General features: G+C 44.6%; 4 protein-coding genes across 4 annotated transcripts; all 4 read left to right on the top strand.

Annotated features, from left to right (window-relative positions):
* The first annotated feature begins 35436 nt into the window (after window positions 1–35436).
* Window positions 35437–36620, top strand: LOC120105022 (NDR1/HIN1-like protein 1). The gene has a single exon (XM_039117070.1). It carries the CDS (start codon window positions 35581–35583, stop codon window positions 36196–36198), a length of 618 nt encoding a protein of 205 aa, XP_038972998.1. The 5' UTR covers window positions 35437–35580; the 3' UTR covers window positions 36199–36620.
* Window positions 36621–39070: 2450 nt separating this feature from the next.
* On the top strand, window positions 39071–40133 carry LOC120105021. The gene is made up of 2 exons (XM_039117068.1): window positions 39071–39435; window positions 39696–40133. Exons 1-2 carry the CDS (start codon window positions 39077–39079, stop codon window positions 39706–39708), a joined length of 372 nt encoding a protein of 123 aa, XP_038972996.1. The 5' UTR covers window positions 39071–39076; the 3' UTR covers window positions 39709–40133.
* Window positions 39831–40145, top strand: LOC120105018 (2-keto-3-deoxy-L-rhamnonate aldolase-like). The gene has a single exon (XM_039117066.1). It carries the CDS (start codon window positions 39831–39833, stop codon window positions 40143–40145), a length of 315 nt encoding a protein of 104 aa, XP_038972994.1.
* A 13956-nt stretch (window positions 40146–54101) lies between these two features.
* LOC103724083 (NDR1/HIN1-like protein 1) lies at window positions 54102–55446 on the top strand. The gene has a single exon (XM_039117069.1). The coding sequence runs from the start codon at window positions 54313–54315 to the stop codon at window positions 54928–54930; it is 618 nt and encodes a 205-aa protein (XP_038972997.1). The 5' UTR covers window positions 54102–54312; the 3' UTR covers window positions 54931–55446.
* The last annotated feature ends 16643 nt before the right edge of the window (window positions 55447–72089 follow it).

Here is a 72089-nt window from a genome sequence, read left to right as displayed (position 1 = left end):
GTCATGGATGCAGAGTCCCGGATAAGGAGATTTGAAGAAGGATTGAAGCCTCACTTACGTCGGAGTTTGGCCGCAATACACTCGACAAACTATGATGATCTGGTAGACAGGGCTAAGAATCTGGAAATTGTCTGGAAAGAAACCCATGATGCCAAAGGTAAGAAACAAAAGAAGAGAAGCAGAGATTATGATGCTCGCAGTGGACAGAATTCTAGCAAGACTGCAAAATCACATAACCAATCTTGGCAATCAGGGAAGCAAGGATCTGATGGAAAGACTATTCAGCAAGAGAAGCATAAGTGTGATGCATGTGGTGGTATGCATAAGACTGAACACTGTAGACGATTATCTGGTGCTTGTTTCAGATGCGGCCAGCAGGGTCATAAGGTAGCTGAGTGTCCTCAACAGGATCTCCGATCAGTTCAGAGGCCTCAAACTTCAAGAAACCAGCAAGTGCAAGCTTCTCCTGCTCCGGCTCAGTCAGCTCAGCCTTCTTCTCCTAAGCAGCAGAAAGGGGGGAGACTGCGCACACAGGGTCGTATTTATGCACTGACTCAGCAGGATGCTCAGGCATCCAACACGGTGGTGTCAGGTACATTGTCAGTTGCTTCTGTTTATGCTCATACACTATTTGATTCTGGAGCTACGCATTCCTTTGTGTCATCTACATTTGTGCAAAAACATGACCTGCCTTGTGTGCAATTAGAGTATGATCTGCATGTTAGCACTCCTGCAGGGAGTGGGATGATTGGTAATCAGGTCTGCAAGACTTGTCCAGTTCAGATAGTAGGTAGAGACTTGCCTGCTGATTTGATAGTTATAGATATGCATGACTTTGACATAATCCTCGGTATGGACTGGTTAGCATCACAATTTACCACCATTAATTGCCATGAGAAACGGGTAAACTTTCAGATCCCCGGAGATACCGAATTCAGCTTCGTAGGGAGTGGTGCTTATACCTCCCCTCGAGTTGTCTCAGCTATGCAAATTAAGCGGCTGCTTAGAAAGGGGAGTATGGCGTATATTGCCACAGTGGTTGATACCAGACAATCAGATCAAAGATTGGAAGATATTCGAGTAGTGAATGAATACCCTGATGTCTTTCCGGAAGACCTTCCTGGCTTGCCACCAGATAGAGAAATTGAATTTGCAATTGATTTAATTCCTGGTACTACACCAATCTCTAAGACCCCCTATAGAATGGCTCCAGCTGAAATGAAAGAATTAAAGGAGCAGTTGCAGGATCTTCTTGATAAGGGTTTCATCAGACCTAGTGTTTCACCTTGGGGAGCTCCGGTCTTATTTGTAAAGAAGAAGGATGGTAGTATGAGATTATGTATTGATTATCGAGAGATAAATAAAGCAACAATAAAGAAGAAGTATCCTCTACCAAGAATTGATGACTTATTTGATCAGTTAAAGGGTGCTCAGATATTCTCTAAAATTGATCTTCGTTCTGGGTACCATCAATTAAAGATAAGGGCTGAAGATGTGCCTAAAACTGCTTTTCGTACTCGTTATGGGCACTATGAATTTTTGGTCATGCCTTTTGGACTGACAAATGCCCCTGCAGCTTTTATGGATCTGATGAACAGGGTGTTCAGACCCTTTCTGGACAAATTTGTAGTAGTCTTTATTGATGATATCTTGATCTATTCTGGGAGCCAGGCCGAGCACGAGCAACATTTGAGGTTAGTACTGGAAACCCTAAGACAAGAGCAGTTGTATGGTAAGTTGAAGAAAAGTGAATTCTGGCTAGACAGTGTGATGTTCCTAGGGCATGTAATATCTAAAGAGGGTATCTATGTGGATCCAAAGAAGATCGAGGCAGTGGTCAACTGGAGCAGACCCAATAGTGTTACTGAGATTCGCAGCTTCTTGGGCCTAGCAGGATATTATAGACGATTTGTTGAGGATTTTTTCTCTATTGCTGCATCTTTGACTCGACTAACTCGTAAAGGAGTTAAGTTTGAGTGGTCAGATAAATGTGAACAGAGCTTCCAGGAGCTTAAGCAACGTTTGGTGTCCGCTCCCATCCTTACCCTTCCCTCTAGTGGCGAAGGTTATACCATCTACAGTGATGCCTTAAAGAAAGGATTGGGTTGTGTACTGATGCAGAATGATAAGGTTATTGCATATGCTTCCCAACAATTAAAGTCATATGAGGAGAACTACCCCGTTCATGATCTGGAACTTGCTGCTGTTGTGTTTGCATTAAAAATTTGGAGACATTATTTATATGGTGAATCTTGTAAGGTGTACACTGATCACAAAAGTTTGAAATACCTTTTTACCCAGAAGGAACTAAACATGAGACAGAGAAGATGGTTAGAGTTACTGAAGGATTATGATTTGTCTATTCATTACCATCCGGGAAAAGCTAATGTGGTAGCAGATGCACTGAGCAGAAAATCCACTGGTAGTATTGCTGCCTTACTCACCTCTCAGAGGAAAATTCTGGAAGATCTGAGAAGAACAGAAATTGAGATATGTTGGCATGACTCTGATGCACAATTGGCAAACTTACATGTCCAACCTACCTTGATAGAGAAGATCAGGATTGCTCAAGCAGATGACCCTCAGTTGCAAAAGCTTAGAAGTGATATTGAATTAGGTTCTCAATCAGAATTCAGACTTCATGAGGATGGATCATTGAGATACAGGAACAGAATGTGTATTCCAAATGACTCCGATTTAAAGAATGAAATTATGAAGGAAGCTCATAATACTGGATATACAGTGCATCCTGGGGGTACTAAGATGTATAAGGATTTGAAAGGTACATTTTGGTGGAATAATATGAAGAGAGAAATTGCACAATTTGTGGCTCGGTGTTTGACATGTCAGCAAGTTAAAGCAGAGCATCAAAGACCGGCAGGATTGTTGCAGCCCCTACCACTTCCTGAATGGAAGTGGGAACACATCACTATGGACTTCGTCTCCGGGTTGCCTCGCACTCTTAAAGGTTATGATGCTATATGGGTGATTGTGGACAGATTGACAAAGTCGGCACACTTTTTGGCATTCAAAGTAGGAATGACCTTGGAAAAGTTTGCAGAGCTCTACATTGAACAAATAGTGAGGTTGCATGGAGTACCCGTATCCATTGTTTCCGATAGGGACTCGCGGTTTGTATCTCACTTTTGGAGTAGTTTGCATAAAGCCTTGGGGACCACTCTGAGCTTCAGCATAGCTTTCCACCCTCAGACTGATGGCCAATCAGAAAGAACCATTCAGACCTTGGAAGATATGCTAAGAGCTTGTGTAATGGATATGAAAGGTTCTTGGGACCGTCACTTGCCTTTGGTTGAGTTTGCATATAATAACAGTTACCAGGCAAGTATTCAAATGGCACCTTATGAGGCTCTATATGGAAGAAAGTGTAGATCACTTATCTGTTGGGATGATGTTGGTGAAAGAAAAATTATGGGCCCCGAGATTGTGCAACAAACAGTAGAGAAGATCCAGCTGATCAGGGAACACCTCCAGATAGCTCAGAGCAGACAGAAAAGTTATGCAGATAATAGAAGAAGAAAATTGGAATTTCAGGTCGGAGATCATGTGTTTCTGAAAGTGTCTCCTACTAAAGGGGTGATGCGATTTGGAATACGTGGAAAACTTAGTCCACGCTATGTCGGCCCCTTTGAGATTCTGGAAAGAGTAGGAGCAGTGGCTTACAAATTGGCACTTCCACCTTCACTGTCTGGAGTTCACAATGTTTTTCATGTTTCCATGCTAAGAAAGTATATTCCAGATATGAGCCATGTGGTAGAAGTGGCTCCCTTGCAGCTTAGAGAAGATTTGACATATCCTGAGCAGCCTGTACGTGTGGTTGATAGAAAAGAGCAAGTGTTGAGGAGGCGCACGATTCCTTATGTCAAGATCCAGTGGAGCCATCACTCAGAACGAGAGGCCACGTGGGAGCTGGAGGACGAGATGAAGGAAAAATATCCGGACCTTTTTGCAAGCTAAGATATGTTAAATTTCGAGGATGAATTTTTTTTTTAGGGTGGAAGAATGTGAGACACGGGGCTGAAGTCGGCAGCCCTCGCCGACTTCAGCCCCGATTCATTTGGGGAAGGAGCCGGAACAGAGGATCGCATGGGCGATCCTCTCCGGCTCCTCCGGAGGGGCAAACAAGGCAAGGGCGCCGCGAGATTCCCGCGGCGCCCCTCCTAGTCCATCCACGGCCGATTCACGGCCGTGGATCTCGCTTGACCGCCGCGATTTTCGCGGCGGAGAACCGTTACGATGGGACTATGAAGCCCCATCTACTCCTTCCCCTAGGGCATCCCGAGCTCCTCCTCCTCCTCCTCCTCTTCTTCCTTCCCTCCTCCTCTTCTCCGACCGGTGTACCCTCCCGACCGAGCGCCACCCGGATCTCCCTCGCGGCCACCCCCTGTTCTGAGACCCATCTCCTTGGGTTCAAGCGTCGCCGCCGCCGCCTGACACCGGACCGAGCCTCCCTCGGCCGAGATCCCTCCGCCGCCTCTGCCACCGCCGGTAAGCCCTCTTCCTCCATCTGTTTTGGCCCCATCAACCGAGAGCATTCTCGGTTGATCTCGACCCCAGCCACCGCAACGGCCGCCGGCCGCCACTGCGGCCGGTTGGCCGTCGACTGAGGGGTGGCCTCCGGCCACCCCGCCGCCGCCGCCGCCGCCCCTTCCTCTTCCGCTCTCCCTCTCGGTCTTCCCCTGCCGTGGGGGGGATTGGGGGAGGAGGACGACCCTACGGGCCGAACAGGGCCAAACATGGGCCCTGTTCATAGTGGGCCCGATCTGGGCCCGGTTCACTGTGGGCCCAACATGGGCCCGGTTAAAAAAAAAAAAAATCTGATTCCAAAACCCAGATCAAACCCGAGAACTCGAACCCGAACCTGAACTGGAATCCGAATCCGAATCCGAACCTGAACCCGAACCTGAACCTGAACCTGAACTGAAATCCGAACCCGAACCCGAAACCCGGGACCCGAAACCCAAACCCATTAGACCAGTAAACAGATTATTTGCAGTTAAGCCCTTGGCAGTATGCTATTTCAGAAATAGGATCTTCAGTAATTTGTATTTGATCCCTATAGGAAAGACTTATTACATAAAGGTCCCTAACAATAGTTATTTAGTCCTCTCACTCAAGTTTTATTATAGAACATTACTCTGTAATTAAATATTAGTCCCTGCAATAAATTTTATTGCATAAATGAACCAATTAGAAGCCAACCATGGGGGCCCTATTTAGCCGAGTCTATGCGGGCCCATTGGGCCGAGTCCGATATGGGCCCTATCAGGCCATGCCCATTATGGGCCAACTTTGGGCTCTGTTGGACCATGTCCAATAGTATTATTTTTGAATTTTGCTTAGTCTGAAATTAACAAAAAATTAATTAAACTTTAACAGGTGAACCCGATCCGTCTACCTGAAGTAGGAATCAAGCGAGAAGAGGTAAGTAACTTAATACTTCAAGTGTGATTTCTAAATTATTTGATAAATAGATTAAATTCTGAAATATGTTTTGTATTTAGTAAAATGGGTCTGGCATGTTAAATTTCTGAAAATTATGCTTTGAAATCCGTAAACTATGACTGAAAAATTTATGAAATCTGTTTTTATATATATGTATTCTCAGCATGGCTATGATCTGTTCTGGCCCCGCCAATGGGGATTATACGTTGGACCTGTCGACTTGTAATCTGTGAGGAACCGGTTTCGACACCGCGCCACCGGTGATTAGAATAGTGGTTTCTGGACACCGGCTGCCATCGGTGGGTAAATATAGTGGATTTGGCACTTTTGTGCAACACCGGCTGCCATCGGTGAATAAAAATAGTGGATTTGGCACTTTGTGCAATCCATGCCACTGGGTTACGTGGCCGTAGCCTATTATGTTGAGATTCTGGTATAAGAGTTTTTGGAAAAATGATAATCTGATATCATATTTTTAGAAAAATGATAATAAGTTTTGAAAACAACAAAACGATGTTATTTATGATTTATTCCGGACATTATCCTGTATTTTGATCTGATATGCTCTGACCCCCACTCTGGGGTATTTTGTTGCTTACTGGGCTAGTGTAGCTCATTATTCTGTTTTCTTCATTTTTCAGATCCAGAGGCTTAATCGCACGGGATTGGGGAGTGCGTTAGAGTTTCCGATGATTCTTCAGTTATTGACATTTTAGTTAGTTTAGTTTGGATATTTGAATTATGTTGGCATATGTTATTTTGGAGTTTTGTAAGACTGCTTTTGAATGATTTTAAGTATTTTGTCAATTTTAAGCATCTGCTATTAATCCTTAAATAAAGTCTTGAACATCTGTATTTGCTTTGATGTAATCCGATGCCTTGCACGTCTACGCGGCCGCCGTGCGGGCGTGTGGCGTCTGCCGCGCCTCGGGCTCGGGGCGTGACAGATTAGGCCCAATAGTCCCACATCGGAAAGACTCGTTCCAGAGCCTGGGCATATGAGGCGGGTGACTCCAAATCCTGGAGACGCGTTTTGGGTGGAAAACAAAACCGGGGAGGGGTGAAGGATGCTTGCGTGAAACCCCAGAACCGGACAATATCTGGCAGGGGAGCCCCGTGTTCCCTCCTCATGTGGCCCCCACGTGGGCACTAGGTGCCTCACGTGCCTCGCAAAGGCGGGGGCGTGACATTTGGTATCAGAGCCGAGGACGGCTCTTGTCCGATGGTGGGAAGGGTGTGAGGCCCAATAGTCCCACATCGGAAAGACTCGTTCCAGAGCCTGGGCATATGAGACGGGTGTCTCCTAATCCTGCAGACGCGTTTTGGGTGGAAAACAAAACCAGGGAGGGGTGAAGGACGCTTGCGTGAAACCCCAGAACCGGACAATATCTGGCAGGAGAGCCCCACGGTCCCCCCTCATGTGGCCCCCACGTGGGCACTAGGTGCCTCACGTGCCTCGCGCAGGCGGGGGCGTGACACTCTCTACATGGCTACCTAAGGTTAAAGAGTCTAGAACTTGAATCTCAAGCACTCGGGAGGAAGATGAAAGTGAAGGAGGAGGAAAAACGACATCACCTTTCCCTTTTATAACACCATGAATGGCCTAGATGCCTCCACATGCAAGGCTCAGATGAAAGCCCATTTTACCAACCTTCGGACGTAGATCCTGCCTTACGAGTCTCCATCCGAAAGATACCACTTGCCCTAGACATTGCAAACGAAGTGCCGTCATTAAAACATTGAATGACGAGCTCAAATTTAGAGCAATCTGCCATGATCGTATTGCAGGATTCCAAACATTACACGTTCTGATGGAGGATTCAAAATTATGAGATGGATAACATCCAGAAACTGATGTCATCGAGATTGACCCTCTAAGTTGCCGAATATACTATTTTCTCCAGCCAAGTTTCTATTCTCAGCTCAACTGAGAAAGTGGTGGGCAAGTGATGTGAAAATTTACAAATACAATAATATTATATATAAGGATTCATCCAGCATACAGTCTATGATGCAGTCCCTGTGTGTTCGAGTTTCCTCCAACATCTTAGCCCATTCCCCCTTGGCTAGATCGAGCAGAGTAGAAGCACTAGAATCTTGAGGTTGACATCCTTCCAGCTTGGTCCCACAAACTTAATTGCTGATCTGTGCTAAGCAGGATCTCCTCAAGGAGGAGTAGTTTGCTTTCCACCGCCTTAAAGGCATGCTCGATCCCACTACACGCCAAGTTGTTAGAACGTGATCCTAAGGTTGTTAAGCCCCATTAGCAGGCCTTGTGGAATGACTTCGAGTTTGTTGGGATGCGATTTTGAAAGATTTGAGACCTCAACTATGAATAGGTCCAAATGGCTCTCCGAAAAAGGTAATAAAAAAGCAATGTAACTGAGGAAGACTATCTTTCTATTTTCTATTCTTCTATCCTCCTCCATTTTCAGCAAAAACCTTCATTAACTTAACTATTAGAGGGCCTAGCCAAAGTCAATTCAATGAGCCTTCACCCTTTATCCGTTGTTTTGCAGGTTCTCAGAGGCATTCTACATCAACGTCCAGAGATTGACAACATATACATACATACATACATATACATATATATATATATATATATATATATATATATATATATATATATATATATATATATATATATATATATATATATATATATATATATATATATATATATATATATATATATACACAATTAGTTTGGTTCAATCATAGCAAGTTAGTAGACTAGGGCTTATTCGATCAGATCCAAGGCCTTTACTGAATAATCCATTATTATAAATAGATATGGGTTTATGGTTTGAAACCCCAAACCCAAAACTGTGTCCCCTCTTTTCTTCTACTACCCTTCGATCAAGCATAGGGGACCGGATTATATCTTTTGTGTGAAAGAATGATTACCTTTCTTCACCCAAAACCATCATTGGATCATCCACCATATAGGTCTCGAAGCACTCTGAAGTCTGTCATTTATTCATCGGCATAGATCTCCAAGAAGGCAGCTAATGATCCCATGGTGGTTTCGTGTGAAGTTAGGATAATCATTCTTTTGCATGAAAGATACACCCCTGTCCCCAAGTAGAGGAGGGAGCATATAATTCCCCCCTCGTTAATTTCTCGATGATTAAAAAAAGAAAGGAGAGATTGTTTTCAGCAAACTTCTTTAGGATGATGGCATCGTTCGATCAGATCGCACGATTGGCCAAAAAGTAGGCCTCCAGTGGGATGGTATTTCTCTAGAAGTGGACGTCATCGAAGAGAAGGAAGAAACCATCAACAAGTACTATTGGTCTGCCTTAGTGGCTCTAAGAGGTGGATGTGGAGGGTCATTCGACATGATTGCATGGGAGCTAATGTTGTTGGCTCACTTAGGTGGTTGTTGGAGGTGAAGCAGAGGTCCATCCCGACTATCCCCATCGGAGGAGGGATGATGGTTGGAGATCCATGTGTAGGGTTGGAAGTGGGCCCAGATCAACCTGAGACCTATTGGGCCAGGCCAACTTTGACAAAGGATATGGGATAGGCCCAAGTATTCTTAGATCGGGCTAAGGCTCAAAATTAGGGTTGTGTACATTTTAGGCCAAGTTTGGGTAGTTATTTGGCTCAACTGAAGCTTGACCCGAGCTTAAGCCCGAACTAGTCTTGTGGCACTAGGCTGAGCATGCAACGCCCATCCATGGCACCAGGCTAAGCCTGAATGAGGCTAGTAGGCTACTCCCTTAGTATCTGGCTTGCAGGAAGCAAGCAGTGGCTAAAGATGGAGGCTCGGCTGCAGCATGTGTTGCGGTGGGGGGAGCCTAGGGAGGAGGCAGAGGCGACAAAAGTAGTAAAGGAGGAGCTCTTTCGAGGGAAAGAGATGGAGGATGAATTGGCAACACAATTCCACTAAGGCATAATGATGGAGGACCATGGTAGGGATATAGGTAACACATGATAAAGGAAAGTCGGACCTTAACCCTAGGTGGGGAATGGGGCGGCCGCCCATGAGATTAGGGAGAGCAGAGGAGGGGAGAAGAAGAAGCATCCCTGGATTGGGCATTATGGGTGGGGGACGAGAAGACCCCTCTCTTTCTTCTTGGTTTTTTTTTTTTTTTGCCTTTTTCCGGAGAGCTTGAGCCAATCAGGTTTCAGGCCGAGCCTGAGCCTGGGCTCCAGTCGAGCTCGGGTTAGATTTTCCAAAATTTTTGGGCCTAAGCCTTGCCTAAAGCCCAACAAAAAAAGTTGGGTTAGACTTGGCTAGGAGTGCGACTTGGCTCTGCCCGGCCCACTTCCAACCCTATCCATGGGTGGTGTGCCCTAACTCTTCATCGTGCCTGTGGTCTTTGAAAAGAGTCATGCTCTTTAGATAGGATGTCAATGGCTGGTTGCCAGCTTCTGGCAATCGACCTAAGTGGCCAAGTCGTCAGTCTGCAATGATGTGGATTACGGCAAAAGCTTCGACATAGGCTGGCAACCGTCGTTGGCCTCTTCCATAGGGTCACAACTTATGGGGGAAAATGCTTGATCTATTATTTAATATCAACAATCTTGCCAAGGAGATATAGAGAAAAAAGGCTTCACTTTTTATATCCAGAAGTCAGTAGGCTTTGATACGACAACATTAAACTATATGGGGCAACATGATCGCGTCAGAAAGATGAAACCATTGTCTATTGATTTGGAGAGCCCAGCTGTAGTACATGAAGAAGAAGAGTTGAATTTGCTTTCCACTAGCTATGAGTAGCTCACAATCCTGATTCAGACAAATACTCATTGGGGTCCAAGTCCACAAGGTATTCCTTTGTAACGTGCCTCACCTATTAGAGGTAGTTAAGGATTATTAAGATGGGTATTATCTCCATATATTTATGTAGAAACTTGTCCCTTGTCCTAACCACTACGAACCATATTCTATCATCATATCAGAGGCTTTTATATTAAATGCAAAATCTAGAGTAAAATAAATAAATAAAACAATTCTCAATATTGTGTTAGTGTGGGCCATATCTAGATGGGTTCAAATCCGATCAAGTCCAACATTTCAAGCTTGTTGAAGAGGGAGCCACTTACTATGCTTGCTGTGTCAAAGCCCACGTGTTTGGAGAGAACCAATAAACTTCACCGTACATGCTGTTCTGTAATTGGCATGAAAAAGGATATATCAGGCGTTCACACTCTTCTCTCCTTTTTAATTTTTGGGTGAGAATTCATACCCTTCTGTGAACAGTTCGAAGTTTCATGTTGCATTTAAGGGTTGGAAAACAGACAAAACTATAATCGAAAGATTGGAAAGTTTATCGAAATGCTTCATGTGATATATAATGACGTGGTCCAACTAGAGGGAAATGAATACCAATTGCATTTGAAAGGATAGGGGGCTAGATGATGATAGTAACAGAAGAGTTTATTACTTGCAATAGCCAAACAACATAATATATTCCTAGTGATCAATTGTTCTTGATTGCATTGCAAAATTGAATTTATCTCTTGGACAGTGAATTGATTTGCGAAAGTTCATTATATATGCATAAAATTGTGAAAGCAACAGTCCAATGACGATCCGTTAGTAGTTTAAAAGCTCAGCGCCCGAAGAAAACATGAAATATAATTTCACCAGATGATCAGGTACCATTAGTTTTATCACAGAAATTAGAGTGATCACTTGGATATTGTATTGCACATGTGATCATAGAAATTAGAGGTTTTTTATGTGAAGTTACTGCAACTTATTCAGATACAAGGTTTAAGTGATAAAATTCAACTGAGATGGCTGAGCCTGGCATAAATAATAATTAAATATTATGTATAAAAGATCACAAAAACATAAATGATTGGTTCAGTTCTGGGGATCTGATTCTGAGTAGCCATGAGTGGATTGGGAAAATGGAGAGTGGATATTCTTGCGTTTTACAAAACCCATAATCAGCTCTTGACTTCTTGTTCGGTGATCAACAGTTTGAGATACTCAAAGTCCAAGGTATATGGATCGAGAGCAGATGCGATGTTGGTGAGGTAGGAGGATCGGTTGCCCATGGGTCCAAACCGTAAGGCGTGAAAACTAGTGATATTTCCACTGTCCTAGTAGATTGTTAAGGAGATGAATCCCATATTCCTGTCTATCTTCGCAGATTATTCGTGTCAATGTTCCGAATTGAGGTAAAATTTGAAGAACTCTCTGTAAGGTAAAGGGCATTGTTCGTAGTTCAGCGTACAGGGGACTAAATCCTAAAATAACGTTATTCTCGTTTGTTTCAGTCTGATGTCGCATTGATGGCAATACATTCAGTATTCATAGGCGTCCACTGTATGATATGGTTGGGTTGTTGGGAATCATTGCTTTGGAGATATGTTGGTTGCAGCAAACATTAGGTTGTGATGGGTGCAAGTTCTTCTGACGTTCGAGGTTGCGAAGCTTCTAAAATGAGGAATACTTGTTTGGTGAGATGCTGACTTGAGATGAGAAAAAGAGGCCAAGATTGAAACGGACGTTGGTCCATGGGGAAGGTTGGTTGTGGTTATTTCTACGGATGATCTCTGGTTGGTCGGTTGACGTGGTGCGGAAGTGGGTGGTGACTGAGACCTAACATCTGTCCTGTCCTCAGAAATACTAGAAGAAGCCATTTGAGTAGACTGGCTTGTTTTCTGATCCAACAAAATTGCTTATCTTTGTAAGAAGATAGAATGCTGATTCTGGGGCATTTAAGCAATGAACAATATACTCTTATTGCATTCAGTGAGGAAGATAAGAACATTATATTTCATTCTGCTGTAGTGATAAACTTTAAAGTTGAGTTAGACTTCTTTTCTAATTTAGAGATTTTCTACAGCATCCAAGTTTTTGTCAATTTTCTTTGCATTTTTCCTTTAAAATTTATCCCCAGTAATGTACAAGGTAATTGGTTGAGTGGACAAAATTTTTTAATTGATGTAACATGACAAGCATCTGCAGGAAAAGCCAATAAAAGGAACGAATTTCTTTCTCCTTTTTATTCTATTTTTTATAATGGTCCCAAGGCCCACCATCTCTTCTTTATTCCTGTCTTATGCCATCTTTTTCTTTTTCTTTTTCTCTCTCTGTCCAATCTCATTCTGCTCTATTTTTTTATTCTAGCCTGATCCTAGAATCTCCCACTTACAAAGTGATCTTTTCTGCTTTGTTTCTTGTCACTTTTGATATTTCACCTTTTCATTTGGCAGTGGTATAAAGGTGCATCTCAAAGTTCATCAACCAAAACTGTCTCTAAATAGATCTTGGGGGGGGCTGTTGGAAGGCAAACTGTGCATAAGAATCGGCTTAGAAAAGCAGCGCTTTTGGGGATTTCTCTGTTTCTCCTATTAAGAACCACCTTCCTTCAAAAGGCACCTCGGAATATCCTCCGCTTGGCTATCCTGCAGGTTCTCTATCCGAAATGTTTTCCTATGGATAATCCTATCATTCGGATTGAAGAAAGTGATGCACTTGATTTATTCGAGAATGATTCGATTAAGCTCTCCGGACAATAAGAGAATCTTAATTATATATAGATATGATAAGAGTAAAATTAGTGATTGATTTAAAAGATCCAAATGTTCATGTGAACTATAAGAGTAAAATTTTTTTCCCCTCTTTGCACTGTGCGCTTCTTTAGTTGATTTTGGTATCTATCAGATGGTGTCCGTATAAAGTCATCCAGAATGACCCTTTCACAAGTTTAAAAGCTAATATAGCCATCAATCTTGACTCATTCCATTAAAAAACAAAACAATCAATCTTGATACACATTCATAGAATTGCATACTCCAAATACTTTTTTTTGTGTGTCCCCCTGGGTTCCGCCTTTTCTCAATCTTGTTTGTTTATTTATTTGGTTGTACTGTGGTACTTTTTTTTTATTTTTTATGAAACGGTAGAAGGATTTTAACTGTCCCTTGGATTGGGGTAGTCAGGACAGTTGTCCCTCAGCAGGTTTGGAACCGGTTGCCAACTTTTTTTTTCAAATTATTTTTTTATAAAAAGTATTCAGTTTTGGTTGAACCAAGTTAGATATTTTGGTTGAGTCAGAACTAAAGCTGGCTCAGCGCAAATCTTTTCTATTAAAAAATATATTTATTTTTTTATTTTTTAATCGGCTCCCCGACCGCCGATTGATCCTGAATTCGTGAACCTTATTCCCCACCACCGGCCGCCTCCCTGCTGCTGCTACTCGGCACCTCGTTGGTTTGCCTTCATCCACCTCTATACCTTCTCCTTCTCACCTCCTTTGCTCGGCTTCCGACCGCTCCGCCTCCTCGCTGATGCTCGTCTCCCTGCTGCAGCCCATCTCCACGCTGTTTCGCCTCCATCCGCCGCCTCGCACGGCTCTTTGGTAAGGGCGATCTCATTCGCCCCAATCAGCCTGACTTCTCGGGGTATGGAGGTGGGAGACTCGCTGCTCCCGTCGGGGTATGGAGGGGGGAGACTTGTAGCTCCGTCGGCAAAGCAGGGACGGGTTTGATGGGGGAACAAGACCGTTCAGAAAAAGTCCCTGAACTTTGACAAACTTACGCTTCCTGCCATTCATTTTATTATGAAAATGATATGATCGGTTCCAGATGGGTGCCGGTGGATGAATCTTGACCATCCACATGAAATCAAATGCCAAAAATATGATTTTAACCTTCTCGAGCACCGTAGAAATTGCCTTATTTTTTTTCCTCCGTAGAATTGAGGATATTCTAGGTATTAGAATATTAGGTTTTTTTTTGTATAGATATCCTTCTAAATATCAAATTTTGCGTGAATACCCTTTGAAAATTGGTATTTGCATGTATACCCTCGTAAAATTCTGTTATTATACAAATATCCCTAATATAACGGTTGTTCTAACGGTGTTAAAAAAATCATATTTTTATTAATTAAAAATAAAATTAAAATATGAAATGACGTTATTATCCTTGCTCCCCTTCCTCCCTCTGCGCCGGTCTGCCCCCTCACCCACGGCCCCACCCCCCGCGCCTAGCTCCCCCTCCTCCCACTGTGCTCGTCTGGCCACCCCCCCCCCCACGCCCGTCTTCCCCACCCCTCGCGCCCGGCTTCCCCCACCACCAACAACCCCAACCCCCCCCCCCCCCACCGCGCCCGACTTCCCCCTCCTCGCGCTCGTCTTCCCCACTCCGCGCGCTCGGCTTCCACATCACCCCCTTCCCCCCGCCCCCGTCTTCCCCCCCCTCCACGGGATCGCGGGCGACGCGATCGGGAGATCGCGATCGCTAGCGTGCGCGACGGCGAGATCGGGATCTCCTTCCTCCTTCCACCCTGGTTTGTGACCCATGACTTGAAAGACTTGCAATTGACCTTCAGTCAGAACAGATGAACCATGACTTACCAAGCCAAATTTCATATCACACTATTTTTTATCTATATGACTGATTGGACGAAACTTGGCGTCTCCCAGCTCTCCTCTCACGAGGACAAAAAAAATCCCAAACCTTCTTCCAAAATCCAATTCCATTGCAGAAAACTGACACGACCCATATTTCGTTCAGTGTTCCCTCACTTTCTCCCTTCAAAAGTTACAAGAAACAAAAACCAAAAAATAGAAGGGAAAAAAAAAAACCCAGCTACTAAGACACCAGAAGTATCAACAGTGTAATAGATAGAGAGAGAGAATCCCGACGGGCCGAGGTTCCTTTGGATTCTGTGAACCTATGCTTGTTGCCATCCTTCCACGCTTGAACCCTACTCCCCTTATGATATTAATCCCATCATCAGATCAATTGCAGGAGATAAATCTAGATGCAGCCAATTGCAAATCAAAAATATACAATACAGGATTATAAAGACTATCACATTAATTAATGTATCTAAATTCTTTCCATCTACTAGAATTTTTTTTGCGTAAATACCCTTCTAAATATAGAAAATTGTATTAATATCCTTGTAAAGTTACTATTTGCTTGTATACCCTTATAAAAATTTCTATTTGCACGCTTACCCATTAAGGATATTTTAGTCATTTTAATTTGAAACTGTTAATTTTTTAACGGCGTTAGATGGCATGGGTATATATACAAAAATAAGAATAAAAGCGGATAGAATAGCAAAACAAGTATTTTACGAGGGTATACATGTAAATATCAATTTTGGAAGGGTATTCACGTAAAATTCGATATTTAGAAGGGTATCCATGCAAAAAATCCTAGAATATTTAATCTCCTCTGATTCTATTATTGTAAGACTTTTATTCCCAAAAGGATGCCCACAGCTGCATTTCAAACACGTGGGCTATGGAATTTATTGCACTCGACCAAGTCAATATGCATAGTATTTATAAGCTCATGCCAGGCTAACAATAACCCACTAAACTCATAGCTTCAGAAGATCTGATATAATAATGGAAAGTTGGAGAAGGGTGGACTGGTGGAAAAGAGGTTGATTAGGTTGAGACGTTAGTGTTAGTGGAAATGTCTGAAAGTGATTTCACATTTCAAAAGGGCCATGGAATAGCCGGGCTACTGGTTTCAGACTTTCAGTCACAGCCCACCGACAGATATGTGGTTAGATGACTGATGATCTAGACGTGGTCATGAGAGTATTGGAGGAGTTCTTCATATCTAGATGGACAAAGCAGACTAGGGATGGAGGACCATCTGTTCAACCTATTCCATCGAGGAGGGTTACAGATAAGGAGAACACCGAGCTGATTAGGCCGGTGACAGCAGCAGAGATTCAGGAGAGTCTTTGGTCCCTGGTTGGAGATAAGCCCCAGGGTCGAATAGTTTTTTCCCTCTCTTTTTCCAAAGGTACTGGCGCATAGTCAGACAGGATGTGATTAAGGCCATCTTCCAGTGCTTCAGCTCAACCACCATTCCTAGTGAGTGGAAACGAACTTTTATCGTTCTGATTTCGAAGAGGCAGGATGCCATGGAATTGAGTCATTATCGACCCATTAACCTCTGTACCACCCTCTACAAAATCATTACCAAGATCTTAGTGAGGAGAGTCAGAAGTATATTGGTTGAGTTGGTTAGTCCCAAGCAAGGGGTTTTTATCGGAGGGCGGAGTATTTCTGATAATATATTGATCGCCTCGGAGTTTATGTGTAATCTCAGGCAGGCCTCACGTAAGCGGGGTTTGATGGGCATCAAATTAGATATGGAGAGAGCTTACGACAGGATGGATTGGCATTTTTTGGTACACACATTGAAGATTTTTGGCTTTTATCATCAGTGGATCAACTGGGTCATGAGCTGTATCCAGCCACCTTCTTTTGCCATTCTGGTGAATGGCACGCCTACGCGATTCTTCGAGTCCTCAGTGGGCCTGCAGAAGGGATGCCCATTGTCCCCTCTGTTGTTCATTCTATGCTCGGACGCTTTATCCAAAGCTCTCCGTAGTGCTGCTGAGACCCATGCTTTGGAGCCTTACAGGCTGAGGGCAGGTACATTTTAGATCTCCCACTTGTTGTTTGTTGACGATTGTTTTTTGATGGCTAGTGCGAGTAGGAGGTCGACACAGGTGCTCCGAAGGATAATAGTGTAGTATTGTAGTGCATCCGGGCAGACTTGGCCAAATCAGCGGTATGCTACTCGTCGAAGATCGACGCTCAGGTGAAAGATACCATCTTGGAGATTTTGGGGATCGGTGAACAGGCTGGCAGTTTGCGGTATCCGGGGATTCCTATCACCAGCTAGCGTCTACATAGGAGTGATTGTTCCGAGGTGGAGATGACGTTCCAACAGCGTCTGGAGGGGTGGCAAGTGAGCACTCTCTCTATGATGGGCAGGGTCACATTGGTCTATTTCCATTATCTACTCTCCAATACGATTGTTCTGATTGCTCTACTGAGGCCATTGGGATAACTGCTTCGAAGTTTTATCTGGGGAAGACGAGCTCAGGGAGGTGGCACCCATCTATTTGCTTGGAAGGTCCTCTGTCAGCTGACAAGTAGTGGGGGCCTGGGCATCCATTTTCTTATCACCAGGCGGGAGGTATTGGTAGCTAGGCATGTGGCCAGGTTTATTTTAGAGTCGGATGGGTTATGGAGCAGGTTGATGAGAGCCAAGTATGGAGAGAGGTGTGTTGGTGATTCATTTAGACCAGGACGCCTGTGCTCCTTCATTGGGCACGAGATGTGTGCTCGAGCCCCGCAGGTGCTTCCTTGTATCTCGTGGGAAGTGGCGGATGGTCGCAGGATAGATGTTGTCGAGGACCAATGGTTGGCTGGACTGCTGTTATCCAGATGGCCTACCATGTTTGACCCGGCTGCAACAGGGGGTTGCAGAGTGTGTGATCCTCTGGTTTTCAAAAAGAGTAGATGGGATACTAATCAGATCTACCTTCTTTTTAGTGATGCCTTAGCTGAGAGGATACTAGCTGCACCCCTACCCTTAGAGAGGACAACAGATAGGAGGGTATGGAGCCCGTCTGGTAGGGCGGGAGTTACAGTTAGTGATCTCCGGACAACACTGGACCTGAGGCCCACCCATCATCTGGAGGGCCGTTGGATCTGGCGATTACGAGTCCACCCATGGGTGGCCCTCTTCCTGTAGAGGGTGGCATGGGGTATTCTACCTACTAGAGAGGCATTGGCTCGAAGGGGGTTTGCATATCAGTCGATTGTGAGGGATGTCCGGGGGAGGAGAAGACTATTGGCCACGTGTTGTTTACGTACCTGCGGGCACTTCAGGTTTGGGACCTTGCCTTGGCTTATCGGTAGAGATTTACTTCTTCGGAGATATTTCTAAGACAACTAAGAGACTCAGCTCGGAGACCTGATATGGCAGAGAGGAGAGTGGCATGGGCATATGTGGCATATCATGTATGGCTGGACAGAAATGTGAGGATCTTCGACGGTAGAGGGTTTTATCCGAGATCGGTGGTGGACAGTGCCTTCGCACATGCAGCTGTGCTGGTGAGCGCTGCAGTTGTGAGCTCATCTGGAGGTGACAGGGACATCTGCGGTTTCTCTTTGACTCCTACAGTGTCTAGGTACGCAATGATACCGATGGTATCCTAGAAGTCCCCACCTTCTGATTTTCTTAAGGTGAATTTTGACGGTAGCATCTTAGAGGGCGGTAGTAGATACGGTGTGAGTTTTGTGATCAGAGACCATGACTCCAGGCTGATTGCAGCTAGAGGATGACGTATTTTTGATGAGTCTATCCCAATGGCGGAGCTGTGTGCGGCGTGGGAGGGCCTCGTTCAGGTCAGAGTTCACCTGGGTGCTTGGCGGGTCCTTCTTGAGGGAGACTCGACTACAGTGGTCGACTGGATTCGAAGCGGACATGTCAGGCCAGATTTGCACCCTCTAATCTATGATATCTGTCATCTTGTGGGGGAGCTGGACCCCTTCTGAGTCATGCATGTCTTTCAGAAGGCGAACAATGCGGCGAACTGGATCGCCTCTTTTGCAGCGTACCATTCTGGGGCCATCTTATGGAGTTTTGGAGTACATGCCGGCGGCACTAGAGCATGTTTTGTACTATAATTATTTTGGGCGTACTCATGGCTGAATGTAGTGAGATGCCGGTGCACAAAAAAAAAAAAAGACAAATGATCTCAGGCCTTATCATTTCTGTAGCATCTATTCTAAGAAAATCTATCTGGTTTGGGCATCACACATCTCAAACCCTATCCCATTAAGAGATTTGTGGTTTAAACTTTTTCCCAACATTATCTATCCAAGATTAGTTAGGTTTGCATGTAGATAGGGGAGTATTGACAAGAACCATTGGGTCTGTTAAAACAATCTTAGTTATGTGCAATGGGTCTCAAAGCCAGAAAGAGTTCACTCGTCACATTATTTGGGTAGAGTGACCAAAGAGAAGAAGCATTTTCTATAGGAAAAATTGGATCATTATGGATACTTGATAATGGTTCAAAGTTATGGTTGAAGGCTGGACATCACACTTGTATGGCTGCCACAACCTACTAGGCCCAATAGAAAAATAGGCCCAGTTAAGGGTTGGGCCCAAATTTTACTGTAGCCAGTATAATGATTATTATATAAAAAAAAAAAAACGAAGGGATAAGACCGACAGGGAAGGGTGACCCCCACCCCTGCTGGCAGTCGATGCCGGCGCACCGGAGACAGAGGGGGCGGCGGCCATTCCCGGAGAGGGGAGGCATGGAGCGGATGGGACCTCTCAGAGAGGGGGGTCTCATCTTCTAAACCACTATTTAAGTCCCTGCCGGCAACCCTAAGTCGGAGGCCCCCAAGAACACTGAAAGAGAGAGAGCCGAAGCCCTGGAGCCTAAGGCGGAAGAGCCCTGAAGCTCCAAGAGGAAGGAGGGACTACGAGGGGGAGGAACGGCCCAACGGTAACCAGCAAAAATCCAGGTAAGTGGCCCTTAGGTTAAATAATAAAGTTTTAGGGAGTGGAGATACCCCTCTGTAGGGTATTCTCCCCTCTGTTTCACTGATGAAACAGAGGGGAGGAGACTGGCACAGAGAGGAAGGAGACCGGCACGGGAGAGAAGAACAGGAGGAGGGCCGTGGGCCGGACCCACAGGCTGCGGGCCGGACCAACAGGCCGCGGGCCGGCCTGAGAACGGCCCAAGCCGAGCCCACGCCACTCGGGCCGAGCCCAGCCGGACTCGGCCTGCGGGTGACAGGCCCCGGCCGTGGCTGCCCTAGGGCTGAGGGGCAGCCAAGGGCCGCCGGGTCTGCCGTGCCGGCGACCAACGCGGCCTCAAGGCCGCCAGCCTCAGCCGAGCCCCACCTCTCCGCCGGCCGAGAGGTGGTGGCGAGACTCCCACAAAAAAAAAAAGAAAAAAAAAAAAGAGAAGAAAACGGAAGAGGAAGAAGAACATGGAAAAGAAAAAAAAAAAAAAAAAAAAAAGAAGAAGAAGAGGGGGATACTTACCGCGGACCACGGCCTTACCTCGCCGTGGTCGGAGCCGGAGAAGTTCTCCCGAAGGAGATCGGCCTCGATCCCACCTCCCGGCTCTTCTCCTCTCCTCCGGCACCACTTCGAAGGAGAGGGAAAGGGCCGGCCTCCCACCGTCGCCGCCCCGAAGGGGAAACACCACTCCGGGCTGGTAGATCTGGCCGGGGAGGGTTCGGTGAAGGTCGGAAGGAGGAGGAGGCGGTAGATCCGGCCGGCGGAGAAGAAGAAGGCCACAGATCTGGCCGGAGGAGAAGAAGGGGAGCCGGAGAAGAGGGCCGGAAGCATGGGCTTCGGTAGAGACAAAGAAGGTGAAGAGGCGGAAGCCTCTGGAAGGGGGGAGAAAGAACCCGATAACGGGTTCGCGGGTCGGATCCGAATCCGAACCCGCAACCCGTTAAGCCCAAAGAAAAAGAAAAAGAAAAAGAAAAAGAAAAAGAAAAAAAAAAGGGGAAAGGGTTTAGCCAAATTTGACTAAACCCGAGCCCAATCAAATTTGGGCTAAGTCTGGACAAGCCAGACTATAAATTTAACCAAAATTAAACCCAAATTAAACTTGGGATTAAGCCTAATGACCAATTAGAAGGCCAATTAAACCATATGGACCCAATTAAGGCTCCAATATGAACACATTAGACTTGGGCTAAATTTCGGGTAGAATCCAAACAAGTAAAAGGAAATAATATGCTCATTATAATGTGATTTTAGGTGACTCAGGATCCGTCACCAGGACGTAAGAAACTTGGGAGAAAACGAATCACTGTAAGTAACCTGTCCTAATCCTGTTATGGATCATGTCATGTTATTAATATTTTCCTAAGCATTTATTTTAAGTATATATGTTTCATGCATGATATGTTACAATGCATAAGTAACTTGCATGATCCCAGAAGCTATGGCTATGTATGCAACATGAGGATGCTGATATTTTAATCATGCATGCAAGTTAGTATAATGAAATACTATCTAGCCAAGAGGCACTATAATGGGCTCAAAGATGCTACTGAGAATGACTGAGCTGCCAGTGGCTGAATAGTAACTGAGCTGCCCCGCCAGTGGCTGAATAGTAACTGAGCTGCCCCGCCAGTGGCTGAATAGTAACTGAGCCTGCTGAGTTGGAATTGGGCCTGCCCGCCAGTGGCTGAATAGTAACTGAGCTGCCCCGCCAGTGGCTGAATAGTAACTGAGCCTGCCCCCGCCAGTGGCTGAGTTGGAATTGGGCCTGCCCCGCCAGTGGCTGAATAGTAACTGAGCTTGCCCCGCCAGTGGCTGAATAGTAACTGAGCCTGCCCCGCCAGTGGCTGAATAGTAACTGAGCTGGCCCCGCCAGTGGTCGAGTCTGACTTCGCAGTAGCATCCGAGAGAAAAAGGACCACGGCATGCCGGGGGCACGGTTTCATATGCATATATTATGAAAATTTTGTGATTTGCACTACTGCTTTGTTTAAATTGCATACTTATTATGCCATGATGATTATTAGATAAACATGCATGTCAGCTTCTCAAAACCCTGATTTACATGTTTAGTCTACTGGTTGATCCGGTAGGATTATGCAGGATTACTTACTGAGCCGTGTAGCTCACATCTGTTTATGTTTCGTTTTCTTTCAGATCCTCACCAGTGATCGCCATCAGATATGTTTTTATTTTGTTACAGAGCTTCGTATTTTTGGAAGAAGCTTATATACTTTTGTACATTTGAATAGTATAGAAGTTCTGTATTTTTGGTTTCAACCAGTTGAAGGTTGTACTGCAAAACTTTTAATATATATATAAGGATGAATCCTTTTGGCTACCTGCTACCCCTGTATGAGGCTGCGTGCTACTGTGGGCGATAGTCGGCAATAGCACGGCCGTGTCACGGATCCGGGTCCGGGGCGTGACATCTAGTGGTATCAGAGCCTTAGGTTAAACAATAGAATAACCATAAAATGCCTAAGGAAAAGGGTAGTTAAGAATGTCACCGTTATAGAAAATGTTATAATATGCTAGTTATCATAACCTCACTTTAAAAAAATTTTGACTGCTAGGTGATCATTAGGAAGATATGGATGACGACCGGAGACCACCCTCCCCGGAGCCTAGCGAGCGGTCAGTTTCCCCGGATACTCCACGGTCTGCAGCAGGTCAGGCAGGCCTAGCCGGAGTGTATCAGCTTATGGCGCAAGTGCTGCAACAGCAGCAGATGATGCAGTTGGCCGCTATGCCATCAGCAGACTCCTGCTATGAGAGGTTCCGCCGACTGAACCCCCCGACCTTTGAGGGTGGGTCTGACCCTATGGCGGCTGAAACATGGATCCGGGAGATAGAAAAGATGTTCCGAGCCCTCCACTTTCCTGATGAGGTGACAGTCCGGCTGGCGACCTCTATGCTGACAGGAAACGCCGAATACTGGTGGACGGCCATGGAGACGGCTTATGCCGTTGACAGACTCACCTGGAGGGACTTTAAGGGGATGTTTTACAATCAATACTTTCCGGACTCAGTGCACCTGGCGAAGCAGAATGAGTTTTTGACACTAACCCAGACTGACCAGATGTCCGTTCTGGAGTACGCCAATAAATTTAACGAACTGGGACGATTTTGCCCCCAGTTCATGGAGGATGAGAGAAGTAAGGTGAACCGGTTTGAGCAGGGATTGAGGTACGGGATTCGGTCCCGAATATCCTCCCATTTATTCTCAAGCTACAAAGATGTACTGGACCGAGCCTTGAAGGTTGAGGCTGACCTGATACGGTCCGGGAGAGAGAGGGAGGACCTGAAGAGGACCCGGTCATCAGGAGCACCGAGTAGTGGGGCTGGAGGCAGCAAGGGGGCTGTGCCCAAGAAGAGACAGAGCAGAGGCTGCCCCACCTGTGGCGGAAACCACAGGGGTACCTGCATGAAGAAGACCGGAGCTTGTTATTCTTGCGGGCAGACAGGACACATCGCCCGCAACTGCCCTAGCCGAAAGAAGGACGAGCCCCGACATACTGCACCAGAGGACCAGAGATCGAGGGGTAACCCTCGGGTTTTCGCACTGACTCGACAGGATGCCAGTGCTAGCGATCAAGTGGTGACAGGTACACTTCTGGTCAACTTGATTCCTGCCCTCATTCTATTTGATTCTGGTTCTACGCATTCTTTCGTGTCGGTTAGCTTTTCCAGACAATTACATAGCACATCTGAGAAATTAGTGGAACCATGGCATGTTGCTACACCCCTTCAGAAAACCGCAATTGTTGACATTAAATATAAAGATTGCATAATTCAGATAGGGGAAAAAGAATTAGAGACAAATCTTTTACAGCTTGACATGCAAGACTTTGATATTATCTTGGGCATGGACTGGATGTCACAGTATCACGCCCACATTGATTGTTACCACAAGAGGGTGGTATTTCGGATACCTGGGGAGCAAGAATTTTTCTTTCAGGGCGATATACCCCTTCAAGATGCTCCTACACTACACTTTATTTCTGCCTTGAAAGCTGGAAAGGCTGTGAGAAAAGGGTGTATGGCCTATCTGGCCTGTGTAATGGATACCCAGAAAGAGACCAAACTGGAAGATATTCCAGTAGTCAGAGAATATCCGGATGTCTTCCCGGAGGAATTACCAGGATTACCCCCAGACCGAGAGATCGAATTCACAATCGACCTCGCACCAGGAGAGGGGCCAGTCTCCAAGGCTCCTTACCGGATGGCCCCTGCTGAGTTAAGGGAATTGAAGGTACAACTACAAGAACTCCTGGATAAAAAGTTCATCCAGCCCAGTGCGTCGCCATGGGGAGCTCCTGTCCTATTTGTGAAAAAGAAAGACGGGAGTATGCGACTATGCATCGATTACCGAGAATTGAACAAGATAACCATAAAGAACAAATATCCCCTACCACGGATCGATGACCTGTTTGATCAGCTGCAAGGCGCCCAGGTCTTCTCCAAGATAGATTTGAGGTCAGGCTACCATCAGCTGAAGATCAAATCTGAGGATGTGCCAAAAACTGCATTTCGAACCAGGTATGGGCATTATGAATTTTTGGTTATGCCTTTTGGACTGACCAATGCCCCGGCTGCATTTATGGACTTGATGAACAGAGTCTTTAAACAATATTTGGATCAGTTCGTGATAGTTTTTATCGATGACATTTTGATATACTCAAAGAGTCGGAAGGAACATGAAGACCATCTGGGGGTAGTGCTACAAATCCTTCGAGAGAAGAGACTGTACGCCAAGCTGAACAAATGTGAGTTCTGGCTGGACAGTGTGGCGTTCCTCGGCCATATAATCTCCAAGGAAGGAGTGTCAGTGGACCCCAAGAAGATAGAAGCGGTGGTGGATTGGCCTCGTCCCACCAACGCCAAGGAAATAAGAAGCTTTTTGGGATTAGCCGGGTATTACCGGCGATTTGTGGAAGGGTTCTCCAAAATAACTACCCCTTTGACCCAGTTGACTAAGAAACGGGCCAAGTTTATCTGGGACGGCAAGTGTGAGAGGAGCTTCCAGGAGCTTAAACAAAGGTTAGTTTCTGCCCCAATTTTGACATTACCGTCCTTAACTGGAGAATTTACCATCTACAGTGATGCTTCCAAGAACGGGCTAGGCTGTGTGCTGATGCAAGATGGCAAGGTGGTAGCCTATGCCTCGAGACAGCTGAAACCCTATGAACAGAATTACCCGACACATGACCTAGAGTTGGCCGCAGTAGTGTTCGCCTTGAAACTTTGGAGACATTATTTGTATGGCGAACACTGTGATGTGTACACCGACCACAAGAGCCTGAAGTATATATTCACCCAGAAGGAATTGAATATGAGGCAAAGAAGGTGGTTGGAACTCTTGAAGGATTATGACCTGAGTATTAAATACCACCCAGGAAAGGCCAACGTGGTGGCGGATGCCCTAAGCAGAAAGTCAGTTATAAGCTCCGCCGCTTTACTCACCACTCAACCACAGATTCAGAAGGATCTCGATGAAATGCAGGTTGAGGTGGTTACCCAAACTACAAAAATTTTGCTGGCCGCCTTGAGTATACAACCAACCTTGATTGATAGAATAAAGGTTGCCCAGCAGTCTGATGAGCACATTTGTCAGCTCAAGGATGAAGTGGAGAAAGGGTTGCGACCCGAACTCCAAATGCACCCAGATGGCACTCTAAGGTTTGGCCACCGACTGTGTGTACCGGCAAATGTTGACCTAAAAAGGGAAATCATGGAAGAAGCCCACCAATCCCGTTTCTCTATTCATCCAGGCAGTACTAAAATGTACCGGAACCTTCGGGAACATTACTGGTGGAAGGGGATGAAGAGAGAAATAGCTGAGTTTGTGGCCCGATGCTTGACCTGTCAGCTAGTAAAAGCAGAGCACCAGAGGCCAGCAGGGTTGCTGGAACCAATAGAAATTCCTGAATGGAAGTGGGAGCACATCACGATGGACTTTGTTACAGGACTCCCCAAAACGGTGAGAAAGAATGATGCAGTGTGGGTGATTGTTGATCGCCTTACAAAATCAGCTCATTTTCTGCCATTCAGAATTGGTACTCCTTTAGACAAGCTGGCCCAATTATACATCGATGAGATTGTACGCCTGCACGGAGTACCAGTGAGCATCATTTCTGATCGTGACCCCCGATTCGTGTCCAGATTCTGGGAAAGCTTTCAGAAGGCCATGGGTACCGGACTGAGGCTCAGTACAGCATACCACCCCCAGACTGACGGCCAGTCAGAGCGGACAATCCAAACTCTGGAAGACATGCTGAGGGCTTGCACTGTGGACCTAGGTGGAAACTGGGATAGTCACATACCACTGGTGGAATTTGCTTATAACAATAGCTACCATTCCAGTATCCAGATGGCCCCATACGAAGCTCTCTATGGGAGAAGATGCCGATCCCCCTTACACTGGGATGACGTCGGGGAGCGGAAAATGCTAGGACCCGAACTGGTCCAGCACACCAGAGACAAGGTACTACTAATTAAGCAAAGGCTTCAGGCTGCCCAGGATAGACAGAAAAGATGGGCTGACAGAGGAAGAAGGGCCTCGGAATTTTTGGAGGGGAACTTTGTCTTCCTAAAAATTTCACCATCAAAGGGTATTACCCGATTCGGAAGACACGGCAAATTAAGTCCTCGCTACATTGGCCCATTTGAGGTTCTTGCTAGAATAGGCAAAGTTGCCTACAAATTGGCCCTACCTTCAGAGCTATCAGGCGTACACAACGTCTTTCACGTCTCCTTGTTACGGAGGTACGTCCCGGATCCCAGCCATGTGGTACCACATGAACCTCTGCAATTAAATAAAGATTTAACCTATGAGGAGGCTCCCCTGTGCATCATAGACAGAAAAGAGCAAATCCTCCGAAGGCGCACCATTCCCTACGTTAAAGTCCAGTGGACCAACCACACTGAAAGGGAAGCTACCTGGGAATTGGAGGAAGAGATGCGACAACGCTACCCTCAGCTCTTCGAGAACCAAGGTATGTTTAATTTCGAGGACGAAATTTATTTAAGGGGGGAAGAATGTAATGTCCGGGCCCACAACCTACTAGGCCCAATAGAAAAATAGGCCCAGTTAAGGGTTGGGCCCAAATTTTACTGTAGCCAGTATAATGATTATTATAAAAAAAAAAAAACGAAGGGATAAGACCGACAGGGAAGGGTGACCCCCACCCCTGCTGGCAGTCGATGCCGGCGCACCGGAGACAGAGGGGGCGGCGGCCATTCCCGGAGAGGGGAGGCATGGAGCGGATGGGACCTCTCAGAGAGGGGGTCTCATCTTCTAAACCACTATTTAAGTCCCTGCCGGCAACCCTAAGTCGGAGGCCCCCAAGAACACTGAAAGAGAGAGAGCCGAAGCCCTGGAGCCTAAGGCGGAAGAGCCCTGAAGCTCCAAGAGGAAGGAGGGACTACGAGGGGGAGGAACGGCCCAACGGTAACCAGCAAAAATCCAGGTAAGTGGCCCTTAGGTTAAATAATAAAGTTTTAGGGAGTGGAGATACCCCTCTGTAGGGTATTCTCCCCTCTGTTTCACTGATGAAACAGAGGGGAGGAGACTGGCACAGAGAGGAAGGAGACCGGCACGGGAGAGAAGAACAGGAGGAGGGCCGTGGGCCGGACCCACAGGCTGCGGGCCGGACCAACAGGCCGCGGGCCGGCCTGAGAACGGCCCAAGCCGAGCCCACGCCACTCGGGCCGAGCCCAGCCGGACTCGGCCTGCGGGTGACAGGCCCCGGCCGTGGCTGCCCTAGGGCTGAGGGGCAGCCAAGGGCCGCCGGGTCTGCCGTGCCGGCGACCAACGCGGCCTCAAGGCCGCCAGCCTCAGCCGAGCCCCACCTCTCCGCCGGCCGAGAGGTGGTGGCGAGACTCCCACAAAAAAAAAAAAGAAAAAAAAAAAAGAGAAGAAAACGGAAGAGGAAGAAGAACAAGGAAAAGAAAAAAAAAAAAAAAAAAAAGAAGAAGAGGGGGATACTTACCGCGGACCACGGCCTTACCTCGCCGTGGTCGGAGCCGGAGAAGTTCTCCCGAAGGAGATCGGCCTCGATCCCACCTCCCGGCTCTTCTCCTCTCCTCCGGCACCACTTCGAAGGAGAGGGAAAGGGCCGGCCTCCCACCGTCGCCGCCCCGAAGGGGAAACACCACTCCGGGCTGGTAGATCTGGCCGGGGAGGGTTCGGTGAAGGTCGGAAGGAGGAGGAGGCGGTAGATCCGGCCGGCGGAGAAGAAGAAGGCCACAGATCTGGCCGGAGGAGAAGAAGGGGAGCCGGAGAAGAGGGCCGGAAGCATGGGCTTCGGTAGAGACAAAGAAGGTGAAGAGGCGGAAGCCTCTGGAAGGGGGGAGAAAGAACCCGATAACGGGTTCGCGGGTCGGATCCGAATCCGAACCCGCAACCCGTTAAGCCCAAAGAAAAAGAAAAAAAAAAAGAAAAAGAAAAAGAAAAAAAAAAGGGGGAAAGGGTTTAGCCAAATTTGACTAAACCCGAGCCCAATCAAATTTGGGCTAAGTCTGGACAAGCCAGACTATAAATTTAACCAAAATTAAACCCAAATTAAACTTGGGATTAAGCCTAATGACCAATTAGAAGGCCAATTAAACCATATGGACCCAATCAAGGCTCCAATATGAACACATTAGACTTGGGCTAAATTTCGGGTAGAATCCAAACAAGTAAAAGGAAATAATATGCTCATTATAATGTGATTTTAGGTGATTCAGGATCCGTCACCAGGACGTAAGAAACTTGGGAGAAAACGAATCACTGTAAGTAACCTGTCCTAATCCTGTTATGGATCATGTCATGTTATTAATATTTTCCTAAGCATTTATTTTAAGTATATATGTTTCATGCATGATATGTTACAATGCATAAGTAACTTGCATGATCCCAGAAGCTATGGCTATGTATGCAACATGAGGATGCTGATATTTTAATCATGCATGCAAGTTAGTATAATGAAATACTATCTAGCCAAGAGGCACTATAATGGGCTCAAAGATGCTACTGAGAATGACTGAGCTGCCAGTGGCTGAATAGTAACTGAGCTGCCCCGCCAGTGGCTGAATAGTAACTGAGCTGCCCCGCCAGTGGCTGAATAGTAACTGAGCCTGCCCCGCCAGTGGCTGAGTTGGAATTGGGCCTGCCCCGCCAGTGGCTGAATAGTAACTGAGCTTGCCCCGCCAGTGGCTGAATAGTAACTGAGCCTGCCCCGCCAGTGGCTGAATAGTAACTGAGCTGGCCCCGCCAGTGGTCGAGTCTGACTTCGCAGTAGCATCCGAGAGAAAAAGGACCACGGCATGCCGGGGGCACGGTTTCATATGCATATATTATGAAAATTTTGTGATTTGCACTACTGCTTTGTTTAAATTGCATACTTATTATGCCATGATGATTATTAGATAAACATGCATGTCAGCTTCTCAAAACCCTGATTTACATGTTTAGTCTACTGGTTGATCCGGTAGGATTATGCAGGATTACTTACTGAGCCGTGTAGCTCACATCTGTTTATGTTTCGTTTTCTTTCAGATCCTCACCAGTGATCGCCATCAGATATGTTTTTATTTTGTTACAGAGCTTCGTATTTTTGGAAGAAGCTTATATACTTTTGTACATTTGAATAGTATAGAAGTTCTGTATTTTTGGTTTCAACCAGTTGAAGGTTGTACTGCAAAACTTTTAATATATATATAAGGATGAATCCTTTTGGCTACCTGCTACCCCTGTATGAGGCTGCGTGCTACTGTGGGCGATAGTCGGCAATAGCACGGCCGTGTCACGGATCCGGGTCCGGGGCGTGACAAATTTTCTATAGTCTCTAAATATAATTAAGGGTTTGAGGGGTCATGAGATCGACTAGCCATGGGTTTGACATTGCAATATTTTTTTCCAACAGTCAATGGAGGATAAAAGAAGGTGTAGGAATTGAACTACAAGAACAATTGCTATGCATGAAGGGGACTTCTTTGTCTACTCTATCTACTAAGGATTAGCATGATTCTAAGTCTTATGTATAGAGAGCTTGTTTCGTTGTGACTATAGCACACCCATCCGCTAAGATGGAATGGGTAGATTAGAGACCCATGTTGACTTTAGGATCCTACACTCGTTCATTAATGTTGACCTTCTAGGATCTCTCTTGGGTTCTCATTGAACTTGAGCTCAATCCATTTGAGAAGGTGAATCAGACCCTTGTATAGGGATTGGTTGATGTGGGCGTAAAATAAGTAGATCGAGCTGGTATTTAAACTAGGATAGACTCACCTCGCACTAGGGTTTGCTAGATTATCCGGCTACTAAGTGTAACCCTAGGTGGTTGACTCATTCTAGAAGCTCTAGGTGCGACTAGCTAGGCCTAGGGTTTCTTAGGTGGCTGCTAGGATTAGGGGTTTTTTCCTAGGGGATATGTGACACATGCCTAGGGTTTCCTTGCATGGTGGCACATGTAGCCTGGAGTTTCTACTCTAAGGCGGTGGCTTTTCATATTATAAATAGAGGAGGGGGTGTAGGGTTAAGAAATGATCACATAGGTTACAAGAATATATAAGTCTCATGGTTACGAGGTGTCCGGCAATGTTAACTAAGTGTGCTTCCCAAATAAAACACAGATAAAAAAGAGAGAAATTGAGATGCGAGGAGACATCCAAGTAATTCTTGCAGAGCCAGCCTAGTGCAAGTATTCTGTAGTGCCTAGAGATTCCTTTACTCTAGGTGTTGTTTTATCATATTTGCATGTATACACCTATCCTTCTTCCATGTAACCTATAATTTCGTAGTGATTTATTAAAAAAAAGAGTGATCCTGCTTCATGCTATTTATAGTATTCTACTACTTTGTAGGATGGCACCAATGTCCTTCACTAATACTCAGACCATGCCTCTTTTTTTCGCTTACTTTCAATGACAAGAAATTGAATAAAAAAAATTTAAATTGGGGAAATGGTATCCTTTGAAAGAAACATTGGATGTTGTGGTAACCAACACTTAGAAATCATGATTTCATGATCTTCTTTGGCTATCCAATTTTCACATTCAATTCGCTAGTAAAATATCATCAACTTATCTATATTTCTGTTAAGATTCATTGCCAAGTCCTAGTCCTATTAGAGTTTCTGTTTAGTTGGTCATTAATTTTAATGACTCTAGGATTCTATTACTAGTTTTATTCTATTTAGTTATTCCTCCTAGAATAGTTATCTTTATCCTTTAGTGGTTATCAAGTTCTCTCTTTTAGTGGACATTGATTTTTGAATTTGGATAGGAATCAAACATTCCATCCATATGATGCTCTATTTAAAGAAATCTTTGGTGTCTATTTTAGTGTGTAGCATGAGAAAAGAGAGAGAGAGAGAGAGAGAGAGAGAGAGAGAGAGAGAGAGAGAGAGAGTTGTGCTTCTTGGTAAGACGTGAGAGGGAGCCTTTTTGTGTGGCTCTATTTTTAATAAAATATTTTTTCTCTTTTCTAATTATTTTCTTTCAACGTCTCTTTTTTATTTTTCGTTTGGTGTTTTTCTAGATCTTGAGTGGGCACAATCGATCTACTTCGCATTGTGTGCCATTCTACATGGTATTAGGGCCATAGGCTTGGAGATTTGTTATTTGTGTTTTCGTAGCTCGGTGTGGTTGAAGAGCTTCTAATTTGTTGTGTGGCAGTGCAAACATTTGGACTCTTGTTTGGTGATTCAAAAGGGTGAATCATCATAGCTGATGTTATTATCTTTTCTCTCAATGGGTTTAATATACCTGATCTCACCAATATTAATATGGCTGCTTTTGCTACTACTGCTTCCCTCTATAAGTTGAACAACAGCTATTATCCAATTGCGAATGCTATTGTCAAGTCTTATTTGAAAATTCAAGACTTACGAGATATCTTGGATAAGTCAAAAGAATGACAACCGATAGATACTCTCAACAATAAGGTTGCGAGAGAAAAGTGGAATCTGAAATCTAGAAAAGTGATATGAATTATTCAAGTTTCAGTTGATAAAAAAAAATATCTCAATATCCAGGATATACAATAGCCAAAGAAAGAGTGGGATATTCCTGCGATTGTCCATTCAAGTTTTAGCAAGGTGGACATCTAAACAAAAATTGCTTGAAGAGTGAATTTTGGTATAGGCTTTCCTAAAAATTTGGAAGAAGATCAGAATTGGTTTAAAGATGAAGATTTGAATCAGAGGGAGCTTGATCAGTTCAAGACTGGATTAGGCCTGTTAACGAGCTTAGGCTTGGGCTCGGCTCGTTTCACAGATTCTCAGGCTTGTGCTCGGGCTCGGGCTTGGTACCGAGCTTTGTATTGGGCTCGAGCTCGGGCTTGCTTGGCAAAGCAAAGGCTCGGGCTTGAGCTCGGCTCGTTAAAGAAGTTCACACAAAATGCACATCCATATATAGAATGCAGTAAACTATGAAGAAGAAGAAGATGGAGAAGACAAGGAACCACGTTCAACGAAACTCCATATATAACTTAAAAAAAAAGAAAAAAAGAAAGGAAACCTAGTTTTGGGAGAAGAGATGAACCTCGGGGCAGCGGATCGAGCTCCTCTTCTTCAGGCTCACACCACTGTCCCTGTAGGAGAAGAAGTCCAAGATTTAATCTAGCGATGTTGAAACCCTCTAAAACTGGAAGAAATAGAGAAGAAGAGGTTATGGGGTCATTAACTGAGAGGGATCAGTTCAGATAAGATGGGGACGAAGAGGAACAAGACAGGAATGGCTTAAATAGGGAGCGATGGAGATCATTGTGGCGTAAATGCAGCAGATCGGAGAAGATAGGATAGAGGAGGAGAGAAATTGCAGCAGATAGGGTTGGTGGAGAGAAGGATTAATGCAAGGAAGAGGGCGTCGTGGCTCGAGGACAGGGTTGCAGGAGAGACAGAGGGCGATTTCTGTCTTTTCTCCCAGATCGGGCCGCCGACACCACCTTCTCCCCACCCTAACGCAGAGCAGGACAACGTCGATCGCAAGAGCGACCTTCATCCAGATCCGTATCCGCCCCTTGTTAGTGTCGAACATGTAGTTGGCGGAGGGGAGAGGAGAGGAGAGGAGGGCCTTGGGTTGGAGAGAAGGAGAGGAGAGGAGGGCCTTCACAGCAGAGTACCAGCCGCTGGAGCTTTTAAAGCCTAGGCTGGGGATGATGGTTAGGATTTTGGAGCATGGGCGCGATCTCGACTGTCGGATCCTGAAGCTGCCCCTTGGTCGTCGGTGAGCATTGTTAAGTCATGAGCTCAGTTTAGGCTTGTGAGTTGCTCGAGCTTGAGCTCGGGCTCAGGTTCGGATTTAAACGGGCCTCATTTTGGGGTTGGGCTCGAGCCCGTTTGACTAACGACTCGAGCTCGAGTTGAGCCCGAGCCAAGTCCGAGCAACTCGGCTCGTTAACAGGCCTAGACTGGATCAAGTTTGGAAGACTTAGAGCATAGCAAAATTGATCAGTTTAAAAATCAACATTGGAGCATAAGGAACTTGTTCAAATGGATGCGGTATCAAGTTTAGAAGATATTTGTTTGAAAGATTTGCAGGAGGATTTCATGGGAGGTGTAGAGATTATAGTTTCCTTCCATGAAACTATCTTTGAGAAATCTTACGGGTCACCATTGGGTCGAGATTGCCCCCGGGCACATCATCCCCTGCTTGCGATGATGGCGTCCGGTGCTCGACAGGTATGTGGATGTTGATTTATTGGAGTCGTGGCTCGAAGCCCACTGATTGGATACTAGAGCATCCTATTTCAATGGTTTTTGTGCTACAATGGAGAATTGACTACACAGAGAGGAAGCTATTGGTGCTGATGGTGCTCTTAGTACTGGCATCGTTGTTGTCCGTGTCCTCAAGAGGCTTCTCCAATTTGCATAGATCGAGGGTGTTTTCATGTCATCTCGTAGTTCCCTCAGGGTCCTCCGGAACTTCATCATGGCTACTTTTGAGTGTCTCATGAAGACATATGGATTCGTGATACAGGACGCCACGGAGCATGTTATTAAGCCCATCATTTGTGAGCAATACCTCGATGAAAAGGCCACCTTCAACCTCAACCCATCTAGCTGTTTTGTTATTCGAGGGTCTAATGGGGAAGCAAAGCTTATGGCCACACTGATTATTGTTGATTGTTATGGTGGCTGAGGAGCCAATGGTGATGGTGCTTTCTCTAACAAGGGTCCACCACCGCAACAGCTGGCGCTCTAGCAAGCATCAATTGCAGCAAGCAACTTGATGTTCGCGGGCGTAACTAGATGTTCTATGAGAATCTCGATATAGTAATCATGGAGCTTGTGCTGAAGAGAAGTTTAGAGAACATCAAATGTCTTCGACATATGCATCGAAGAGTACGAGCCGATGAAAGAATTATTTTTTGAGCTAATAAAAAAGTTTTGCTATTCAATTATTAGTTTGATAAAATATTACATATTATTGTTACTGTGACGATATTGGCAATAGTTGCTATGGCATGGCTGCTGTGGTGTTTCATGACATTGACAAGTTCAATGTTGCTAGCATAGACTTCGCAATAAAGAAGAGTGTTGAGATTTATTGTCAACTCCTAATCCTATTAGAATTTATCATCAAGCCTTATTTTTTAATGGATATTGGTTTTTGAATTTGGATAGGAATCAAGTATCCTACCCGTATGATCTCTATTTAAAAGAACTTTTGAGGTCTCCTTAAGTTTGTGGCGTGAGAAAATAAGGAAAAAGAGAGTGTGAGTTGTCCTTACTGATAAGACGTGAAAGAGAGCGTGGCTCAATTTTTAATAAATATTTTCTCTTTCTTAATTATTTTTTCTTCCAACATCTTTTTTCTATTTTTTGTTTGGTATTTGCTCCGGGTTGGCAGCTTGATCTACTCCACCTAACATGCCATTCTATATCTCCATCTTTTATGTTAAAAAAAATCTTATGTTTAAAAGGAATTTATTTTTTCTAAAAATTTGAAAAATTTATAAATTTATAAAAGATGAACTTAAACGAGTAACACCAAAACGAGTTATGCTTATGATTTTCCCACATTTCTTGAGGCCAATATAATAGAGCTTAGAAAAAAAAATGTAAGCCGGCCATGTAGTGTGGTCATTGTATATGTTTTCGCATGGTTACTCAATTGACACGACAATTCTGTTCTCTCTTCCATAAAAAAAAAAGTCGGTCGGCAATTCTGTTCTCTCTTCCGTCATTTCCCTTTTTCTTTTTTATGAAAAGTGGGCCCCACTCATTAGTGGTATCTCTGGCTTCAACCGCTCAAATTCCACAGCCACCACCGGTCTCTTTTTTTTTTTCCGCTAAGCACCGGTCTCTTCTCTAGAGTCCTTTTCTTTTCTTTTCCCCATAATTTCGTCTTCACATCAAGAAAATCTAATTTTCTATATTTTAATGACCCAAACATGATATGTTCGAGTGTTTCTAACGTGACATAAAGTGTGCAGCATTTTAAAAAAAAAAAAATTAGTGCGGAGAGATCTAGGTCGTCCAATTAATCGTTGGTCCATCTCCACCATTCCAACATATCCACCGTGATTTCAGTGGGTCTAACGGATCGACGACCAGTGCCTTAGTCGGTGTAGCCCATCATAACACGTCTCTTTCGCGATTTCACGGTCGTGGATTGCGACTCGCCACCAATTCCCGTGCCTATCTTCATTTCCCCTCTTCAAAATACCCTTCGCTGCTGCTAGCAAAACTACTAACTCATCCTCCACCCTGCCATCTTCCAAGGTCTCAATTTTCTTGGTTTGAGTCACCACCATCGCCTTCTCCTCCCTTCCTCTCTTACCTCTCTAATTCCCATCTCAATTCCAATCCGGAGTAGATAGGATAAGTAGATAAGATGTCAGGCAAGGACTGCGGCAACCACGGCGGGTACTGGCCATGTAAGCGGCACAAGGTGTTCCGCCGCCTGTTTGCCTGCTTCCTGTGCCTCATCATCGTGGTGCTCTTCGCGATCCTGGTCATCTGGCTGGTCCTCCGTCCGTCGAAGCCCAGGTTCAACCTCCAGGACGCCACCGTCACCAACTTCAACCTCGCGGCTCCCAATTTACTCTCCTTCACCGTCCAGATCACCATCGGCTCCCGCAACCCCAACGACCGCATCGGCATCTACTATGACCGCCTCGACGTCTACGCCGACTACAAGGGCCAGCAGATCACCGCCGCCACCGCCCTTCCCACCGGCTACCAGGGCCACGACGACTTCAGCGTCTGGTCCCCCTACCTCTACGGCAACAACGTCCCCCTCGCCCAGTACCTCGCCGTCGCCGTCGACCAGGACGAGTCCGCCGGATTCATACTCATCTATTTCAAGATCGACGGCAGGCTCCGGTGGAAGGTCGGCACCTGGATCTCCGGCAACTACCACATCGACGTCAACTGCCCCGCCTTCTTCACCGTCAACTCCACCAAGGAATTCCAGTTCCAGAAGACCACCTCCTGCAGCGTCGACGTCTGACGGCGACGGTCACCTTCTTGTCTCCACCTCCTCTTCATATCTCCTCCAGCGATCGCATCCAAATTAGTCAGTGTCCTTGACGTCGGTCTGGTGTAACCCGGGGTAAAAATTAAGCAATATAGCCATGCAAGTAAAAATTAATTAATATAGGGAGGGATAATAAATACATTCTAGCTACAAGGAATATATAGCGGGTACTGTTCGTATGTCTGACCACAGCCGTTGGGCGTATTGATGGATCGATCCAGGATGGAGCTAAGATGACATCATGATCTTCTTGTCCTGACGTCATGATCTTCTTGTCCTCTGCACTCGTGGTCTTTTTATTTATTGTAATTAATGGGATTTGATTTCAATACACCGTGATAGACCGTTGCTCCTTTTCTTCGGTAATAAAATTTATGAAATACTTTGATCGGTTACTTTGTTAGTAGATGAATGTTCTAACTTTTTATAAGTTACAATTTGAGGGCTAAAGTTTTTATTGGTGGGTACATGATAATTCAACCTTTGTATCTATTATTTAAATGAATAAAAAATATTATTTGTACATTACTATTATAATAGTTGTTATTAGTCATCGAAACAAATTAAAATACATGATACCAATATTGAAGATCTGTTGGATTTTTTTTTTTTGTCTCCTTCTAAAATTTTAGAGTGATTCAGTCTAAATTTATGTTTGAGTATTTATAAATACAAATTTAGTTTAGCCTGTAATATTATAATTTGTTAGTTGTAGTGATCTAACCTATAAAAATTTATAAAAATTTTAGTTTAAATATGAAAACAAGTGCTTGAGCCGATGAAAAATATCCACCAGTAAACTTTTGCCAAAAAATAGTCTACTTTTTGGTGATTCAACCGGTTTTGTTTATGTGAGATTACTATGAGCAGTTGATATATCGGGTGGGTGGGTGGGTGGGTGGGTGGGGGCAAAGGTGGCTCACCCACTCACCTATGAATAATTTAATGTTTTATGGGTTTGGGGGACTCACCAGGATATCTCTTGGTTTGTGTCTTGGTTTCTGTCTCTTTCGCTTGCACCTTCTGGTCAACAAATAAGAAGTTTGTGCGAGAGGGAGAGTAGGTAGGAGTCCCTAACATGAAATAGGGATTTCGTAGAATGACAGAATGCTCTTATTATTTCTGACTTCATGGGCAAATTAGCCTCTATCTTGCATCAAAAAAAAACAAAAAACAAACTAATTGATTCATACATACATACATACATACATGCATGCATGTATATATATATATATATAATATACTCTGCCTAATCGGAAATTACTTTTAAGATATTTTAGGCTAAACTAAATTCTATCATGCAAAGCTTAATAGAAAGAATTTTTTTAAAACATGAGCATTCAAGCAGTTATCATTGGTTGTTTTAAAAATATTTTTTTCATATTCCGATTTTCACATTAAAAACGCATATTGGACAGGGTGATGATGTCTTGTGTAATCTCTCTCTCTCTCTCTCTCTCTCTCTCTCTCTCTCTCTCTATATATATATATATATATATATATATAATATTTATATGCACCATATACTGTTAAGGATGCCGAACAACCAGAGTTATATATAATAGGAATGAAGGTTAAGCATAGATGGCTTACGCATGAGAGCAATGTCCTTTAGGTGCTCGAAAACTAAAATTAGGTCAATAGGCATATCTATTTAGTATAATTAATATACATGAGCAACACCCGTGTCTAATAGTGTACTGCCACTACAGGAAAAGTCGGTTTTACCGATACTTTTTTACCGACGCTTTTTACAAGCGTCGGCAATTTTCGGTCTATCATCTAAATGTGGCGACGCTTGTAAAAGAGGGCCCCCCTACGGGGGGACAAAACCGTGAGGGACACCTGTCCAGCTGCTCCGCGCCTGCAGGTGGGTCCGCCCCCGTGCGAGCTCCGCGCCCACGGCTCCCAAAGCGGACAATACCACATTCGCTCTGAGCTGAGCTGCTCCAGCACACTCTCATGTTGTGGGGGGGAGGGGGCCTTGAATTTAGTCCCACATCGGCTAGAGCGGAAAGGTTCCGTGCCTTATAATGAGGAGGGCGAAGCCTTTTCCTCACGAGGGCCCTTTTGTGGGACAAAACCGTGAGGGCAATCCCCCCGTCAGCGCTGGACGCGCGGGCCGGAAACGTCTCCCTCCGTCAGCGCTGGACGCGCGGACCGGAGCGCCCAAAGCGGACAATACCTCGTGGGGGACGCGGTCTCTTTCTGCTCGGCTCGGTTGGGACTAAGGCTGTTGCCGGGGTGAAAATCCCGCAACAGATGGCGCTAGAAGGAGGGCCAGCCTCCTCTCTCCATTGACTACCCTCCAGGACTGTGGGGGCCCGTTGGGGTAAAACCTGGCCGGAACCTTCCCGCTGGGGGGGCTATGTTGTGGGGGGGGAGGGGGCCTTGAATTTAGTCCCACATCGGCTAGAGCGGAAAGGTTCCGTGCCTTATAATGAGGAGGGCGAAGCTTTTTCCTCACGAGGGCCCTTTTGTGGGACAAAACCGTGAGGGCAATCCCCCCGTCAGCGCTGGACGCGCGGGCCGGAAACGTCTCCCTCCGTCAGCGCTGGACGCGCGGACCGGAGCGCCCAAAGCAGACAATACCTCGTGGGGGACGCGGTCTCTTTCTGCTCGGCTCGGTTGGGACTAAGGCAAAAAACGACGCTAATTCATGTCGGTGTAATCGTAGGCGTAAGACGACGCTAAAAAGCGTCGTCAATCCCTTGTCAGAAGCCACCCTCACAGCTGTCGTAAAATATTTCGGGATCGTAGGCCTAAGATGACGCTGAAAAGCGTCGTCAATCCCTTGTCAGAAGCCACCCTCACGCTGTCGTAAAATATTTCGGGATCGGACCGCATTCCCATGGGGCTCCTTTTCCTTGCCATGACCTTCTCCCCCCTCTCCACCCACCCCTTGAAAAACTACTCTCCATCGCCTCTTCTCCCCTCCACGGGCCGCTCAAAACCCCTCCCCCTCGCCGCCCTCCCGCTCCAGCCACGAGAAAGCCAGCTCCGCCCCGGCTCGGTCGCCGGATCCGGCAGCGGAAGTAGGGAGGGGAGGTGCGGAGGGTCTGGTGGCCGGATCCGGTGGTATTGGTTGCGGATCTGGCGGCGGACTCCTCTCGTTTGGTTGCGCATCTTTGTTCGGGTTCTTGTTGATGGGGAACTGCTGGAGCGCGAGGATCAAGGCGGAGAGCCCCTGCCACAGCGCTTCAGCTTCAGGTATGATGATGAACTGGTGAGGCTTTTTGGTTTTCGAGGCCTCTTGATGCTTGGCTATGGTTTTTTGGATGACTTTATCCATTTTTGGGGGGTCTTTAAGTTGAGATTGTTGCGCTTTGATCTGTTTAGAGAGTTATACTTCAATTTAAAAAGATTTGTTGCTTGCTATCAGTCAGCTAGTTTAATTAGAAAGTTTCATGATCATTTATTTTGCCTGCGTGCTTGAGTTGTTTGGGTCTTTCGATTTTCTTGGGCTATAGATTTGGGCGGTGATCTTGCGAAAGGTTGCTCTGACTTCTCGTAGCGAGGATGAGATCTTGCAATCTTCCAAGCTGAGGTGCTTCACCTTCAGTTCCACCATCCGGCCATCCGGCCCCCAGGGCCTCATGTTCCCCATGATCGAGTCCCCCGGCGCCACCGAGCTCGCCGTCTCATTCTGCTGTTTCCCGCCGCGCGGCGTCCGCGGGTCCGCCGACACAGTGGTGCGCGCCTCCGCCTACGGCATCGACGATGGCTACCTGGCGCGGGTTGACGAGGAGCTGCTGGTGATGTGCCAGGTGGAGACGGCGGCGGGGCTGGCGGAGATCGAGGCAATCGCCGGCGTCGAGGGGGTCGACGTGGTGCAGATGGATCTGGGCGCGAGCATGGGGCATCTGTGGGATCTGAGGGATGCGATGAAGGAGGCGGAGAGGAAATTGGGAGGAATCTGAGGGATTCAAAATATTTTTTAAAATATTTTTTTTTTAAAAAAATATTTATAACGATGCTTTAAAGCGTCGGCGAAAACTTTTTGCCGACACTTTTATTAGCGTAGGGAAATCCCTATTTTTACCGACGCTTTCTGTTAGCGTCGGAAAAAATCGGACCCACGCCCACCTGCCCGACGTCTGACCCACGCTTTGGGATGCGTGGGCTGGAAATTCGCTGACGCTTAAAAGCATCGGTAGAGACAAAAAAACCGTCGGGAGATATCCTTTCTTTTGTAGTGTGCAGTCTTGTGCGACAAATGCCCCACCGGGGTGCAAATTTGGGGAGGGGGCAGTGGGGGTTGTCGATGGAGACCGATATCCTGCAAATGTCATACAAAATCAACAAAATATAAATTTGAGATATAAAACATAAATTTAATAACTAATTAGGTATTAGGTTTAGTTTCAAAATTAGACTCGAAACTTTCCTGCGTCGTGTTTGGATTCTAAATTATAAAATGATCAAGTAGAGAGTATCTTGTTTCATCATATTTATATCCTGTTTTATGTGGTTATGGTTAGTACCTGCCACTGGAAAATTACTAATTTTATAATACATAAGTTGCAATTTATTATTTATATTAAGATTAACTATGGTAGGAATTTTTCTTTTTCACATCTTTTATTTGGTGGATGCTTAAGTAACAAAAGTAAAACTTGAATCAATTCATTTTTCGGAATATAATTTACTACAATTTTCCACAGTTCATAAGATGCTATATACTGAATAAATTTTAGGTACTTTTATAAGGCAAAGAAACCTAAATAATACCTTTCAGGTAGTTTTTTCGTATGAGATTCTAAACTGTAACAAATAGTATCAGAACGGATCCGGACCATGACCCCTACCACACGGGTCCATAAGGGCTAACCATCGGTTGATCGTGGTGCTTGAGATTAGATTTGAATGGATTTGTACCGTTAGCATTGCGAGAATGTTGGGGTTTAAACGAAGGAAGAATGTGAGGATATATGCAGGCATGTATTTAGTTCTATATCGATTATGTACTGGATAGATTTTAGGTACTTGTACCGATCAAAAAATTCTAAATAACATCTTTCTGCTAGTGAGATTCTAGATTATGGCATCTTAAAAAGTTAAGTACTTACGACCATGCCATAGGTTGGCTTAAACTTTTCATTTTTTAAGATACGAGCACAATAGCCCAAGTTTTGGTTTCCCATGGGCGTGCTTTAGAAAATCCGACATTTTCTCTCAACCATAGGGACTTCGAAGTACACCAGTAGCTGCATAGCTTTTGATAAAACGGAAGATCGTACATTTTAATATGAATATGTCCTATAAAATTAGAAAATAAAATATTACAAAGACCGCATGGTGCGGTGGGAGAGAATTCTTTGAAGTAAAGAATTCGTAGGATTACGCCAGCCAATTGCCACAGTAAGTTACCATAGTTGAATCCAAGATTTTGCTGGTGAGAGGGGCTTTGGTTGAGAGTGTGAGAGAGAGTATAGCATTCAGGCAAGAGGATATGCATCCAGTAGCACAGTTTCTAGCTAAACAAAACATAAGGTATAAACTAGGGAAGGGAAACGGAGAACAGAAGTATAAAACAAACTAGCGGTCTACGAAGTGGGCCACTAATATGACTTAATGGTCCACAAGGCAGCTAGATGTAGTGGGAGCATGAAGATGAAGGACACGTTAGAGTTAGGGTGGCAATAATTATGATCCAGCCGGTCAATTTGATCTGCGAATGATCCTCTTTAAAAAGCTTTGGGTATGATATAAACAGATTTAGGTCGTAAATGAGTCATCCTATCTAAACATGTTTATTAAATAAATTGGATTCAGGTTTAAATCTGTAACCCATTTAATCTATTTAATAATTTAGGTCGGATTATGACCCGACCTGTTTAATCTATTTGAAACTCGTTTAACCTATTTCTAAATTGGTTAACCTAACCCACTTAATCTATTTAATCTATTTAAATCTATTTAATCTATTAAAAATCCATCTAACTTATTTAACTTATTTAATAAATGGGTTATGTGGGTCGGGTCAGATTACCTATTTAATAAATAGGTTGCATTCAAATTTAAAATTTTGATATATTTAATAAATAGGTCAGTTTGGATTGATGAATATTTGATTTGACCTGCATCCAACCTGATCCGTATCTAATCTAACCCAATTGCCACCTCTATGTTGGAGTCATCTGCCATGTAAACAAATCATCCTCTCCAAATCAAAATATAAACAATCATTTGATATTCTGTTTCCATGGGTAGGTCACGTTGATTTTGTAACATCTATGCGCTGCGAGAGGGCCTGGAAAGAAATTTGTTATGGATAATTTAAGCGCATTGCTATTGACCAGCACTTTGGCCGGTCTGATGCACTTCACTGCTCCAAGAGGAAGGTACAATGGGAATTCATATATCCGTCCTTATACTTAAAATTGATTTCTTGTGAATGAAGACGAACATGTAAAAATTCTTGGTCATTTGCATGATAAATTTGAGACATATTTACATGATCAATTGTCACTCCGTAAGAATCTTTTGTATGATTGATGAGTTCCAGCATGCTTTGATTTGGCCAAAAATAGGGTGGCAGTTGGGTCTGTTCGGACAAGATACAGATCAGGTTAGATATAGAATAAATCAAAAATCCGTCCACCGAAACATAACCTATTTATTTAAATGGTCAAAAGTTAAGATCCAAATCTGACATTTTATTAAATAAGTAATCCAACCCGGTCTCCAGTGATCTGAAACAAGTCAAATGGGTTAAACGCTTGCCATCCCCAATCAAAATGGGTGTGTGATAAAAGAGGCCCATAAATAATGGACCACATAATATAGATTAGGCCTCACCAAATTAATCTCTCAAATCTCTCAACATCTTGCTGATGGCTGAATTTAAACTGAGGTCATTTAGTATAATAATAAAAAAAATTAATAGCTTGATCATCTCGTACTTGGGCTGGAAACGAACCCGTGCTGGCTTGAGACCCATCAAGTCCTCTCTGTTGAAGTCTATCTTCTACAAGGATTCGACCTTACATAGGTAGTTAAGGAAAGAGAGTTATTTCCTGAGATAGAGGCACCTTCAAGATGTTTATTGCACAAGACGCCGAGCAACAAGGAAGGTTGAGAAAAAGATACTGAGATCGAACCGAGAATTTTAAATCTATGCACGATCGCCAGCTTATGCTATCAGGCTCTTTGGGAAAGGTTGAAACTATGGAATTGTGTGAAGAGGTGGAGGAACGACTGGAATAGTTAAGGCTCAAGATCTCTTCTAGAGAGGTGGGTCAAAGATGGAAGTGTATTTTTTTTTTTTAATGTGAATGTGAGGTTCAACCACCCAGATTTATTGAAAGATCAAGGAAAGTTTACATGGGATTTTCATGAAGGTTTGGGTTGACCTGAGTCAACCCAGAGAAGAGGAAAAGGAAAAAATAATCTGGAGCGTCGTCTTTACAGGACGAAGACAAGAAACCTTGGGGTCTTTACCAGACGAAGGCAAGAAACCTTGGAACCTTAGCCTTCTACTTAAGCGCCTGAACAATATCTTGTATGCCCTGCTTGGCTTTGCCCTTGTTTTGGAAGAGCAAATTCACAGAGAGAGATTCAAAGCGGAGCAGTATTCAAGTCGTGGAAACAAGGTTGTCCCAAGCACGTTTGGATAGTTTATGAGAGATAGGGGTCTCACCTGTCATACCATACCAGATCGAATAGTACGAAGTGTATCATATTATATCAATTTGGTGCGAGTACATGGTACGGAGGGCATATTCGGTATGCCAAATAGGCTTCCATACTGATTGTACCGATATATGATAGGGTGGTGCGAATACAGGGCTCAGTACCAACATGGCATACCATGTGGCGCATGGGGCTTGGGGTATATTTAGTTTGTGAATTTTTATCTACCAAATTGCCACAGCATGTGGTCCGTGCCTTCAAATTGAGAGCAGCACATGGGGTAGCATTGCGGGCCTTGAATATTCTTTGCCATTAGTTTTTCTGCCGTTAAGGGCTCGTTTGGTTCGCGGGAAGCATTTTCCCTCCTAGGAATATGATTCCTGGGAAACAAATTCCTAGGAAAATGATGCCTAGGAAAGTACTTTTGGCATGTTTGGTTGACCATGGGAAAATGGCAAATTTCCAAAGTGCTTATGTTTGGTTGGCCATCCACTTTCTTAGGAAAGTTATGTATAATTCCTATTATGCCCTTAATAAAAATTAAGTTTTTAATGTCTCTTTAATGCTTCTTTAATGCTGAAGGGACTTTTTGGAAAAAAGTAAAAATGGAGTAATTCCTGCCTCATGGGAAAGTAACTTTCCCATGTTTCTCATGGGAAAGACTTTCCCATGAAGGGCTCGTTTGGTTCGCGGGAAAAGAAGGGGGGAAAGTGTGGTCAACGGGAAAGTAATGAGATGCCTCTTGTTTGGTTGGAGTTTTCAAAGGAGAGAGAAGGGAAAGTTGTATTCCCATGGGAATGTGATTCCCACATTTCATGGGAAAGTCTTTCCCATGAGAAACATGGGAAAGTTACTTTCCCATGAGGTGGGAATCACTCCATTTTTACTTTTTCCCAAAAAGTCCCTTCAGCATTAAAGAAGCATTAAAGAGGCATTAAAAACCTAATTTTTATTAAGGGCATAATAGGAATTATATATAACTTTCCTAGGAAAGTGGATGGCCAACCAAACATAAGCACCTTGTAAATTTGTCACTTTTCCATGGTCAACCAAACATGCCAAAAGTACTTTCCTAGGCATCCTCTTCCTAGGAATTTGTTTCCCAGGAATCATATTCCTAGGAAGGAAAATGCTTCCCGCGAACCAAACGAGCCCGAAATGTGGGAATCATATTCCCATGGGAATTCAACTTTCCCTTCTCTCTCCTTTGAAAACTCCAACCAAACAAGAGGCATCTCATTACTTTCCCGTTGACCACACTTTCCCCCCTTCTTTTCCCGCGAACCAAACGAGCCCTAAGAGTTTTGTTGTGAAAGAGAAGCCAATTGAAGATCCTTACTTTCTGTGGTGCCGGTGTTCGCCAGTTTGCCTTTGCAAAAGCTGACCAAATGCCTCCAATCCACAGAAATGTGCAGCATTCTTTGACAGTGAAGTCTCCTCTAAGATTCCATTTCCATATTACTGAATCTGATAAGTTTGTGAGGTTGATATTTTCCATAGATCGAGTTGTTGAAGGGATGGTAGGTTACTTCCATGTTTGAGATGATGTCTTCTCTGAAAAGGGTTGTGGTTTCAGTTATCCTTCTGAACTCATGAACTGAAATGTTTGGCAACGAGGTATGTGGAAAGCACGGGTAAGAATACTTGAGACGTTCAGATCTTGTCCACTAGGCGTGCCATAGCGAAACTTGTTTTCCGTTTCAAAGTTCAAACATGATGCTTTGGTGAAAGAAGTAGTCCACTTTCACAACATTCTTCCAAGCTGTGGATGCGTATGTATTTTAACCGCCTCGCCTCCGTTTGGCTTAGGAGTCTATTGCTACATTGCAGGTTTGGATGAGAATTTTCCAAGACTTATTATGCTCTTGAAAAAATCTCCACCAGCATTTTTTAAGCAGGCATCTGTTAAAAACTTGAGATTTATAACTACCAACCCACCAAGAGTTTGGGTCTGCAACTCTGTTCCCAGTTGGCGAGGCAATGTATATCTTTGCAAAGTTTGTCCTATCACGCCCCACATCTAATACTCGGGTCCCGAATGTAATATGGCCGCACACTTTTTAGGGCAGAGCTCTATAGAATATGCTAGGCTTGAAAAATTTATTACAAACTCAATATTCGTGAACAATAATGATCTCAATTTATAACGAGTAATAAAACTGATTCAATTATAGAATTTAATCATGCAACCAGTATCAGTGATGCTCTATCTATTTATCCCTTCTACCTATGATCTCAACCGTAGACAAGTACAATGCAATCTGCAACTGAAAAAGAGAAAGAGGAAGAGGGTTGCGAGCTTTACAAGCCAGTAAGAATTCCAGGCCGCTACACCATAAGTAATAAAAAAATAACCAATTAGTAATATAAAATGAATATCATATCAATACTTAAAAAGCTTATACAAATAACATGCACTTAAGTTCTCATTATCATCTTTTCAAAGAAGCATATATATATATAATATATACATACATACATACATACACACACACATATATACATATATATATATATACACACATATATACGTATATACATACATAATAAATATATATCTCATATGTAACCAATTGTTCAACAACAATTTCTTACGTCATTTTATCAGTTTCTCATTAACTTGATTTTCATATTTCCCATTAATGAATTTCCGGCTTTGGATTAAGTAAGATTATGACTACGTCTTGAACCTGACTATTGTCAGCTACCATTGGATCCATCCACAATTGATAACCTCCTGATCTATTATCTTTTTCCTTGATTAGATATTTATTTCTTGATTGGATGAATTAGCAGCATTCGACAATCTGAGTCAGTCTGCTCTAGCCAATCAAGCCAGTCAAATCATAAAACACGAATCAGACTATGGTTCAGGTAACATAATAAGGATTCACGATGATAGAGTTCAGCGATGCTCGACAATAGTCGGGGTAAGTAAGGCTAGTGCAATAGGTGGTTGCAGTGACATTGGTCTTGAAATCTCTACTAGGGTCGATCCGGATCTACAATGAAAATATTTGGGACCCTCCTACTAGGTCCATTGAATCATGTGAAGAGAGAGAAAAAAAGAAAGAGAAATCAATACAGAGGGGAGATAGAAAGGAAGAGAGAGGAGAGAGAAAAAGAGAGGCTCTCTTCTTTCCCAAAACAAGGGAGAGCCGATCTCTCCCTCTTCTTCTTGGATCATAGGGTGGCACGAGGGTGGCATGGCTAAGGCAGCCGACTACAGTGGCAGCGGCCTAGGGCGATCTCCCCGCCAAGGCATTGCAGGCGATGGTTGTCAGGCGGCATAAGGAAGAAGGGAGGAATGGATCTTGGTCGATTCTACAAATCAACAGCCACACTTTTCCAAGGGTCCTAGACGGCGGCAAAATCCAGCCAAATTCGGTGACATAACTCGAAAGAAAAGAGAGCCGAAATAGATCAAACATGGGATCTTTTTCCCCAATCAATTTTTGGCCGATTTCTCGGCTGGCAACCATGATTTTGGCTTGTGGGAAGAAGGGCAAGAAAAGGAGAAGAAGTCTAGGGTGATACCTCGACCCCAGTGGCGTTCGGTGTTCCCGATTCTGGCGAACACAATAATGGAAAACCACGAGCTCAACAGGAAGAAGAAGAAGAAGAAGAACGAGAGAGAGAAGGAAGATCGCTCAAGTTGGAGGTTTTGTGGAGAGAGAGAGCTCTCCCTTTATATGGGAGTCCTAGGACTCCTATAGTCCTAGCGGCCCTAAGACTCTGACTCCTAGTCAAAAATGCCTAAGGAGAAGAAAGACTCCAACCAGAGTCTCTTCTCCCATGCCTCGTGCCACAAGACAAGGTTTGCCTTGGGCTAAGCGTGGGATCGACTTGGGCCTGGCCTCTTCGGGAAAAGAGAAAAGAGAGAGAGAGAATTGTCCTTGGTGAGATGTGAGAGAAAAACTTTTTGTATGGCTCCATTTTTTATAAAATATTTTTTCTCTTTTCTAATTATTTTTCTTCCAACGTGTCTTTTTTATTTTTCGTTTGGTGTGTTTCTAGATCTTGGGTCGGCACAATCAATCTACTTCGCATTATGTGCCATTCTACATTGTATTAGAGCTATAGGCTTGGAGATCTCTTATTTGTATGTTCGTAGCTTAGTGTAATTGAAGAGCTTTTGTTGCTCAAGGTGACAACCCAAGAGGGTGGTGAATTAGGTTTTTTAAAAAGTATGATCCCAAATTAACTTACAGATAAGTGTACAATTTAACCTATGCGAAAGGTGTAAATGCAGTGGAAGCGGATATAAATAAGCTCTAGGCAATCATAAGTAAATCAGTAAGAAATTAAGCTAGAACAACTACACAATGCAAGGAGTGAAGTAAAGTATGATGCACAAAGGAATATAGTCCAAACACAAGCAAGTATAGTGGTTCGGTGCACTCCAAAGCATCTATGTCCACTCCCCAAGCATCTCTTTGGAAATCTACTATAATCCCGCGGATTATAGTTGGATTGTTTTACCGGGCTCACAATCCAAAAATCTATACAATTGGTTTTTCGGACTCGCTAACAAAATCCTCAACTCAGTTGGTTTTAAGGCTCACCAACAAAATCTTACAAAGAGAATAAGTAATTCAGAATTTAAAACTCCTTAAATGTGCAAACAAAACAATTATGCACTAAAAGGAAGAAAAAGGATGATTTTGCTTGAAGGCGCTTTGCTTTTATTTCTTGCTAAGATTGTTTCACTCTTTAATGGATTGGTTGAGCTCTTAAAAGTACTTGGGATTTCTGCTCAACACTCTTCTTTTGGATTTGAACTGAAGCAATAATTGAACTCTCTTGGTTTTGGCTCTTTCTCTTGAATGCACACCTAATTTCTCACCAAGATTATTTTCCTGATGAATAGTAGCTGTTAAATACTTCTCCAACCTCCAAATAGTAGTTACTAACCATTGAATTGAAGAAACTAGTCATTTATAGCCATTGGAGCCTTCAAAAGTACTTCTGCAGAACTAATCGTTAGGCTGTCAGTCGAGCTAGGTCGACTCGAGCAGATCTGGAGTCGACTCGAGCGGATCTGAGATCGGCTCGAATTCTAGTGGAGTCGGCTCTAGTAGAAGTTCCAGAAGAGCAAGTTTCTGTTAATACTAGTGTATCGACTCGAACTCTGATGGGGTCGACTCGAGTTCTAGGTGCAGAAAAACAAGCTTCTATCAAGTCTGGTGGGGTCGACCCGAACTCTGTGCCAAATGTTCAGGGCGTATCGGGGTCCGTCCAAAACTTGTGCAAATGTGCCAAAGCGTGCCAGAGTCGGCTCCAAACTTTCTGGATTGACTCTAATACTGATTCTCTGCATCTTTAAGTTATATTTGCACATAAAACTTAACTTCTTAGGGCTCGTTTGGTTTGCGGAAAAAGAAGGGGGGAAAGTGGGGTCAACGGAAAAGTAATGGGATGCCTCTTGTTTGGTTAGAGTTTTCAAAGGAGAGAGATAGAAAAATTATATTTCCATAGGAATATGATTTTCACATTTCATGGGAAAGTCGTTCCCATAAGAAACATGGAAAAGTTACTTTCCCATGAGGCGGAAATTACTCCATTTTTACTTTTTTCCAAAAAGATCCTTCAACATTAAAGAAGCATTAAAGAGGCATTAAAGACCTAATTTTTATTAAGGGCATAATATGAATTATACATAACTTTTTCAGGAAAGTGGATGGCCAACCAAACATAAGCACTTTGAAAATTTGTCACTTTCTTATGGTCAACCAAACATGCCAAAAGTATTTTCCTAAGCATCCTCTTTCTAGAAATTTATTTTTCAGGAATCATATTCCTAGAAGGAAAAATGCTTTCCGCGAACCAAACGAGCTCTTAAAGTAGAAACATTGCAAGTCATTTCCTTTCATTTAGGATGCTTGGCATGTGAAAGTTTCATCTCTTTAAAATAGAATTGCACTTCAACCAAGAAAACTTGACTCTCAATTCTATCAAACTGAATTTTAGGTTTTTCCTCAAGTTCTCCCATTAAATTTATCTTTAGATAAGTTCTTGAAAGTTGTTTTAATTGTATCAGCAAAGCGTATCAAGAATATTTCAATTCTTTCTTTCTTGAATACTTATGTACTAGATCATTTGACATACTTAATTTAAAAGTATTGGTACAATAATATGACCTCAATGACTTTGTAAACATCAAAACTACACTAGGGACAGCAGCTTTCAATAATTTATTGTGTGGTGGTGCAAACGTATGGACTCATGTTTAGTGATTCAAGAGAATGAATCATCATAACTGATGCTTCTACCTTCTCTTTTCTAATTATTTTTCTTCCAACTTGTCTTTTTTATTTTTCGTTTGGTGTTTTTCTAGATCTTGGGTTGGCACAATTAATCTACTTCGCATTATGTGCTATTCTACATGGTATTAAAGATATAGGCTTGGAGATCTATTATTTGTGTGTTCGTAGCTCGGTGTGGTTGAAGAGCTTTCAATAATTTATTGTGTGGTGGTGCAAATGTATGGACTCATGTTTAGTAATTCAAGAGAATGAATCATCATAACTGATGCTACTACATTCTCTCTCAATGGGTTTAATATGCCTGATCTCACTAATATCAATATGGTTACTTTTGCTACTGCTGCTTCTCTCCATAAGTTGAATAACATCTATTATCCAATTGGGATGGCTGTTGTCAAGTTTTATTTGAAAATCCAAGACTTGTGAGATATCTTGGATGAGTCAAAGACAATGCCGACTGACAGATACTCTCAACAACGAGGTTGTGAGAGAAAAATAGAATCTGAAATCTAGAAAAGTGATGTGAATTATTCAAGTTTCAGTTGATAAAAAAAATTATCTCTATATTGAGGATATACAAGAGCCAAAGAAAGAGTGGGATATTCTTGTGCATGTCTACTCAAGTTTTAGCAAGGTGGTTATCTAAACAAAAATTGTCTGAAGAGTGGATTTTGGTTCCGAACTTCTCTAAAAATTTAGAAGAAGATTAGAATTGGTTTAAAGATGAAGATTTGAATCAGAAGGAGGTTGGTCAGTTAGAGACTGGATCAAGTTTGCAAGACTTAGAGCATAGCAAAATTGATCAGTTTAAAAATCAACATTGGAGCATAAGGAGCTTGATCAGGTGGATGTTGTATCAAGTTTGGAAGATATTTGTTTGAAAGATTTGCAGGAGGATTTCATGGGAGGTGTAGAGATTAAAGTTTCTGACCTATGGTCTCTTTCTATGAAACTATCTTTGAGAAATCTTACGGGTCCACCATTGGGTCGAGATTGCTCTCCAAGTATGTGGATGTTGATTTATTGGAGTCGTGGCTCGAAGCCCACTAATTGGATACTAGAGCATCCTATTTCAATTGTTTTTGTGCTACAATGGAGAATTTACTACACAAAGAGGAAGCTATTGGTGCTGATGATGCTCTTGGTACTGGCATCGTTGTTGTCCGGCCGTGTCCCCAAGTGGCTTCTCCAATTTGCATAGATCGAGGATGTTTTCATGTCATCTTGTAGTTCCCTCAGGGTCCTCCGGAACTTCATCATGGCTACTTTTGAGTGTCTTATGAAGACATGGATTCGTGAAACAGGACGCGACGGAGCATGTTATTAAGCCCATCATTTGGGAGCAATACGCCAATACCTCGATGAAAAGGCCACCTTCAACCTCAACCCATCTAGCTGTTTTGTTATTCGAGGGTCTGCTGGGGATGCAGAGCTTATGGCCACACGATTATTGTTGATTGTTATGGTGGCTGGGGAGCCAATGGTGATGGTGCTTTCTCTAACAAGGATACACCAAGGTAATAGCCGGCGCTCTAGTGAGCATCAATTGTAGCAAGCAACTTGATGTTTGTTGGTATAATTAGATGTTCTATGGGAATTATGATATCATAACCATGAAGTTTATGCTGAGGAGAAGTGTTAAAAAACATTATTGACTTCAACATATGCATCGAAGAGTACGAGATGATGAAAAAATTATTTTTTGAGCCAATAAAAGAGTTCTGCTATTTAATTATTATTTTGATAAGCTATTACATATTATTTTTACTGCGACAATATTGGCAATAGTTGTTGTGGCTTGCTGCTGTAGCATTCAATGACATTGACAAGTTCAATGTTGCTAGCATAAATTTTACAATGAGGAAGAGTGTTGAGATTCATTGCCATATCCTAATTTTTTTTGGATTCGTCATCAAGTCTTATTTTTTAATGGGTATTGGTTTTTGAATTTGGATAGAAATCGAACATCCGACCCATATGATCTCCATTAAAAAGAACTTTTGATGTCTCCTTTAGTATGTGGTGTGAGAAAAGAGAGGGAGAGAGTATGAGTTGTCCTTATTGGTAAGACGTGAGAGCAAAGCATGGCTCAATTTTTAATAAATATTTTTTCTCTCTTTTAATTATTTTTCTTCCAATGTCTCTTTTATATTTTTTGTTTGGTATTTGTAAGGTTGCAAATGGGCCGAGTCGATCCGACTCGACTCGACCCGACCCGACTCGCTCAACCCGCGTAGACCTGATTCGATCCGAAATTTAGGATCCGCGGGACTGGGTCGGATCCTAAAATTGGAACCGAATCGTTTTTTGGATCGGATCTGGATTTACCAAACGGACCCGACCCGATCCGAAAGGACCCGAAGAGAGAGAGAGAGGGGAAAAGCAAAGGCGAGTCTCTTTTTGTGTGTGTGTGTGTGGGGGGGGGGGGGGGGGGGGGGTGGGTTGTGGTACTATTGGTGGTTTTTAAGTGAATTTATGGCGGATTTTCAAGTCAGACAGGAAGGAGATAGGTTTCTTAGGAGCTTGTTAGCTTGCTCCCATGGCCTTATTATTCTCTAAGGGGTGGGAAATGCCAGCCAATGAGGAGGGAAAGCTTTGTACCCAAAAAAAAAAAAAAAAAACTAAAGGGAAAGGCCTTAAGGAGAGCAGGGTTCAAGCGTGGAAGGATAGCAACAAGCATAGGCTCACGGAATCCAAAGGAACCTCGGCCCGTCAGGATTCTCTCTCGATCTATTACACTGTTGATACCTCTGGTGTCTCGGTAGCTGGCTTTTTTTTTTTTTTTTTTCCCTTCTGTTTTTTGGTTTCTGTTTCTTTTAACTTTTGAAGGGAGAAAGTGAGGGAACACTGAATTGAATATGGGTCGTGCCAGTTTTCTGCAATGGAATTGGATTTTGGAAGTAGATCTGGGATTTTTTTTGTCCTCGTGGGAGGGGAGCTGGGAGACACCAAGTTCCGTCCAATCAGTCATAGATAAAAAATAGTGTGATATGAAATTTGGCTTGTAGAACGACTTAGTTAGTAAGTCATGGGTCATCTGTTGACTGGAGGTCAATTGCAAGTCTTTCGAGTCATGGGTCACCCAGCACCTCATAATTATGATATGACCAAATTAGATTTGCCCAAATTCCTTCCCAAAAGCGCAAAAAAAAGAAAAAAATATCCGGCTCGGATCCGGATCCGACCCAGATCCGACCTGACCTGATCCGATCTACAATCGGATCCGGTCTAGATCCAAAATTAGAATCCGAACAAAAAATCGGATCGGGTCAGTATCACTCAGCATCCGATCCGACCCATTTGCACCCCGAGTATTTGTTTCATATCTTGGGCTGACACACTCGATCTATTCCACCTAACATATCATTCTACATCTCTATCTTTTATATTAAAAAAATTTCTATATTTAAAAAAAATTATTTTTTAAAAATCTGAAAAACTTATAAATTCATAAAAGATGACCTTAAACGAGTTATGCTTATCATTTTCCCGCACGTTTCATGGGGCAATATAATAGAGCCTAAAAAAAAAATGTAAGCCGGTCCATGTGGTGCGGACATTGTATATGTTTGCACATGGTTACTCACTTGACATGGCCATGCATATCCATTTCCATCTTAAGAAAAAAAAACAAAAACAAAAACAAATCGGTCGGCAATTCTGTTCTCTCTTCCGTCATTTCCTTTTTCCTTTTCTCTGAAAGTGGGCCCCACTCATTGGTGGTGTCTCTACGCGAACCCCTCAAATTCCACAGCCACCCGACTCAGGCTTTTTATTTTCTTTTCCCCTTAATTTCTTCATGAACTAAAAAAAAAATCTAATTTTTTATATTTTAATAACCCTGTATAACACATGATATATGCGTCAACTCTCGTTTCTTGAAGTCTTTCTAACGTGACATAAATTGTGCAGCATTTAGAAAAAAAAAAATAGTGAGGAGAGATCCAGGTCGTCCAATTAATCGTTGGTCCATCTACACCATTCTAACGTATCCTCCGTGATTTCAGTGGGCCAACGTGACATACCTTCTTCGAAATATCCTCCGCTGCTGCTAACAATGCTACTGCCTCATCCTCCACCCTGCTATATATCTTCCAAGGTCTCAATTTTCTTAGTTTGAGTCACCACCATCGCCTTCTCCACCCTTCCTATCTATCTCTCTAATTCCCATCTCTAAGTAGATAAGATGTCGTTCAAGGACTGTGGCGACTACGGCGGGTACTGGCCATGGCGGCACAAGGTGTTCCGCCGCCTGTTCGCGTGCTTCCTGTGCCTCATCATCCTGGTGCTCTTCGTGATCCTGGTCATCTGGCTGGTCCTCCGTCCGTCGAAGCCCGAGTTCAACCTCCAGGACGCCACCGTCGTCAAGTTCGACCTCTCGGATCCCAATTCACGACTCTCCTCCATCGTCCAGATCACCATCTCCTCCCACAACCCCAACGACCGCATCGGCATCTACTATGACCACCTCGACGTCTACGCCGACTACAAGGGCCAGCAGATCACCGCCGCCACCGTCCTCCCCACCGGCTACCAGGGCCACAACGACTTCAGCGTCTGGTCCCCCTACCTCTACGGCAACGCCGTCCCCCTCGCCCACTACCTCGCCGTCGCCGTCGACCAGGACGAGTCCGCCGGATTCATGCTCATCTATTTCAAGATCGACGGCCGGCTCCGGTGGAAGGTCGGCACCTGGATCTCCGGCACCTACCACATCGACGTCAGCTGCCCCGCCTTCTTCACCGTCAACTCCAGCAAGGAATTCCAGTTCCAGAAGACCACCTCCTGCAGCGTCGACGTCTGACGGCGACGGTGACCTTCTTGTCTCCACCTCCTCTTCATATCTCCTCCAGCGATTGCATCCAAATTAGTCAGTGTTTGGGGTAGTCCGGGGTAAGAATAGCCATGCAAGTAAAAATTAATTAATATAGGGAGGGATAATAAATACACTCTAGCCACAAGGAATATATAGCGGGTACTGTTCGTATGTCTGATCACAGCCGTTGGGCGTATTGATGGATCGATCCAGGATGGAGCTAAGATGACATCATGATCTTCTTGTCCCGACGTCATGATCTTCTTGTCCTTCGCACTTGTGGTCTCCTTATTTATTGTAATTAATGGGATTTGATTTCAACACACCGTGATAGACCGCTGCTCGTTATCTTCGGTAATTAAATTTATGAAATACTTTGTTCGGTTATTTTGATAGTAAATGAATGTTCTAACTTTTAATAAGTTACAATTTGCAGGCTAAAGTTTTTGTTAGTGGGTACATGATTATTCAACCTTTGTATTTATTATTTAAATAAATTAAAAATATGATTTGTACATTACTATTATAATAGTTGTTATTAGTCATCGAAACAAATTAAAATACATAATACCAATACTGAAGATCTGTTGGGATTTTTTTTTGTCTCCTTATAAAATTTTAGGCTGATTCAGTCTAAATTTATGTTTGAGTATTTATAGATATAAATTTAGTTTAGCCTGCAATTTTATAATTTGTTAGTTGTAGTGATCCAACCTAATAAAAATTTCAGCTTAAATATGGAAACAAGTCTTTGACCCGATGAAAAATATGTACCGGTAAACTTTTGCCACAAAAATAATCTATTTTTTGGTAATTCAATTGGTTATAAGCGTGAGATTAGTGTGAGCGGCTGATGTATCAAAAAAAAAAAAAAAAACTCTTGCCAAATAGTTGAGGGGGGGGGGGGGGGGGATTGCAGTGTCTAGTTCACAAATAAAAAATTTGGGTGAGAGACACAGGGTAGGTGTGAACTCCCTAATAGGGATTTTGTAGGATGACGGGATGATCCCTTAGTTCTTGTCTCTTTTATTTTATTTTTTATTTCATTTTGGGTTAAAAACGGCATTCATATAATTCTTACGTGAGTGCAACCTGCCAAGTCAAAAGAAAGAAGATGATACAGAGGGTGGGGTATATCTCCAATGCTGGTCCAAACCACTCCACCCAAATATCGAACCACATAAGAAGCGACCCAGACTGCCGCATTGTTCATCTCCTGATAAACATGTGCTATCTGGAAGGATCCTATCTCCCTTGCTAGCCTGCGGATCTCATAAAGCAATGGGTGCCCGTCTTCATCCGGATCCACTCCCCGAATCAAGTCAACTGTCGTGACGGAGTCCCCTCTTTAAAAATCTTGTCGACTCCAAGGATCCACCTCGCATAGGATATGCCGTCCCAAACAGCCTGCAACTCCACCTCAATGACGAACCGACGGATAGTGCGACGCCCTCCAGCTACAATCAGCATGCCTAGATGATCTCTAATTACGAAGCCCACTCTGCCATTTGCTCCATCCACCAACCAGTTACCGTCGAAGTTCACTTTGAGATGACCAAGAAGTGGGGGTACCCAAGAGAAGAAGGCAAATCTAGGTGCTGTAGTAGCAGAGTGGGTATGCCATGTCCCTAGTCATCCCAGAGGTGAACAACGTGGTAGTCATGACGATCTCCGTCGCATCGCGGGAAGGCTTGCCCACCACTATACTCGGCAAGGATCCTATACCCTCAAACATGTGGGCATTCCTGTTCAACCAAATGTGATAAGCCAAATATGCCCTCATAACCCCTACCTCGACTGTGCTAGGTCTCCTCACAGACTCTCTCAGGTGGTGTAACAGCTCCTCTACTGACCCCAAAGCCTGGTGGAAAGGAACAGAAGAGCTCTCCCAAATCTATACTACCTGGGGCACTCCAGAATAACATGGCTGATGGTCTCCTCCGTATCTGGGCACACGTCGCAGTGCGGAGTGATCCGAGCACCTTATCCAACTAACATCCTCCTGGTCGGTAAATAGCCCCATGCCAACTTTCAGATGAAGAAGATAACACGGACGAGAATCCACATCCTCCATATCCAACCACCATCGATCTGACGGACTGGCTCCTGGGTAATCAACGCCTAGATGTCCCTAGCCTTCACCCTCGATCACCCAGTCAGCATCCATACCAATCTGTCAGACTCTCCCCGTATCGGCGAAGGAAAGGCCAGGATCCTCTCCGTCAACTGATCCCCAAAAGCCTCCCTAATCATTCGCATCCTCCATCCACTCCATTGAGGGTCAATCAGCTCACTGACCCTAAGCCCACGTAACCTGGCCGTGTCCACAAAAGTCAGCAATCTGCATAATGGCCACTCAATCATCCAGCTATCTCCAGAATATTAATAGCCTGTCCATTGCCAATCACCCATATGATCGTCGGGAGCACCACTGGGGCTCTAGCACACATCTTCCTTCAAACCGGTGACCAGTGACGTCGGGCCCCAGCGGGCCCTACCAGCGACAAGACTCCATACTTGGCCCTCAACAGAGATGCCCACATACTATCAGGCTCCAAAACAAACTGGTTGTGTGCCTTGCAGCAAGGGCCTCTCGTCTCGCCACCAGTGATTGTACTCCTAGTCTATCAGTCCTGGTCGGCTGACATAATGCCTCCTAGGCTACCAAGTGTACACCTCCCTTGCCTTCTCCCCTCCCCCATATGAAATCTCTAAACATTTGCTCCATGGTCCTCAGCGGTCTCATAGGGATGACAGAATTGGATAGCAAATAGATTGGGATTGAGTTGAACACTGATTGCACTAGCGTGATCCTACCCATCATGGAAAGGGCCGGCATCTGCTGCCTCTCAAGTCTATGCCTAATGCTGAGTTCCATGTAGGTTCCTGTCTCTTTCGCTTGTACCTTCTGGCCAACAAATAAAAAGTTTGGGCAAGAGGGAGAGTAGGTGGGAGTCCCTAACATGAAATAGAGATTTCGTAGAATGACGGAATGCTCTTACTATTTCTGACTTCACGAGCAAATTAACCTCTATCTTGCATCAAAAAAAAAAAAACAAAAAACAAACTAATTGATTCATACATACATACACACATACATACATACATATATACATACATACATACATATAATATACTTTGCCTAACCGGAAAATTACTATAAGGTATTTTAGGCTAAAACAAATTCTATCATGCAAAGCTTAATAGAAAGATTTTTTTTTTTTTGACTCAAGATAAAAATGAAATACGAGCACTCAAGCAGATATCATTGGTTGTTTTAAGAATATTTTTGAAATATTCAGATTTTCACAATAAAAGCACATATTGGACAAGGTAATGATGCCTTTATATATATATATATATATATATATATATATATATATATATATAATATTTATATGCACCATATGCTGTTAAGGATGCCGAACAACCAGAGTTATATATAATAGGAATGGAGGTTAAGCATAGATGGCTTACGCATGAGCAATGTTTTTTAGGTGCTCGAAAACTAAAATTAGGTCAATTGGCTTATCTATTTAGTATAATTTTCAGCTAATTAATATACATGAGCAGCACCCGTGTCTAACAGTGTACTGCAGTCTTGTGTAACAAATGCCCCACCGGGGTACAAATTTTGGGAGGGGCAGTGGGGGCTGTCGATGGAGACCGATACCCTGCAAATGTTATACAAAATCACCAAAGTATAAATTTGAGATATAAAACATAAATTTAATAACTAATTAGTTATTGGGTTTGGTTTCAAAATTAGACTCGAAACTTTCCTCGGTTGTGTTTGGATTCTAAATTATAAAAATGATCAAGTAGAGAGTTTCTTGTTTCATCATATTTCTATCCTGTTTTATGTGGTTATGGTTAGTACCTGCTACTACAAAATTACTAATTTTATAATACATAAGTTGCAATTTATTATTTATATTAAGCTTAACTATGGTAGGTGTTGGGGGAAAAACGGATTGCCCTAAAATGCATGAACGCATCACCGGCACGTGACCAAGGCGCCCGACCTGGAGGCGCCCGGCCTAGAGGTGTCCGATCTGGAAGCGCCCGACCTGAAGGCGCCCAACTTCGAGGCGCCCGACCACGTTAGCCCGATGTCACTATCCATCCGCTGCGGTCACATCCTTTTGCAGCTCGCCCGAGGACCGTGCCCTGCTACTGCTGTCAATAGTTATTGTGCATGGCCTTCGCAGATCTCCGGCTCACTCAACAATTAATGCGCATGGCCTCCGCAGATCTCTGGCTCACTCAACAGTTAATGCGCATGCTATCCACGGACCTCAGGCCCTCCACGGCGAACAGTTGACCCACTCAGCTACGTCCGATCAGCCATGATGACTCACTGGCTCCAGCCTGATCTCCCACGGAAATACATTAATTCACACGATCGTGCATTAATTCATATGATCATGCTCAATCATGACGGTAACTCGTTCACCCCGTCACATCACAGGTAACCCTGTACTTCTCTATAAAAGGAAAACCCCTTCCTCTTAGAGCGAGATTGGACTCAAAAAACTAGAGAGGATAATCTCTCTCCCCTTACACATTAGCCTCCTCTGACTTAAGCATCAGAGGGCCGGTGCCGAAAATCCCTGTCATCGGCTTTTTGCAGGTCCCCCGGAGGACGCCGCCCACCGACGGACCGCCACCCACCATCTCTTGCTGGATCTCCCTCCTTCTCAGCCAATGGTCGCCCCCGGGTCCAATTTCCAGCAACAGTTGGCGCTAGAGGAAGGGCCCGAGTTGTGGCTATGAAGTTGAGAAGCAAAGGAGCCTCCAATGCCTCTCGACGTCCCCCACCAAGCCCTGGACACTCTATCCAGAATTTACCACCAAGACCTTCGGCGGACCCAGCCCCCTAAGTCCAGCCAGAACAGTTCAATATTTTGGTGCAACATGTTCAGGTCTTGGCTGCAGCCATCCAAGACCTGCAACGTGCGGAGGCCTCACTTATGCCGCCTCCACAGGCCCTGGTCCAGCCAGTGCTTCCTCCAGACGAACCAGCGCCCCATGGCCAAAATCTTCATAGCTCCTCGAGAGCCAACAATGAAGAATGGTGCTGCTACCAAGGCTCTGCCCGAGCGTCTCTCCGGAGAGAACCGCCAAGAGGAGCATAGACAGAAGACCGCAGCACTCGAAAGCTGAGTCGGCCCCAGACCAACCCAAACCGGGGCAGACTACAGTGGCAATCCCCCAGGATGGGGAACTCGACAGGAAGGTCGAGAAGCTCGAGCGCCAGATTGAGACGCTCCATAGCAGGAAGGCAAGGCGCAAGAGTGACTTTGAGTTCACCACCAAGTCCCCCTTTTTCCGCCAGATCGAGGATGAGCCAGTCCCACCGAGGTTCAAAATGCCCCAAGTGGAGCCTTACAATGGAACTACTGACCCCCTCGACCGCTTGGAAAGTTACCGAGCCCTCATGGCATTGCAGGAGTCCTCGGAGGCTGTGCTCCGCAAGGCCTTTCCAGCGACTCTTCAGGGAACGACTCGGCTCTGGTTCTCTAGACTGAAGCCGAGCACGGTATCCTCTTTTGAGCAGCTCGGCAGGTAGTTCGCCACCAACTTTGTGCCAGCCGACGTCAGCAGCGAACGTTGGATTCCCTCCTTGACATCAAGCAAAAGGAGAGAGAGTCCCTCAAAGACTACCTCGACCGTTTCACCGCTATAATCTGGAAGGTTTGCGAGCTCGACCAGTCGATAGCCATATCGGCACTGAAGACTGGGGCTCGATCCTACAGGTTTCTCTTCTCTATTAAGAAGAGTTTTCTCGCCGACTTCACTGAGATGTTGATCCGAGCTCGAAAGTATGCGAAGGCCAAAGAGGCTATCGCCTCCGGGCAGGGCGCGACCGAGCAGGCTTCAAAGAAGCAGAAGAGACGCTGCGAGGAGCGCGGCCGCCCAAGGAGCCGGTCTCCCCGTCGAGATAAGAACCTACCTCGGCTAAGAAGTCCACCTTGACAGCGGGGACAACTTCGACCGAGGTCCCCGCCTCGACCGAGATCTCCACCGTAGCCACGAATGCCCTCGGGGAAGTACGAGAGCTACACTCCCCTCAATGTACCCCGGACAGAGATCCTAATGGAGATAGAAGGTCGAGACTACCTCCGACCTCCACCTCCGATGCGGGATATAGGAGCTCGGCGCAATCCTATGAAGTATTGCCGCTTCCATCGGGACCACAGCCACGACATGGAGGAGTGCTTCCAACTTCGGGATGAGATCGGGGCGCTCATTCGCCGCAGAGTACTCAACCGGTTTGTGCGGGACCGACGCAAAGAAAGGAGGCCGGTAGAAAATGCCGCACTGCCCGAAGATCCAAATGGCAACAGGCCTATCGCTAGTACCATCAACACCGTCGGAGGAGGAAGCTCGGCTAAAGAACCAACCAGGGGAAGGACCCCTCCGAAGCGCACGCGCACCTCCGAAGCCATCTCATTTTCGGACAAGAACTTGGAAGGAGTTGAAACTCCTCATGATGATGCTGTGGTCATCTCTATGATTGTAAATAAGTTTGATGTAAAGCGCGTCCTAGTTGATAATGGAAGCTCGGCAAATATTTTGTACTATGATGCCTACCAAAAAATAGGGATGACGGAAAGCCAGCTCCGGAGAATGAATGCTCCACTGGTCGGATTCACCGGAGATTCGGTCCTGGTTGAGGGCGAGGTCAGCCTTCTTGTCACGGTCGGGCTCGAGAATGCACTGTGAGGACGGATTTTCTTGTGGTCCGCCTGTCTTCGTCCTACAACGCCATCCTTGGACGACCAGGGCTTAACGCTCTCCGAGCTATGGTCTCGACCTAACACCTGCTCATGCGGTTCCCCACTGACCGAGGAGTAGGCAAAGTTCGTGGAGATCAGTCAATAGTTAAGCGATGCTATATGGCGACTCACAAAGCAAAGCAAGCGGCTAAAGCACCAAGTCAAGAGGAGCAACCAGCCAAGACGCCAACCCAAATGTTAGATCAGACGCTGCCCATCGAAACCTTGGAAGTGCGGGACGACCCCCGGAAAGAAATGGGTAGAACCTGGTGAGCTTCTTACCCAGATCCCCTTAAAAGAAAATTGCCTAGAGCTAACCGTGCAGGTCGGCTCTGGCCTGAGCTCCCGCGAAAAAGACCACCTGATCGAGTTCCTTCAGTCCAATATGGATATCTTCGCTTAGTCGCCCGCCGACATGCCAGGGATAGACCCCGAGGTCATGGTTCACCGCCTCCAGGTGAAACCGACCTGCAAACCTATGAGGTAGAAGAAACGGGGCTCCGCCCCGGAGCGACAACGAGCAGCGGCCGAAGAAGTGGACAAACTCCTCGAGGCCGGCTTCAACCGGGAAGGTCTCCTATACAGATTGGCTAGCCAATGTGGTCCTCGTGAAGAAAGCTAACGAAAAGTGGCGCATGTGCATGGACTACACCGACTTGAACAAAGCCTGCCCAAAGGACAGCTTCCTCTCTCCAACATCGACCAGCTCGTTGACTCCACCTCGGAACATCAGTTGCTGACCTTCATGGATGCCTTCTCAGGATATAATCAAATCCGAATGGCGCCAGAAGACGAGGAGAAAATGGCCTTCATCACGGACAAGGGCATTTATTGCTACAAAGTGATGTCGTTCGGGTTGAAAAATGTCGGAGCAACATATCAAAGGCTGGTCAGCCAGATCTTTAAAAATCAAATAGGCCGAAACATGGAGGTCTATGTGGACGACATGCTGGTGAAGAGCTGAACAGCAGAGCACCATGTTGCTGACCTCAATGAGACATTCTCCACACTCAGAAAGTATCGAATGAAGCTCAACCCTGCCAAGTGCGCATACGGAGCCACCTCGGACAAATTTCTTGGCTTCGTAGTAACCCAACGTGAAATCGAAGCAAACTCCGAGAAGATCCGAGCGCTGCAAGAAATGGTGCCACCAAAGACGGTCAAGGAGGTACAACGGCCCACTGGGCGGGTCGCAACTTTGGAAAGATTTGTTTTCAGGTTGGCCGAGCGGTGCCTCCCATTCTTCAAAATCCTGAAGCAACCGAAAAACTTTCTATGGTCGGAGGAATATCAACAAGCTTTTGAAGAGCTTAGGCACCTTCTTGCTTCCCCTCCACTACTCACCAAACCCCAGCAGGGTGAGCTCCTCTATTTGTACCTGGCCGTCGCTCCGGTCGCAGTGAGCTCAGTCCTGGTCCGAGAAGAGAACAAGCTTCAAAGACCAGTGTACTATACTAGCTGGATCCTGAGGGATGCTGAGACCCGATATTCCAAACTGGAGAAAATAATGTTTGCCCTGGTCATCTCTGCTCGAAGGCTCCGACCCTACTTGCAGGCCCACACTGTGGCCATACTGACCGACCAGTCTATGAAGCAAATTCTGCAACGGTCGGATCGCACCGGGAGGATTGCGAAGTGGGCAGTTGAGCTCGGAGAGTTCGACCTTGAATACCGTTCGAGGCCGGCGATCAAAGCCCAAGCGCTCACTGACTTCATCGTGGAGTGCACTTTGCCGGACGATCCCGAGCTCACACACACGCCAGCGGAGGAGACCCCGAGGCAACCATGGGTTCTATATGTGGACAGCTCCTCAACCTCGGGGGGTAGCGGGCAGGCCTCATCCTCACTAGCCCAGATGGGGTAGTCGTGGAGCAGGCTCTACGCTTCGAGTTTCCTGCCTCGAACAATGAAGCAGAGTACGAGGCACTTATTGCCGGACTCAAAGTGGCGAAGGAGCTGAAAGTGGAGGACCTAAAGGTCTTCAGTGAAGGTTTTCGAATTCCTCCCGGGAACACACGAAACAAAGATATGAACTGGGTAATTGGAAATGGAAAAGAGATGTTTCTAATTCCTCAAAATAAGAAGCTAACTGATCGTGAGCCAAATTTTGGGAGACTTCGAAGCAAGAGAGCCATCGATGCATAGATATCTTCGAAAGGTGCGAGACCTCACATCCATCTTAGGCTCCTTCGATATCCAGCACATTTCCAGGACAGAGAACCTAAGGGCAGACCAACTGTCGAAGCTGGCATGAGAATTTGTCTCCTTCTAAAATTTTAGACTGATTCAGTCTAAATTTATGTTTGAGTACGTATAAATACAAATTTAGTTTAGCCTGGTTTATAATTTGTTAGTTGTAGTGATCTAATCTATAAAAGTTTATAAAAATTTTAGTTTAAATGTGAAAACAAGTGCTTGACCCGGTGAAAAATATCCACCAGCAAACTTTTGCCAAGAAATAGTCTACTTTTTGGTGATTCAACTGGCTTTGTTTTTGTGAGATTACTATGAGCAGTTGATGTATCGGGTGGGTGAGGGCAAAGGTGGCTCACCCACTCGCCTATGAATAATTTATAATGTTTTATGGGTTTGGGGGCGTACCAGGATATCTCTTGGTTTGTGTCTTGGTTCCCGTCTCTTGCGCCTGCACCTTCTGGTCAACAAATAAGAAGTTTGTGCGAGAGGGAGAGTAGGGAGGAGTCCCTAACATGAAATAGAGATTTCGTAGAATGACAGAATGCTCTTACTATTTCTGACTTCATGAGCAAATTAGCCTCTATCTTGCATCCAAAAAAAACAAAAAACAAACTAATTGATTCATACATACATACGTGCATGCATGCATGCATGTATATATATAATATACTCTGCCTAACCGGAAATTACTTTAAGATATTTTAGGCTAAACTAAATTCTATCATGCAAAGCTTAATAGAAAGAATTTTTTTTCTGACGCAAGACAAAAATAAAACACGAGCATTCAAGCAGTTATCATTGGTTGTTTTAAAAATATTTTTTTCATATTCCGATTTTCACATTAAAAACGCATATTGGACAGGGTGATGATGTCTTGTGTAATATATATATATATATATATATATATATATATATATATATATATATACACACACACACATACATACATACATATATAATATTTATATGCACCATATGCTGTTAAGGATGCCGAACAACCAGAGTTATATATAATAGGAATGAAGGTTAAGCATAGATGGCTTATGCATGAGAGCAATGTCCTTTAGGTGCTCGAAAACTAAAATTAGGTCAATAGGCATATCTATTTAGTATAATTAATATACATGAGCAACACCCGTGTCTAACAGTATACTGCAGTCTTGTGCGACAAATGCCCCACCGGGGTGGAATTTGGGGAGGGGGTAGTGGGGGTTGTCGATGGAGACCGATACCCTGCAAATGTCATACAAAATCAACAAAGTATAAATTTGAGATATAAAACATAAATTTAATAACTAATTAGGTATTGGGTTTGGTTTCAAAATTAGACTCGAAACTTTCCTGCGTCGTGTTTGGATTCTAAATTATAAAATGATCAAGTAGAGAGTATCTTGTTTCATCATATTTATATCCTGTTTTATGTGGTTATGGTTAGTACCTGCCACTGGAAAATTACTAATTTTATAGTACATAAGTTGCAATTTATTATTTATATTAAGATTAACTATGGTAGGAATTTTTCTTTTTCACATCTTTTATTTGGTGGATGCTTAAGTAACAAAAGTAAAACTTGAATCAATGCATTTTTCGGGATATAATTTACTACAATTTTCCACAGTTCATAAGATGCTATATACTGAATAAATTTTAGGTCCTTGTATAGGGCAAAGGAACCTAAATAATACCTTTCAGGTAGTTTTTTCGGATGAGATTCTAAACTGTAACAAATAGTATCAGAACGGATCCGGACAATGACCCCTACCACATGGGTACATAAGGGCTAACCATCGGTTGATCGTGGTGCTTGAGATTAGATTTGAATAGATTTGCACCCTTAACATTGCGAGAATGTTGGGGTTTAAACGAAGGAAGAATATGAGGATATATGCAGACATGTATTTAGTTCTATATCGATTATGCACTGGATAGATTTTAGGTACTTGTACAGGATCAAAAAATTCTAAATAACATCTTTCTGCTAGTGAGATTCTAGATTATGGCATCTTAAAAAGTTAAGTACTTACGACCATGCCACAGGTTGGCTTAAACTTTTCATTTTGTAAGATACGAGCACAATAGCTCAAGTTTTGGTCTCCCATGGCGTGCTTCAGAAAATCCGACATTTTCTCTCAACCATAGGGACTTCGAAGTACACCAGTAGCTGCATAGCTTTTGATAAAACGGAAGATCGTACATTTTAATGAATATGTCCTATAAAATTAGAAAATAAAATATTACAAAGACCGCATGGTGCGGTGGGAGAGAATTCTTTGAAGTAAAGAATTCGTAGGATTACGCCAGCCAGTTGTCCACAGTAAGTTACCATAGTTGAATCCAAGATTTTGCTGGTGAGAGGTGCTTTGGTTGAGAGTGTGAGAGAGAGTATAGCATTCAGGCAAGAGGATATGCATCCAGTAGCACAGTTTCTAGCTAAACAAAACATAAGGTATAAACTAGGGAAGGGAAACGGAGAACAGAAGTATAAAACAAACTAGCGGTCTACGAAGTGGGCCACTAATATGACTTAATGGTCCACAAGGCAGCTAGATGTAGTGGGAGCATGAAGATGAAGGACACGTTAGAGTTAGGGTGGCAATAATTATGATCCAGCCGGTCAATTTGATCTGCGAACGATCCTGCTTTAGAAAGCTTTGGGTATGATATAAACAGATTTAGGTCGTAAATGAGTCATCCCTGTCTAAACATGTTTATTAAATAAATTGGGTTCAGGTTTAAATCTGTAACTCATTTAATCTATTTAATAATTTAGGTTGGATTATGACCCGACCTATTTAATCTATTGGAAACCCGTTTAACCTATTTCTAAATTGGTTAACCTAACCCACTTAATCTATTTAATCTATTAAAAATCCATCTAAGTTATTGAACTTATTTAATAAATGGATTATGTGGGTCGGGTCGGATTACCTATTTAATAAATAGGTCGCATTCAAATTTAAAATTTTGATATATTTAATAAATAGGTCAGTTTGGATTGATGAATATTTGATTTGACCCGCATCCAATCTGATCCTATGTCTAATCTAACCCAATTGCCACCTCTATGTTGGAGTCATCTGCCATGTAAACAAAACATCCTCTCCAAATCAAAATATAAACAATCATTTGATATTCTGTTTCCATGGGTAGGTCACGTTGATTTTGTAACATCTATGCGCCGCGAGAGGGCCTGGAAAGAAATTTGTTAAGGATAATTTAAGCGCATTGCTATTGACCAGCACTTTGGCCGGTCTGATGCACTTCACTGCTCCAAGAGGAAGGTACAATGGGAATTCATATATCCGTCCGTATACTTAAAATTGATTTCTTGTGAATGAAGAGGAACATGTAAAAATTCTTGGTCATTTGCATCATAATTTGAGACATATTTACATGATCAATTGTCACTCCGGTAAGAATCTTTTATATGATTGATAAGTTTCAGCATGCTTTGATTTGGTCAAAAATAGGGGTGACAGTTGGGTCTGTTCGGACAAGATAGAGATCAGGTTAGATATAGAATAAATCAAAAATCCGTCCACCGAAATATAACCTATTTATTTAAATGGTCAGAAGTTAAGATCCAACCTGACCATTTTATTAAATAAGTAATCCAACCCGGTCTTCAGTAATCTGAAACAAGTCAAATGGGTTAAACGCTTGCCATCCCCAATCAAAATGGGTGTGTGATAAAAGAGGCCCATAAATAATGGACCACATAATATAGATTAGGCCTCACCAAATATTCTTAATCTCTCAAATCTCTCAACATCTTGCTGATGGCTGGATTTAAACTGAGGTCATTTAGTACAATAATGAAAAAAATTAATAGCTTGATCATCTCGTACTTGGGCTGGAAACGAACCCGTGCTGGCTTGAGACCCATCAAGTCCTCTCTGTTGAAGTTTATCGCCTACAAGGATTCGACCTTACATAGGTAGTTAAGGAAAGAAAGTTATTTCCTGAGATTGAGGCACCTTCAAGATGTTTATTGCACAAGACACCGAGCAACAAGGGAGGTTGAGAAAAAGATACTGAGATCGAACCGAGAATCTTAAATCTATGCACGATCGCCAGCTCATGCTATCAGGCTCTTGTGAAAGGTTGAAACTATTGAATTGCGTGAAGAGGTGGAGGAACGACTGGAATAGTTAAGGCTCAAGATCTCTTCTAGAGAGGTGGGTCAACGACGGAAGTGTACCTTTTTTTTTTTTAATGTGAATGGGAGGTTCAACCACCCAGATTTATTGAAAGATCAAGGAGAGTTTACATGGGATTTTCAAGAAGGTTTGGGTTGAGTTGAGTCAACCCAGAGAAGAGGAAAAGGAAAAAATAATCTGGAGCGTCGTCTTTACAGGACGAAGATAAGAAACCTTGGAGTCTTTACAGGACGAAGACAAGAAACTTTGGACCCTTGGCCTTCCACTTAAGCGCCTGAACAATATCTTGTATGCCCTGCTTGGCTTTGCCCTAGTAGAAAGAAGTCCATCGTCCAGGAGGAAACAAAGCCTCTGGAAGAGCAAATTCACAGAGAGAGATTCAAAGCGGAGCAGTATTCAAGTCGTGGAAACTAGGTTGTCCCAAGCACGTTTGGATAGTTTATGAGAGATCGGGGTCTCACCTATCGAACCATACCGAATTGGATAGTATGAAGTGTATCATATCATATTGTTTGGTACTAGTACATAATACGAAGGGCATCTTCGGTATGCCAAATAGGCTTCCATACTGATCGTACCGATACATGATAAGATGGTGGGAATACAGGGCTCGGTACTGACATAACATATTGTTGGGGGAAAAACGAGCCGCTCCGGAACATGACCGCCTGGCCCGGCGTCCGACCTGAAGGCGCCCGACCTACCTACTGCGGTCACATCCACCTACAGTACGATCAGGAACCATGCCCTGCCACCGCCATCAACTATTAATGCGCATGACCTCTGCTGATCTCCAGCTCATTCAACCATTAATGTGCATGACCTCCGCTGATCTCCGGCTCACTCAACAATTAATGCGTATGGCTCCTGCCATCTGCAGATCTCAAATCCTCCACGGCATGTCCGCTCGGCCGCATCCGATCAACCATGACAACTCATTGCCATCAACTTGATCTCATATGGCAAGGCATTAATTCACACGATCATGCATTAATTCATATGACACGCTCAATCATACGGAAACCCATTCGCTCCATCACATCACAGGTATACCTGAATCCCTTTATAAAAGAAAAATCCCTCCTTCGGGGAGGGGGGGGACTCAAACTACTAAGAGATATTCTTCTCTCCCTCCACATACTCATCCCCTCTAACTTAAGCATCGGAGGGCCGGCGCCGGAAACCCCAGCCACCGGCTTGTTGCAGGTCTTCCGGAGGATGCCGCCCACCGACGGACCGCCACCCGCCACTCCAGCATCGGAGCTCCTCCTTCTCAGCCGACGATCGCCCCCGGGTCCAATTTCCATCAACAGTTGGCGCTAGAGGAAGAGCCCGAGTCGTGGCCATGAAGTTGAGGAGCAAAGGAGCCTTCAATGCCTCCCGGCGTCCTCCATCAAGTCCTGGACACTCTGTCCAGAATTCACCATCTCCGGCTGGTCCAGTTCCCCAAGTCCAGCCGGAACAGTTCAACGTCCTGATGCAGAAGGTTCAGGCCTTGGCCGCAGCCGTTCAAGGTCTGCAGCGTGAGGAAGCCCCGCCTGTGCCGTCTCCGCAGGCCCGGGTCCAGCTAGTGCTTCCTCCAAACGGACCGGCGCCCCAGGGCCAAAACCCCCATGGCTCCTCGAGGGTCAATAATGAAGAACGGTGCTGTCCCCAAGCTTCGACCCGGGTGTCTCCCTGGGGAGAATTGTCGGAGAGGAGCATGGACAGGAGGCCACAGTTCTCAGAAGCCGAGTCAGCCCTGGACCATCATGAGCCGGAGCAGACTACTGTGGCGATCCTCCAGACTGGGGAGCTCGACAGGAAGGTCGAGAACTTGGAGCGTAGATTGAAGCGCTTCACAGTAGGAAGGCAAGGCGCGAGGGCGACTTTGAGTTTACCACCAAGTCCCCCTTTTCTCGCCAGATCGAGGACGAGCCGGTCCCACCGAGGTTCAAAATGCTCCAAGTGGAGCCCTACAATGGAACTACCGACCCCCTCGATCATTTAGAGAGTTACCGAGCCCTCATGACATTACAAGGGTCCTCGGAGGCTGTGCTCTGCATGGCCTTCCCAGCAACCCTTTGGGGAACGGCTCGGCTTTGGTTCTCGGGACTGAAGCCGAGCACGGTATCCTCCTTTGAGCAGCTAGGGAGGCAATTCACCACCAACTTTGCTGCCAGCCGGCGCTAGCGGCGGACATCGGATTCCCTCCTGAACGTCAAACAAAAGGAGGAGGAATCCTTCAGAGAATATCTCGATCGTTTCACCGCTGCAACCTGGGAGGTCCGCGAGCTCGACCAGTCGATTGCCATGTCGGCACTAAAGATGGAGGCCCGCTCCTACAGATTCCTCTTCTCCATCGAGAAGAGCTTCCCCGCCGACTTCACTGAAATGCTGGCCCAAGCTCGGAAGTACGCGAAGGCCGAGGAGGCTATTGCCTCCAGAAAGAGCGCGACCGAGCAGGCCTCAAAGAAGCAGAAGAAGCGCCGCGAAGAGCGCGGCCGCCTAAGAAGCCGATCCCCCCTCCGAGATAAGAACCAGCCTCGGCTGAGGAGCCCGCCTCGACAACAGGGACGGCTTCGACCAAGGTCCCCACCTCGACCAAGATCCCCACCGTGGCCACAAATGTCCTTGAGGAGGTACGAGAGTTACACCCCGCTGAATGCCCCCCGAGTAAAGGTCGGTATGGAGATAGAAGGTCGGGACTACTTCCGACCTCCACTCCCAATGCGGGATACCGGAACTCGGCGCAATCCTAGGAAGTATTTCCGCTTCCACCGGGACCATGTCCATGACACGGAGGATTGCTTTCAGCTACAGGATGAGATCGAGGCACTCATCCGTCATGGAGTACTCAACCGGTTTGTGCGGAACCGGCGTGAGGAAAGAAGGCCAGCAGAAAATGCCGCACCACCTGAAAATCCAAATGACAACAGGCCTATCGCCGGCACCATCAACACCATTGGAGAAGGAAGCTCGGTTGGAGAACCAACCGAGGAAAGCATCCCTCCAAAGCGCCTGCGCACCTCCGAAGCCATATCATTCTCGGACAAGGACTTGGAGGGAGTTGAAACTCCTCATGATGATGCTGTGGTCATCTCCATGATTGTAAATAAGTTTGATGTAAAGCGCGTCCTAGTTGATAATGGAAGCTCAGCAAATATTTTGTACTACGATGCCTATAAAAAAATGAGGATGACGGAAAGCCGGCTTCGGAGAACGAACGCTCCACTGATCGGATTCACCGGGGACTCGGTCCCGGTTGAGGGTGAGGTCAGCCTTCTTGTCACGGTTGGGCTCGCTCCCCGAGAAAGCATTCTCCACCCTCAGGAAATATCAAATGAAACTCAACCCTGCCAAGTGCGCCTTCGGAGTCACCTCGGGCAAGTTCCTTAAGTTCGTGTTAACCCAATGGGGAATTGAAGCAAACCGTGAGAAAATTCGAGCGCTGCAGGAAATGGTGCCGCCAAAGACAGTCAAGGAGGTACAGCGGCTCACCGGACGGATCGCAGCTCTGGAAAGATTCGTCTCTAGGTCGGCCGAGCGATGCCTCCCATTCTTCAAAATCCTCAAGCGACCGAAGGACTTCTTATGGTCGGAGAAATGCCAGCAAGCTTTTGAAGAGCTTAGGTGCCTTCTTGCTTCTCCGCCACTGCTCACCAAACCCCAGCAGGGCGAGCTTCTCTATTTGTACCTGGCTGTCTCCCCGGTTGCGGTCAGCTCGGTCCTGGTTCGAGAAGAGAACAAGCTCCAAAGACCAGTGTACTATGCCAGTCGGGTCCTGAGGGATGCCGAGACAAGATATTCCAAACTGGAGAAAACAATTTTTGCCTTGGTCATCTAGGCTCGAAGGCTTCGACCCTACTTTCAGGCCCATACTGTGGCCATACTGACCGACCAGCCTATGAAGCAAATTTTGCAACGGTCGGATCGCGCTGGGAGGATCGCGAAGTGGGTAGTCGAGCTCGGGGAGTTCGACCTTGAATACCGTTCGAGGCCCGCAATCAAAGCCCAGGCGCTCGCCGAC

This window comes from Phoenix dactylifera, unplaced genomic scaffold (assembly GCF_009389715.1).
Source record: "Phoenix dactylifera cultivar Barhee BC4 unplaced genomic scaffold, palm_55x_up_171113_PBpolish2nd_filt_p 000171F, whole genome shotgun sequence".
Classification (NCBI taxonomy): Eukaryota; Viridiplantae; Streptophyta; class Magnoliopsida; order Arecales; family Arecaceae; genus Phoenix; species Phoenix dactylifera.
Note: the sequence above shows the minus strand (reverse complement) of the source record. Positions and strands in the feature narration are given on the sequence as shown.

Bases quoted from the DNA above. Each gene is read 5' to 3' on its own strand.
- LOC120105022 (XM_039117070.1), top strand. From the start codon at position 35,581: ATGTCAGGCAAGGACTGCGGCAACCACGGCGGGTACTGGCCATGTAAG.
- LOC120105021 (XM_039117068.1), top strand. From the start codon at position 39,077: ATGGGGCTCCTTTTCCTTGCCATGACCTTCTCCCCCCTCTCCACCCAC.
- LOC120105018 (XM_039117066.1), top strand. From the start codon at position 39,831: ATGATCGAGTCCCCCGGCGCCACCGAGCTCGCCGTCTCATTCTGCTGT.
- LOC103724083 (XM_039117069.1), top strand. From the start codon at position 54,313: ATGTCGTTCAAGGACTGTGGCGACTACGGCGGGTACTGGCCATGGCGG.